We start from the raw sequence: 72,089 nt of genomic DNA, 5'->3' as shown, positions 1-72,089 counted from the left end.
TCTCCCTATGTCACACTTTTTGTATGAATCATTACATTTTTGCCTTTCTCGTACAACAAAGTTGTACCGAAAGGCTATCATTTCACTCCAAAATCGAACTTTTTATAGAAGTCTCGGAGACCCATGATGTTATATACCAATCGACTCAGCTCGTCGAACTGAACAAATGTCTGTCTGTCCGTGTGTATGTGTGTGTGTGTGCAAACGAAAACCGAAAAACATTAGCCACTTTTTCATATAGTAATTCTTAAGCGATTTTCTCGCAACAAGTTGCATTCGACAGGAGACAAAGCCTTGTTGATCACTATTGAATTTGATAACGATCGACCATTGCGTTTAAAAGTTATTGTTGTGACGAGTGCGTTCATCGGGGCGCCCCCCGAAAGCTTAGAAAGCCAAGTAGGAATATGTGTGAGGAGAATGAACGAGATAAGGCAAACTGTCAGAAAGACCGTGATAAGCGATAGGCATTGCAAGTCATTGTTTTGATGGTGATGCAGATTACATGCACGATTGTAAAATGAATTCTTTATTATATACTACTTATGAACTAAATTTAATAATTAATTACAGATTAAAGCCTAAATTAAAGTAGAACTGTCGAACATAAAAGTTATTGTGAATTAAAATTACCAAGTACGAGACCAATTGTAAGTACGAATTGTTGTTATAGTCCTGCATATAATTGACTGATCATTAAAATTTACAGCTTTGAGCTGATCTCATCAGGGCAAATTGATGAGTTTTGCTGAAAAGACCTCCGAAAAGTAACCCCACCAGTAGCAACCCATAACAATCTCAAAGAATTGTTCACCACGTCGGTGCCAGCATGCAGCAAGGATCTTTTGTTCGCCAGACTCGATCGAAAACCCGAGCGATGCAAGATGCGGTTACCAGGCGTTCCCAACCCACTGGTAATGATGGTGCACAGGAGCAATTGAACGACACGGAGTCAAGCGGTGAGTTCGAACCGTCGGTTATTGATATTGAGCACGGTGATGATCACGATTGCGCGAAATGTACGCGGCCCAACAATGCCGAGTTGTATATGGTAAAGTGCGGAGATTGCAAGCACTGGTACCATTTCTCGTGCGCGAAAACGGATAAAGCTACAGCGCGATCCAAGGACTACATTTGTGCGAAATGTTTGTCGAAGGTTCCCCTGCCCCCCGCCGGCTCCAGGACCGGAGGATCCAGCGTTTCAAGTTTGCGAAGAGCCCAAATCGCCAGAGATCTTCAGCGGTTGGAAGAAGAAAGGTTGCTGGTTGAGAAAGCTATGACCGAAAAGCTGGAGAGGGAGAAGGAATACATAGCCCGAAAGCATGAGCTGCTTCGTCAGCAGGAGCGGCCAGGCAAGGCAAGTATGGCAAGTATGCGGAGCGGCCAAAGCATTCCAAGTCAAGCGGGCAGTCGAGAGAAGGTTGAAGCCTGGTTCAAGAAACAGCAGATATCCTGTGGATCGAATCGTCTGGACATCCATGAAGCCCCATCAAGTCAACCCGCAGTACCAGCTGGGACATCAACTCCCCTAGAAATCAGTGACGTCACTGATGTTGTTTTCCAGCGAGCTGCAGTTGGAGTCACAGAATCGATACCCCGCACTATCGACAGCATTTCCGTCGGAGATAGCCCAGGAGTGGAAGATGTAAATCAACTACCAGGTCTGCCGCAACGAAATGCAGACCGACAGTCGAATGACCCTCTTCTACCTATGGTGAACATCCAACCGTTCATTCATCTCCTTACCGAAGTCGATCCTGCGAAGTCTGATGTTGCCCCGGTTTCAAACCTTACGAAATCAGGCACGATTCCGAAGATCTCTCCCAAGCTGATGGGAAATCCTCTACCGTACGCTGTATGGCAGCAACAGACTAGTGAGCTGCAGCGCCGAGAGCAACGTGAACGGGAGCTCGTTCTGCTTCTGAAGCGTGCCGAGGATCAGTGAGGACAGGATAGACAACGGTTGCAAGTTATCGAAGCTATTCTGCAACGGCAGCAAGATGTCGAGAGGCAGCATCAGAAAAAGAACGACGTACGGAGAAAACGCAAAATGGACCTAGTCAACCGACTCAAGCTTTACGAACAACAGTATGCTCTGGAACAATCGAGACGAGATGAGGAGAAGCAAAAGTTCTTGGCGAGGGAACAGCAGCTGGTTGAGCAACTGGAGTTACTGCGTCTGCAGAGCGTGCAACTACAGGCAGCGGAACAGGTCGAAGAATCTCTGATAGCATCCGACCAACATGGTTTGCCCGTGAGTACCAACCCACTCACGGCTCCGGTAAGTGACCTACATGTAGATGGGGGGAACAATGTAGAGCCAAATAGACCGATTAACCAGAATAGCAGAGTAGGGTCACCCCAAGCGCAATCTGTAACTCCAAAGCTAGGGCATTCTGTAGTAAACTTGTTAAGACAGCAACAGTTCGCACCGAACCTTTCTCCGGGCCTGAGAGGCTTTGAATCCGCCTATCAACAACCGATGCTACTGGGACCTACACCGCAGCAACTGGCAGCAAGGCAAGTCATCTCGAGAGAGCTTCCCGTATTCAGCGGCGACCCGTCGAGTGGCCGCTTTTCATCAGTAGCTACAATCATTCCACCGAGGCGTGTGGCTACACTTCTTCAGAAAACTTGCTGCGTTTACAACGATCCCTGAAAGGAGCCGCTAAGGAAGCAGTCAGCAGTTTTCTCTTGCATCCGTCAACCGCTCCGCAGATTTTGTCCACCCTTCAGACGTTGTACGGAAGACCGGAGCACATCGTCTACAATCTAGTGGTCAAAGTTCGTGGTATGGCCGCTACCAAGGAGACGCTGATCCAGTTTGGTTTGGCCGTACAAAACCTGTGCGGTCACCTGAAAGCGGTGAGAATGGAGAACCACCTTTCGAACCCTATCCTTCTCCAAGAGCTCGTCGACAAGCTGCCGGCGAACATCAAATTCAACTAACTGGGCGCTGCACCAAGACAATCTAGCGGTCAGAGCTGGCATTTCCTCACACACTGTGCACAAAGAGGAGATTTTTATACACACCACAGAGAGTTACGCTGATCCTCATAGTGTAACAAAGCCAACACTATGAGTGAGGACAAAGACGAAGAGTGAGAAAATTATTCTGGTGAGAGTTGGGCCAACACAAAATTGTGCCACTTGGTGCAATATTCTTTAAAGCGATATTGTTTTCCATGATGCTCGCAGAAATACTTTGGGACACAAACATAATTCGGTGGGGTTTCAATGAAGTTTGGCGATCCATGCTAAAACATTGGCAAATAAGCGTTGCATAAATAAGAAGAAGAAGCCAAAATATAATATTTGAAAGGAATGGCACGAGAAAGCAAACGGTGAAATTTTGAAAACGCTTCTCAATGATTCTAGAAGAAGCATTTTAGATAAAAACGGTTAGGGGTCGTTCACCTAAGGTGACGTTCAAATAACAAGGGTGAATCAATATTTCGACGGCAAACACACATCCCACAAACCCGTTATCAGAGCAGGAGTATTTTGGGCATAATGCATCAAGAAAATATATAGCACTGAAATGAAATAAAGGAACTTCATATAAGCTCCATGTTTTCTGTTTTTGTTTCGATTTCATTACCTGAGATTACCTGACGGAAACATTTTATTACGCATAAAAAGTATCAACAGCTACGTTTAACTTTAGCAATGTTTACTTTCATTCTGTTCGATTCATCGTTATATCAAAACTCATTGAGGAACACGGTGTGCTTATTTCGTCATTTATCCTCAACTCTTCGTGTCTGACAAATGCATTGGCTGCAGAGTAAAAACACATAGAGGCTTCACTGCGTTGAGGAAGAGAAAAAATGAGCGATAATCGAAACACACTCTCTCCGGTCTTTTTGAGGAGTGCGAAAGACACACACATTTCGACTACTCTGAGGAGTATGCCAGCCCTGCTAGCGGTGGTTGATTTGAACGCCTTCAGCGACTATATGGGGAAGGTCACTGCGGCTACGAGTGGCGTTACAAACTTCTACGTTGCTGCGAAGCCAACGAAGGACGAGAAAGTGAAGTCGAAGGATAAAGCGTTTGTGAACGCGCACGCTACGTACGAGCGTAAGGAGTCGGAGCAATCTACCAATGCGGCCACTAGTGATCGCCGAGAGCCGAGCAAGAACACTAGAGGCAAGGGAGGTGAAGCAAACAAGTTCTGTCCCATGTGCAACGGTCACGACCACACGGCTGCGACCTGTGCAGCGTTCAAGAAGCTTTCCGTGGACGGTCGATGGAACTTTGTCAAGGGCAATAAACTTTGCCGCCGATGTCTGATTTCTCACAATCGCTGGCCATGCGAGGGCGAGGTTTGTGGAATCAACAGCTGCGAGAAACGTCACCATCGTCTACTTCACTCTGAGCCTGCCAAGAAACAGTCGGTGAATTCTTCCGATGCAACGGTCACCATCCATCGTCAACCCGTTTCGTCGACACTGTTTAAAATTCTGCCTGTGACGCTATACGGGAAGAATGGTTCAGTGAATACCTTCGCTTTTCTGGATGATGGATCATCTGCAACTCTCGTGGAGCAAACGCTTGCAAACGAGCTAGGAGTGAGCGGAAGCGCGCATTCCTTGTGCATCCATTGGACGAGTGGAATAAATAAGCGAATAGCGACGAAGCAGCTGGAGTCGTTGAGTATCTCGGAACCCGGATGCGAAAACCGCTTACTTCTCTCCGAGGTATACACTGTCGAGAACCTAGGACTGCCTGAACAATCGCTGGACATCGAGCAGCTAGCAAAGGAGTTCAAACACTTGCGAAACCTACCGGTCAAGAATTTCCAAAGAGCCGTTCCTGGATTGCTGATAGGACTGAGTAATTCGCACCTGCTGACCACACCGAAGCTTCGAGAAGGTAACGAGAGCGAACCAGTCGCCGCAAAGACTCGCATTGGATGGGTCGTATGTGGTCAGGTACGAGGGGAGAACATTCGTTCAAGCACCGGCAGGTGTATATATGCACAGATTCGCCGGATCAAGATCTCCATGATTACGTACGTGAGTTTTCTCCGTGGAGAGCCTGGGGAGTTTCTGTTGCTCCAAACCTGGAAGGGATGAAGATCAACGAGCTCGCCGAATCCTCGAGGAGAAAACAATCCGGACGGCAGATGGGAAATATGAAACCGGGCTGCTTTGGAAAGAAGATTCCTTCGAATTCCCAGACAGCAGACCAATGGCTGAGCGACGATTGAAGTGCCTCGAAAGACGTTTGGAAAAGGATCCGCAACTTTGCAACAGCGTTCATCAGCAGGTGGCAGACTACGAGTCCAAAGGCTACATCCACGTAGTAACGAAGGAAGAGATGGCAGAGTTCGACCCGCGGCGCACTTGGTACCTACCACTGGGCGTTGTCTTGAACCCAAATAAACCAGGAAAGGTACGAGTCATTTGGGATGCAGCAGCAAAAGTGAGTGGCGTGTCGTTGAATACGACGCTCCTCAAAGGACCGGACCTATTGACTCCGCAGCTGTCGGTAACCTTCAAATTTCGTGAGCGAGAAGTGGCATTTTCCGGCGATATACAAGAGATGTTTCTTCAAGTCGGAATCAGAAAAGAGGGTCGTAGCGCTCTGTTGTTCGTCTACCGCAATTCCCCAAGCGAACCCATGGTGACGATGGCGTCTGATGTCGCTATCTTCGGGGCAACGTGTTCTCCAGCGCAATCACAGTACGTGAAGAACCTAAATGCCACGGAGAATGAGCAAGAATATCCCAGAGCAGCAGCGGCCATCAAGAATAAACACTATGTGGACGACAACCTCGACAGCGTCGACACGGAAGACGAGGCCGTTGAATTGGCGTTGGAAGTGGCGAAGGTACATCAAAGAGCGGGCTTTCGGATACGCAACTGGGTGTCGAACCGATCCTCGGTTTTGGACGCGATCGGTGAAGTGAGTCCAGCTGCTGTTAAGGACCTTTCGATGAACAGCCTGAGCGGTTTTGAACGCGTCCTCAGGATATCTTGGATACCGAGGAGGACCTGTTCTGTTTCACGACAAACCTACGAGATCTTGGAACACTCGTGGAAGCCAACGTTGCGCCGACAAAGAGGAAGATGCTGAGCTTCGTCGCGAAGATCTACGATCCGTTGGGGTTGGTCGGTTCCCTGATTATCCAAGGAAAATATTACTGCAAGACGTGTGGAAGGTGAAAGTGGATTGGGATCAACAGATACCCAGCGAACTATTTAAACGTTGGAAGTCGTGGTTGCAAGTTTTGAAGGAGCTGAACTCCGTTCGAATCCCTCGAAGCTACTTTCCTGGATATGATCCGGCCTGTTATGATGACCTAGAGCTTCACATATTCGTGGATGGAAGTGCACAAGCCTATTCTGCCGCGGCGTACTTTCGCGTCAAAGATCGAGGGCAGATACGATGTGCCTTGGTTGCTTCCAAAACAAAGGTAGCTCCGCTTCAGATAGTTTCGATTCCACGAATAGAACTGCAAGCGGCCGTGATTGGTGCACGTCTGCGCAAAGCGATCGAGGATGGCCATTCGATCCAGGTTAAACGCACATACTTTTGGAGCGACTCCAGCAACGTTGTATCGTGGATCAAGTCAGACACCCGTCGATACCGGCAGTATGTAGCGTTCAGAGTCAACGAAGTATTGAACCTGTCCAAAGTTGAAGAATGGCGTTGGCTTGGGACGAAGAACAATGTTGCCAGATGAAGCTACGAAGTGGGGAAGGGTCCGAATTGCAATCCTGAGAGCCGATGGATGTGTGGACCTGCCTTCCTTTATGAAGCTGAAAACGATTGGCCGAAGCACAAACCCAAGAAAACGGACGAAGCGGAAGAGCTGAGACCTGCGTACGTGTGCAGTCACTTGCTGTCTGTGCCGATGATCGACCTGTCGAGATTCTCAAAATACGAGCGACTACTTCGAAGCGTGGCCCACATGTTCCGGTTCAGTGAGAAACTTTCGCAACGAATCGGAAGGTCAACGTTCGACGATTCTGGAACAATTAGTCGTGAAAACCTGCGGAGTGCGGAAGAGTATCTGTGGCGACTTGCGCAGTCAGACTGTTATTCGGACGAGGTGGCTACGTTGAACCGGAACATGGAACGCGATCCGGAAAACCAACAACCGTTGTGTCGGAGTAGTCCACTAGTTAATCTTCCGCCCGTCATGGATGAGCATGAGTTGATGCGTGTAGATGGTCGTATTGGAGCTGCGGATTGTCTGGAATATGATGCCAAGTTTCCGGTTATTCTACCTCGAGGACATCCGGTGACCGATCTTCTGCTAGAGTTCTACCACCGAAAGTTTCGTCACGCCAACAACGAGACGGTTGTGAACGAAATAAGGCAGAAGTTCTACATCCCGAGGTTGAGAACGCTGATACGAACCGTAGCGAAACGCTGTCAATGGTGCCGGGTGTACAGAGCCAAACCTGTAGTGCCAAAATGAGCCAACTACCTCGATTTCGAACAACGCCCTTCGTACGACCATTCACATTCGTAGGAATCGACTACTTTGGACCCTACTTTGTGAAGAACGGTCGCAGTGCTGTCAAGCGGTGGGTCGCAATCTTCACGTGTCTAACGGTCCGCGCGATCCACCTGGAGTTGGTGTATTCCCTAAGTACCGACTCGTGCAAGAAGGCAGTTCGACGGTTCATCGCTCGAAGAGGAGCACCGCAAGAGGTGTATACCGACAATGGCACGAACTTCATTGGCGCGAGCAGAGAGCTTGAGGATGAACTGCGAAGTATCAACGGGACCCTGAGTAGTACCTTTACGGACGCGAACACTAAGTGGCGGTTCAATCCACCGTTAGCCCCGCATATGGGCGGATGTTGGGAGCGGATGGTACGCTCCGTAAAGACCGCCCTCGGTACATTACCGATGTCGAGGAAAATGGACGACGAGTCGTTCATGACATTGTTAGCCGAAGCGGAGCATATGGTGAACTCGAGGCCGTTGACGTTTTTGCCGTTAGAGAGTGAGGAGCAGCAGTCGTTAACCCCGAATCACTTTCTAATGCTCAGTTCTAGCGGAGTGCAGCAACAGGTTAAGGCACCGGTAGATGACAGGGCAGCGTTGAAGAGCAGTTGGGAGTTGATCCAAAACAAGCTGGATTCTTTTTGGCATCGTTGGATCGTCGAATACTTGCCGATAATATCTCGGCGGTCGAAGTGGTTCGACAATGTCGCACCAATCAAGGAAGGCGCTTTAGTCTTGATAGCCGACGATAAGGTGCGCAATTCGTGGTTACGCGGTCGCGTGAGCCGCACCTATCCTGGGAAAGACGGAGTTGTACGTCAGGCGGATGTGGAGATGTCCACCGGGACGTTGAAGAGGAGAGCAGTTTGCAAGCTAGCAGTACTAGACGTCGATGAACAAACAGGAGAGAATACCGATCGTAATGAAGCGGAGGTTAGCGGTCATCGTGATGCGGAGTAGTGGATGCGGTGCCGTCGATCCAGTGTTCGTACGGCACGAGAGGGAGGATGTTGTGACGAGTGCGTTCATCGGGGCGCCCCCCGAAAGCTTAGAAAGCCAAGTAGGAATATGTGTGAGGAGAATGAACGAGATAAGGCAAACTGTCAGAAAGACCGTGATAAGCGATAGGCATTGCAAGTCATTGTTTTGATGGTGATGCAGATTACATGCACGATTGTAAAATGAATTCTTTATTATATACTACTTATGAACTAAATTTAATAATTAATTACAGATTAAAGCCTAAATTAAAGTAGAACTGTCGAACATAAAAGTTATTGTGAATTAAAATTACCAAGTACGAGACCAATTGTAAGTACGAATTGTTGTTATAGTCCTGCATATAATTGACTGATCATTAAAATTTACAGCTTTGAGCTGATCTCATCAGGGCAAATTGATGAGTTTTGCTGAAAAGACCTCCGAAAAGTAACCCCACCAGTAGCAACCCATAACAGTTATTAAGAAAATGGAATCGAACTATATAAGCGCCATATAAGGTTGATGTCTTGGCTAAATGCGAGAAAGGCAGTATTACCACTCGGTGAATTAAGTTGGGTTTTTGTATGGATTGTCACACTTTTCCAAACCCCTCCCCCCACCGAGCATTACTAGAATTGCTAGGACGCACGCTGCTGAATAAGTTTTCTGCAGTAACCACCCGCCGACGCGCGGTTGTGGCTCTGCTACTGTCGATTGGCAGATTATGTTTTGCACTTTGAAGAAAATTTGTATCTGATCGGCGGAATCTTTACGATTGAACTGTCTGCCATCGCCAAGTGAATGTGTTATAGACTTTGAAGACAATTCGTTTCGATTCAACATTCCCTTGTATAAAACTGTGCTTATGAAAAGAATCAATTACCCCAATAATGCGTCTTTCCAAACCCTAAAAGCTACAAAATCAAAAACATAATCTTTTGAGAAAATTTTATTCAGCTGATACTGATGCCAACGTCAACCACGCGATTATTGCATCGTCTACACTCGTCGCGCGCTTGGGATTCCGCTACCAACGACATCGTTACGATTGAACTGCGACCAAAGCGATCTCATCGCCGCAACGGCGACAACTAGTCGCCGCGATTCTATCGTTGGGTCGCTACAGACAATGTTCTATTTACACTTTCATACCAACGGCGACAGAATCGCTATCGCCAAGCAATAGAATCGCGTCGCAACTGTCGCGTCACGTGTGTTTGGAGAACCTTATATTGATAATCTTCTCAATAATGCGTATTTTAAATCACTAACAGCCAATAACATAACTTGGAATCTTGCTAAGTAAACTAAATTGGACGCCAAGAATTTACCGACACTTTGGAAAATCTTTTCAGCTTAACTTGCTTCCCAAAATAATAGTGGTTCTGAAAAGATCCGGTTTATTTTCAATATTTCAAATTACAATCAGCAACTACCGCCGCTCTATCATCAATGACGCTACCAACGCCATCGCACCGGTAACCGTTGTCGCTGAGATCGCTACCCGACGCCATGGTCTGCTCTCGGCACGATTCACGTTCACCACTACCGACGGAGCGTCGTTTCCGCGCTCCGTGAACGCAAATGACGCGCATCCTTGAAACACGGGTCTTTTTATGCATAGAGAAAATGAAGCCTGTAGTCCCGCCCCTTTGGTGAGTGTTATGGTTGCACATAACATTTTGCACCATATCGATGAAAAAAGAGGCGGGGTTAATGGATCCTTCTTAATTTATTACAATAAAGCTGCTTTCCCGCGCGTGCGGATTATTTTGTTCGAGATGAGAGAGCAGTCCCAAAATCGGCAAAAAGTTTTCGGTGGTAGCAGAATCACATGTGCGCGTCGAAGAGAGACACTGCAAAAATGTATTCACATGTCTGGCGGGCTGCAAAATGGTGGGTTGACATCAAGGAAGCAGCGCTCTGGTCCCCACAAGTCCCTATCTCACGCTTCCACGGGTCGTCCGATGACAAAAGACCGCCAGCTAAGGGTTGTGTAATTAGCTGGTAGTGCAGCCTGGGCACTGCTGTCCTTCTGACATCAACTAGAGTGAGAAGGTACGCCTCGAGCGTCTGTTCACCAGGAGGTGCGGCTCAAACAGCGTCTGTCTGGTACCCAGCGGCTGATTAACGAAATGCTGTATCGCGTCAGCTATACCTAAGGTGGCAGCCCCATCATCGCGATGTAGGTAACGCGACCCCGGTAAGGTAGCTTACTGAAGCCTCTCAATTACCACGAAAAATGGAGATAGAAGAAAAAGAGAACGTTATTTTTGACAACCGACCCGGCAACGAAATAAGGACTATGATTAGAAACTCGGTACCTGGAATGTCAGGACCCTAAATGAACCTGGACGAGTGAGCCTTCTGGCTCGTGAGCTGCAGAAGCTTGGAGTGAACGTGGCTGCTATTCAAGAAGTCCGATGGCATAGATCCGGAGAACGTGAGTTCCGAGCCGTGAACCCCACGACCAACACTGCATTCAAGTATAACATCTATCACAGCGGCGGTGAAAAAGCAAAGCATGGAGTTGGTTTCGTAGTGATGGGCAAGCAGATGAAGCGAGTGATGCGGTGGAAATCCATAAGCGAACGAATCTGTGTGTTGAGGATACGGGGCAAATTCTTCAATTACAGCCTAATCAACGTTTACGCACCGCAAACGATAAATCCGACGACGTGAAGGACACGTTTTATGAATGTCTTGATAAAGCCTATGGAGAGTGCCCAAAGCATGACGTGAAAATTGTTATCGGAGACGCTAACGCTCAGGTCGGTAGAGAGGACTTTTTCCGTCCCATAATCGGTAGGAAGAGCCTTCACTTCGCTACAAATGATAACGGCCTACGGCTAGTAAATTTTGCTGCTGCCAGAGGGATGGCCATCAGTAGCACCTACTTTGCGCGAAAGAACATCCGAAAGCACACTTCGAGACACCCAAATGGTGAAACTTGCAACCAGATAAACCATGTTCTGGTGGATGGGCGCCATTTCTCGGATGTTATCGATGTGCGGACATTCAGAGGTCCGAACATTGACTCTGATCACTACCTCGTTGTCAGTAAAATTTGATCACGGTTGTCAACTGTATCGAAAATGGAAAATGGAAAAAATGGAGCAGAACGATATGCGGAGGTTTTATGAGTCTGTCAATGGCGTGCGGAGAAAGACAGCGCCATCTCCCGTCATGTGCAACGACCAACAAGGGAATTTGCTGACAGATAAAACTGAAGTGGCTGCCAGGTGGAAGCAACACTTCGAGACTTTGTTGAATGGAGGAAGTGAAGGTGCATCGGTGCACAGAATAAATATTAGCGACGATGGAAAAGCTGTGGAGTCACCTACACTAGATGAGGTTAAAAAAGCTGTTAAAGAGCTGAAAAACAATAAGGCTGCGGGGAAGGACCAGCTCCCGGCTGAACTTCTCAAACATGGCAGTGAGCAGCTTTATGAAATGTTATGTTGAAAATATGGGAAGACGAGGAAATGCCTGCTAGCTGGTTGGACGGCCTCATTTGGCCTCTCTTTAAGAAAGGGCACAGACTGGATTGCGCCAATTACCGAGGAATAACCCTCCTTAATTCGGCGTACAAAATTATGTCTTGAACAGAATCAACAGATTGAGACCGCTTGAAGAGTCCTTCGTCGGCGAATACCAAGCAGGTTTTCGTGAGGGTCGATCAAAGACGGATCAAATGTTTACCCTGAGACAAATCCTTGATAAATTCCGGGAGTACAACTTGCAGACACATCATCTGTTTATTTATTTCAACGCGGCGTACGATTCAGTGAAACGGAATGAATTATGGCAAATTATGCTTTAGCATGGTTTTCCGGCGAAATTGATACGGCTGATTCGTATAACGTTGGACGTATCGAAATCAAGTGTAAGGGTTGCGGATGAAATATCGACGTCATTTGTTACCTTAGATGGATTAAAGCAGGGTGATGCACTCTCGAACCTACTGTTCAATATAGTAAGGGTATGCGATAACACACTTTTTCCTAACGAAACGAAACGAAACGAAATTTAAAATGTCTATGTTGATTCGAAACGAAACGAAACGAAATATAGATTTACTTTCGAGTCTTCGAAACGATACGAAATCAGAGTCCATTTAATTCGAAATTTTTCGAAACGAAATTTAATTTTTTTTTTCCGCGGAATTTTTATTAAATTTATTTTATATTATGTACGGAATTTCGATTTCACTTTTCAAAGCCAAATAACTGTTTTGCGATAAATAGAGTTATAATAAGAGAAGTAGTAGTCTATGATAAATCGCTTCATTCCCGTTTATATACCATTTCCAATAAGGCAATAACCCAGCATTTGTGCCGCTTTGAAAGCAATACATCGTGGAGCGTATGCTCCCGAATTTGATCAATCAGTTCAGTTTTATATCAGTAAGTATATAAAAATATAGAAATTCATCTGAATTTTCTGCATTTTTTTGTGATTTTTTTCATATGGTTAACTCATAGTTTAATTGACGCTAAAGGTCGTAATCGAGTAAAAACCAACCGTGTATAAAAAGAACTGGGTGTCATCTACTCTGGATAAAAAAAAGTTATTCACTTGCTTCGGACTTCAAAAGGGCCCTTGGAATCCACGACTTTCCATCTTTGTTAAAGTTAAAGTGAACTGATTCATATCTGGTTACATTTACACAAATAGGATAGAATAGTTAAAGATACTTTTCGTTTTCTGTTAGATATTTCTAACAAAATACTGAGGATGCTTTATAGAAGAAAACTAAATACGTATTTGTCGACTCAGAACGGGGCTATGTAGTAGGCATCTCAAATAGCTATGCGAGCAAAGGCGTAGGATTGCCAATCCGGAGATGGCGAGCTCGATTCTCGGTCTGGTCAAAGATGTCTTGCCACTTAAGATACATTCGTTACGTTCTGGAGCCCTGGTCAAACCAGTAGTTCAAACTGGAGGGTAGATGATGGCTACACTCACAGCGACCACCTGGCGGTTCGCTACAGTATCTACTATACGACCAGCATTCAGCGAACGGAAGAAGGGGCGAGGCCTAGTCTTCGTATGTGTAAGACATCGTACTTCGACAACGAGGTTTTTTAAAAGCGCTCCACCGCGAGCACAATACTCTCGGTCTGAGCGGCGAGCAGCTGGTAACAGTACTCTCGCGTGCATGCGATGCCACCATGCCTAGGAAAGTCCACCCTAGGAATGGGAGGCCACCGACTTACTGGTGGACTCAAGCAATTGCGAACCTGCGCCGCGCCTACCTACGGGCACGGAGGCGGATGCAGCACAGAAGACTGAGATAAGATCAAGCAAAAAACTTGCTTTGTTTGGCATCCGAAAGGGTAAGTCGACCGTAGACGCTATCTTGTCGGTTACCAAATCCAGCGCTATCCAGCGTAAGAGGAGGGGAGTTCACTATTGTGCAGTAGTGACTCTCGACGTGAGGAATGCATTCAATAGTGCCAGTTGGGCAGCTATTGCAAATGCGCTCCTGCGTCGTTATCGATGAAGACATAGACTGTTTATAAATGCGCGGCACGATAGGCATTCGTAGGACTGTCTGGTTGGCCTCAATGGTCAAATGGCAGCGTGCGTGGGACAGTTTCACTAAGGGTAGATGGACAACCTAGTCCGGAGGATGTGTAAAGATGAAGTTGGCTAAAACGCCGTTTTATCGGCTATTGTCCAAATCGTCTCGGAGCTACACAGGAGGTGGCGCGTGGACTCGAGGAATGGCTAGTTCAGGCGCAAATAAAAGGTGGTCGAAGGGCTCGGAGTCGGCTTCATGGGTCATACCGGTGGTCATGCTCTGTGGTCGAACTCGATCCTTTTATCGAACAAGTGGCCGCGCGAAGAACAACATGGTGGTATCGTCACTTTCGCGGCGTCGGTCAACCGGGCGGGTTCCGAGCCCGAGGACGGAAAGGGGTCCTGGTCAAGGCTGGGGCAGGCGTAAGCACCACGTCGGCAAGTCCCTCTGTGTGTTGACGAATTGGCCATATCGCAGAGAGGTCAATTTGGGGTGCACGCGGCATCATCTTTCTTGATACCAGCCATGCAGAGGGAAGCAGGCGTAAAATCGATCCTTCCTACCTTCCGAGGACATAGGACGTGGTAAGGCCACCTGGGAAGCCGGCAATGCGCTTGCACGATAACATGGTCTTCTTCTAAGAAAGCGAGTCACGATGTTTGAGGCTGCAAGTACATGCAGCCAACCTAGAGGGTGCGTTGTGCACTGCTCCCCTTTGAAGCATTACTTTCTGGTTGTACCGAAGGGACGATGGGCTTGGCGGCAATGGAAACGGTTTAGCGGGTCGGGGATGTAGTCCTGCCTCTCTCGTTTGCTGATGGTCCCTAACCCCGCACTCCCTGGACGTCCAACCCAGGATGTCTGTTGAGCAGATTCCCCCTCCATTGCTTAGGAAGAAAAAAAACAAGATACCTACTCATGCAATGGTGGACATAGAAAAGTTTTCAATTAATAACTGAGGAAGTACTAATAGAATACTAAGTTGAAAAGCAGATCAAGTTCCATTTGGGATGTAGAACCATTGAAGAAGAAGAAGTGAGCGTTAATAGAAAAAAATGTATAACTAAAGTTTTGAAAATAGTTTTATGGTTTAGTTCAGCGGCGCAGCCAAAATTTTTGATAATATAAAGTATGGTTTAAGTTAAAATTTGTTTTGAAATTCCGCGAAATTCCGTTAAATTTCGTTAGAAGCTGGCTTTTTCTAGCGAAATTTTTGAAATTTTACGAAACGAAACGAAATGAAAAAATCAGATTTCGCCATGCTCAAATTCCGCGGAATTTCGTTTCGAACCACCTGAAACGAAATTTTTCGAAATACCGCATATGCTTACAATATAGCGCTCGAGGGAGCGATTAGGAGAGCTGGTGTGCAAAGAAGCGGTACCATTATCACAAAATCGCATATGCTCCTGGGATTTGCGGACGATGTCGATATTATCGGAATTGATCGCCGTGCCGTGGAAGAGGCTTTTGTGCCTTTTAAGAGGGAGACAGCGAGGATTGGACTCACGATCAATATCAGCAAAACGAAGTACTTGGTCGCTGGCAATCAACGTGGGTTCATTAGTGGTGGTGGTAGCGAAATGGTGCTGGATGCTGAAAAATTTGAAGTGGTAGAAGAATTTGTGTATCTTGAAACATTAGTGACGTGCGATAATGATGTTACCCGCTAGGTGAAAAGGCGTATTGCAGCTGCAAATAGGGCTTATTATGGACTTCGTAATCAGCTTAAGTCCCGTAGTCTGCAAACGAAAACAAAACTCGCGCTGTATACTACTCTGATTCTTCCGGTGTCTTTATACGGCCATGAGACATGGATGTTAAAGGAGGCTGATCGGAGAGCTCTCGGAGTGTTTGAGCGTAAGGTGCTGCGGACAATACTTGGTGGTAAACAGGCTTCGTGGAAGGCCGCGTACACGATGGCTTTTTGCAGTTGAAGAGGTCCTGAGGGCGCTCAATGTTTAGGGCGACTGGAAGCGATTGGCCCAGGATCGAGTCCAGTGGAGAAGGATACTCCATTCGGCGTAGGTTCATCGAAGAGCTGTAGCCCATCAAGTATCAAGTATCAAGTACGTCTGGCGTCTTTAACATTTTTAGGGCAATTCATCGAATGACTAATGCTGGTGTCAATAGCAATCAAGTTGTTGCTGTTTCTGAATGAAACGCACATTATAGGAAATAAATCAGGTGGTTTGGCGTCAACAGATAGTTACCGTCGGTAGCAGAATCACGAGTGCGCGTGATGCCTAGCAGTTGCACTTTGGAAAATTCCACTCAATTTAACCTTCTTCTTACGTCCCCCTAACTAGTCCCCCTAACTCCTTGCTCTTCATTTCTCAGGGTAGGCAGGGAAGCACACGACACATAAACCTTGCAGAAGTGGATCAGACAAGAAAGTAAACGTACTGGCATGCTACCTAGGGCTGAGTTGTTAATTTTAAAGATTCTTCGACGGGTTTGCAGACCCGAAACGAGGGGCTGGATGGAGGTTACGGTGAACACGGGGCGTCACTCAGTTAGTCCGATGGGATCGTAGGCCCGTTACGTGGCCCTTTCCTCGAAGGGGAGGTTGGACTCGAAGATTTTTGTTGGCTTGGTTGGTGTCTGACGGGTTCGCTGGCCTGTTCCCGGAGCGGAGGTTGGGTTTAACGACTTACACTACATACGACGGGTTCGTTGGTCCGTTCCTCGAAGAGTAGGTTGGACTCGAAGATCTTTTGGTTAGGATGGCGTCCGACGGGTTCGCTGGCCCGTTTCCCGGAGCGGAGGGTGGACTCGCAGACGTTTTATTGGCTTGTTTGTGGTCCGACGGGTTTGCAAGCCCGTTTTCCAATCCCAGGTTAGATTTGAAGACTCCCAATTTTGAATTGCACGCTTCAACTCTCTACGACTGACTCGAAGATCTTTTGGTTTGGATGGCGAGTGACGGGTTTTGACGTAAACTCCGTACAATGGAAAGACCCAAATACAGGGTGTAAAACGGAAGTTTCCAAATTCGAGACCGTCGCGAAACTAGAAGAGATTTCAAACGCTAATGGCGTCTTTATCTTCCAATGGATTTTAGAGATTTGCTTATCATGAAAAGATATTTTAGTTATCTTTTCATGGATGTTGTCAGTAGCAGCATCACAAGCGCACGTCAGAGGGAGACGCTGCAAATTTTTTTTCACATGGATGGCATCGATGGCATCAGCAGGGTTTGCAGAAAATGCTCTCAATAGATAACGAACAACGATAAAAGAAAGGCAAAAACTGTTGCGAATCATAATAAGCCATGATAACAAATTTATCAAACTTGTATACGCTCATTTTGTGTTGAAGACCGCACAGCTGTGTATTTATACACAACCAGGGTTTCGACTTTTTGTTTCAATGAGACCAAAGCAAGCGTTTTTCGGGCCAAGGGAAAATCTTGTTTCGTTGTTTATGTTGAGGATCATCTTTCACCCATCAGTCTTTTCTCTAGAATTAGCATTGGAAGATGAACGAAAATCTTGCTTATTAGATGAAAATCCTTTTTCGTTTCATTGCTTTTACCTCTCACTCACTTTTCGCGAGAATTATCGCAGAACAATTACAAAATTGTATGGCCGCGCCGGGATTCGAATCCAGAATAGTAACAATAATAGCTGTGGGGATGCGCTTACTTTAGCCACACCACCACGCTATCTGTATGAAAGCGTTAAGTTATTTGTTCCACATAAGCTACTACCATCTGCATTGATGATGCCACGAAAAGACTCGAATAGGAAAGAAAAAGAGCAAACCAACGTTTAGCAGCAATCGAAGTGAGCGAAAAATTGTTATCACTCTCCAGGCTGTTTTTCTTTCCCGAAAAGCAATTTCTCCCCAAAAACTTTCGTGAGGGAAAATCATGTGCTCCTGAGATTGAGTGAGCATTACGAACCCTGTACACAACAGAAAAAAGAGAATTTATGATGAGGCATTGGCGCTTTGATGTTGCATGAAGAAGAAGAAGCAGAAAGATGATAATCGAAAAAATCTCCACGGGAGACCATACGAGCAATTTAATTAAAAAAGGTAAGCAGTACGGGGTTGGACTTTTTTTTTCTACTGTATAATAAACACAATATTACTATTCGAAATTTTATGTTGTGATATTACCAGGCGGGTGCTAAGCTGTCCAATTTTTGTTGCCACCAATCGAGCGAATGCCGACGGCACTAACACCAAGCCGTAGTCTATGAAAAATAAACACTGCAGTGAGTGAGAATGTTCTGAAACGCACAAAGTTTGGATAATGCAAGAAACAACTGTTTCTGCTCACCACAGAGTTTCTTCTACCAACATAATTATTTAGCTGCATATTTCGCGTAAGGAATAAAGTGAAAACACTACATATTCACGGGTTTAGTGTATTTTTGTTCGTTGCGATCTTTAATTTAATACCGTGGACCCCCGATAATTTGAACGGCACCTCATTCACATTAACGGGGTTCATTTTTAGTTTGAACTTCTGGTTACTCTATAAGCATCAGAAAAACTGGTTTCTGGCTGCCCTCTTCGCTGGTTTGTTTTGATTCTGCGTTCCATTTCACGATGTTCCATTTTTCTTCTCTCGATTCCACGTGGTAAATGACGTTTGAACCATTTTTAATTTGAACGATGTTCAAACCAACGGGGTTCAAATTAAAAAGTGTTCAGATTAAAAACGGTCATATTACCGGGGGTCCACGGTATGTGCTTTCGACACCACTCTCTCTTGTAAAAACGGTAAACAATACAAATTTTTACAAATACCACCACAATTTATAATAGTATATGAGCATTTTGACATTGGAGTATAAATTTATGCGCCAAAAAAGAGGGTACTGTCATACTTGCTCAACTCCATATGAAAAAAAATCCGTTGTCCCCCCTCTGGATATTACACTTAATACGCAGTATAAGAAAAGTCCAACCCCGTACTACTTACCGTTTTTGATTAAATTGCTTCTAGAATTTTTGAGAAGAGTTTTAAAAAACTTCTTCGTATGGTGCAACATCAAAGCGCCAATAGCCTCCCGAATCAGTTTTTTATCATGGCAGCTTGCGAAAAAAAAAGTCTCTCGCGGTATGCTACATATATGTATACAGAGACGATAAGTAAGATACTTTGTAAATTCTCTTTTGGATTCAAACCCTGATCAGTAGCAATCAGGTGAGCCTTCCTCTGAAGATTCTCATTTGGTTTTGCTGCTGTTTGTGATTAGGAAGAGGCATTATTGAAAATAAATCAGTTTTATACAAAAGAAAGGTGATCCGAGAAGAAATTTCTTCTTCGTACAAAACAGTTTCTTGGTTACGACAGAAACACAGCATCAATGACAAACTATTGAGTGGTTGCTGACGATGATTTAAAATAAATCGATTCGAGAAAACAAAAGACTGTACTGTGATAGTAGCAAATTTATGGTAACCAGTGAAATTTTCGCGCGAGACTTTGAGACTGAAATTTGATGGCGTCTGTATCGGTCCGACTATTGAAAATAATTGGTTATTATCATTGCACCAAAAGGTTTTTCGTACTTTACGTCGGGCGGACATAAAAGGTAAAATACCAAAAATTGATGTGCAAAATACTTTAGGGATAACGTACTTTGTATTTCAATACCACACAAATAATCATTTGTGATGCATTTGGTATTGTATTAACCGAATTTGTTATGCCTGAAGTACTTACTTGATATTTGATGGGCCACAGCTGTTCGATGAACCTACGCTGAATAGAGTATCCTTCTCCACCGAACTCGATCCTGGGCCAATCAATTCTAGTCGCCCTGAACAGTGAGCGCCCTCAGGTCCTCTTCAACTGCAAAAAGCCATCGTGTACGTGGCCTTCCACTAAGCCTGCGGCTTCTTCCGGATTATCTACTAAATATTATCTTCACTTGACGTTCTTCCGGCATACGAACAACATGACCAGCCCACCATAGTATGCCGTGTTTTATAAGCCTAATAATATCCAGCCCTTTATACACCTAGTACAACTCGTGATTCATGCGACGCCGCCAGATACCGTTCTCCTGTTTACCACCGAGAATTGTTCGCAGTAACTTACACTCAAACACTCTGAAAGATCAGCCTCCTTTAACACCCATGTTTCATGGCCGTTTAAAGCCACCAGAAGAATCAGAGTAGTACACCGCGGGAATTTTGTCTTCGTTTGCAGACTACGGGACTTAAGCTGGTTACGAAGTCCGTAATAAGCCCTATTTGCAGCTGCAATACGCCTATTCACCTCGCGGGTTACATCATTATCGCACGTCACTAATGTTCCAAGATACACAAATTTTTCCATCACTTCAAATTGTTCACCCTCCAGCACCATTTCACTACCACCACCACTACTACACTACGTGTATTTCCAGCGACCTGAAGTGTTGTGCTTGTGCATACAAATTTTGGGTATTACTCCTTTGGTATTCTACCTCATTAACCGTGCGGTAAGATGCGCGGCTGCAAAGCAATACCATGCTGAGAGTGGCTGGGCTCGATTCCCGGTACCAGACTAGACAATTTTCGGATTGGAAATTGTCTCGACTTCCCTGGGCATAAAAGTATCATCGTGTTAGCCTCATGAGCCCTTATACATATGCAAATTATAGCTTGGCTTAGAAACTTCGCTGTTAAATAACTGTGGAAGTGCTTAATGAACACTAAGCTGCGAGGCAGCAATGTCTCATTGGGGGTTGTAATGCCAATGAAGAAGAAGATTCATACTCTTCTACAAGGAATACTAATTTGTGATGCTTTTGGTATTGTAATAACAGAATATGTTAAGCCTGAGGTATTGTACATATTAATTTTGCAAGGCTAGTTTATACCAATTTCTGTTATCGAGGTCGTCGCTCCTGCTCGGGTTAGATTCTTCGAACATTTTGCCTTTCTCACAGCAATGATATAAAACTCAGCTCATAAGTTCCCATTAGATAAATTAAAAAATACAAATGCAAATGAAGTGAATAAAGATGTCAGAAAGAAAATTGATGATGAGTTTGATCAAACAAACCCTTAGCTGACCCATAATAGTGTGGAGGGTTCATAATTCCCAACAATAAATCGAAATTTATTCGAAAATTCTGCGCTTAAGATGACACCAAAGCATTCTCCCAGCCCCAGCATGGTAACAGATGTGCCCCAGTATATTGATATACTCGTGTCGTGTCACATGTGTCTTATAAATGGTTCAGCCTCCTCAATACGCATAACTGACCCATGTTTGCTTGCATTCCTATCCACATTGGGAAGGAATGCGCATAGTCCTAGTCCCAGTCGGGAGCACACCCAACAAGTTCGTGTTTGCTTTCCAAACGCAGACCCTATTGTCGATTTTCATATATTTACCACATGCTGTGTGTCTGCAGTGGTCGGGTTGGGTGGTTGGTTTTGTTTGATCTTTGTAGCGCAATTTTCCACTCCCGTTATTGGCAATCACCAGGGGAACTCATGGCTGTTATGCGGCGAATAAAATTGGAAAAATGTTTATTTTCCATGCCACTGAAAGTCGTTAAGAGGTTGGCACTACCAGTATTGGTTCACATGTGCATTGGGCTGAGTTGTGCTTAAGATGGTAGAATGGAAATCGATGGGAAATACAAATGCATTTAAAGTGTCGTAGAGTCGATGGTTGACTTATTTAAAAGATCGATTTCAGACATTTCATTAGGGCAATTGAATTTGCAACATTACTGTCTCTTATTTTATAAGAATTTATTTTATTAATTTTTGAGTTTATTTCCATAAGCTATTTATTTATTGCTTAAGTTTTCGTGAATTGTTAAAACAATCTCCATTATTTATGAGTCATCTTCCAAACTGTTGTTTCGTGACACAAGGTGACACAGCGCAATGCGACAGTAACAATTTTTTTCACACCAAATTGAACTGAAACGCCAAGGCCAGCGTGACCCCCATAACGTTGCGGTAAGAGCTGTTGGCGGTAATCGATTGATGGATGATACACATCGGAGGGTATTTCGTTTCCTGATTTAGCAGGGAATCAATATTCGAGCAACGCCTAACAATATACTCTTTGTCATCAACAGAGTTTGTTACTGACAAACGCACCTAGCGACAAACCTTTATCAGAACCCGAACACAATATGACAAGAATCATTTGCCTTGCATGCTTTGAAATCTCCGAAAATACGCTGCTAATTTTGTAATCATTGTTCGATTCTCTAATATTTCCATAAAAGCAGAAACTATGATAGCATAAAACCGAAATTTTCACTAGCAATAATGCAAAACAACGGGATGAAAAGTTAGCAACAAGATTGTTTTCTTTTTTGTTGCTGACAAAATTTTTCGGATCTTTGTCATTATTATCTCCGACAAAAACAAAGCTTTGTCGTTGGTTCTCTTTTGTCGCTTGTTTCGCAGGCGCATTCCAAAAAAATTGATTCCCTGTGATTTAGAGTTTAACAGAAATTGAATTTTTCGCAGATTCCATTTGACTTGACTTCGATTCCGGTTCCATCGGTGATCGAAAAAGGGGTTGCAATGGAGCCGGAGTTATCAGATCTGACAACGACGACGACGACGACAGTTCACATTCTGTTTAGTCTAGTCAAGCAGGATGTCTATGGTTAACGGGGTTAACGAGGATGGATGGATGGCTGTTGCTCTTGGATGGTAGCGTGTCGCACGATTAGTAAACTGCTTTCCATCGCTGGTACGTTTTTAAATGATGGGAATAAGAGATATGTGTCGCGAAAAGACGAGTGAAATAATTTTGTTAGGGATGCAGCAAATTGAATCCATGACGCTCTGACGACATTCGATTAAAAATAATCAAATCATCGCTTTCCCATTTATTAGAACGCTATATGGTACAGGTATGGTAATGAACCTGGGAGCACGCGCGCAGGACATACGATTTCCTGCTCCGAACCTCCAGGAAATCCAGGAGGAGATCGGCCGGCTGAAAAACAACAAAGCCGTTGGAGACTACCAGAAGAGCTCTTTAGACACGGTGGTGAGACTCTACTGGCTAGAGCGCTGCACTGGGTAATTACCAAGGTTTGGGAGGATGAGGTTCTGTCGCAGGAGTGGATGGAAGGTGTCGTGTGTCTCATCTACAAAAAGGGTGATAAGCTGGATTGTAGCAACTACCGCGCAATCATATTGCTAAACGTCGCCTAAAAGGTACTTTTCCAAATTTTATTCTGCCGACTAACACCAATTGCAAGTACTAAGCGGGATTCATGGGCGAACGTTCTACCACGAACCAGGTGTTCGCCGTACGTCAGGTACTGCGGAAATGCCGCGAATACAACGAGCCCTATCATCATCTATTTATCGACTCCAAAGCCGCATATGATACAATCGATCGGGACCAGCTATGGCAGCTAATGCACGAAAACGGATTTCCGGATAAACTGTTACGGTTGATCAAGGCGACGATGGATCGGGTGATGTGCGTAATTCGAGTTTCAGAGAGATTCTCGAGTCCCTTCGAAACGCGAAAAGGGTTACGGCGATGTGATGGTTCTTCGTGTCTGCTATTCAACAACGAAATCCTCAGGAAGTGCCTCCATTGGCAAGTTAATCAGTTCATCCTTCGGAAGTTCTTCCAGAAATTCTTCCGGATGTTCCTCCAGGAAACCCTTCAGAAGTTCCACCAGGAATTCTTTGGGAAGCTTCTCCAGGAATTCTTCGGAAAGTTTCTCTAAGAATGCTTTCCGGAATTCTTAAGAAATTCCTTCCAAATTCCTCCAGCAATTCCTCAGGATTTTTTTTTCTGAAATTCCTTCAGGAATTCCTACAGGATTTCTTCGGGAAGCTTCTCCAGGAATACCTCGGAAAGTTTCTTCAAAAATTCTTCCCAAAATTTCCAACAAACTCCATCCAAATTTCTCCAGCAATCCCTCCGGAAGTTCCTTCAAGAATTATATGGCTTTCCATATCGGTAACTACAGTAATAAGATAACTAAGAAATGTCAAAACTGACCTGTGCTTGATATATTTTATATTGTGAAGGGTCGTGACCAGGGGGAGAAGGTGGAGCACTGAATCCCTACCCCAACATGTGCGACATCTGGATTTGGTTCTAAACTGTAAACAACAGTGTTAATTCTCTACCACCTTTTTGTTATGGCGAGGCAATTTTTATGCACACTTTTGTTTTCGATATTTTATCAAAATTAAACACTCAATCATGCAGCAATATAACGATGTGGTATGCTTGAGATACCTGCTTGATTATAGGGACTCGAAAAAGAATTTATTTGCAGTAACTAACCGAATATAAAAATGTTCACATTAACGATTGCGCCCTAACACCGGTTCTAAGCTTCGATGCAGAGTACACGAGCTTTGTTCGCCAGTGACAGGCGTATGAGGCCCTTGGTCGTGACGGCGTCAAACCAATCCGCGAGCAGTTCGTACTTGGCATAGCATGTGGATGAAAAAGCGGAGATGCGCGGAGGAAAAACGTGTGGAAACGGAACGGTGAAAAGGGGCGTCAATAGGTGAAGTGATGCAAATAGGGTGGAGGTGATGAACGACAAAGGAGCGATGAACATCGTAGCTACTGGTTCAGTGAGTTTGACGCCGAAATGTGGTCACAAACATCCTATCGTCGTGAAGAACGTGAAGCTTATGGCTTTGGGACAGTCCGTCGAATGACATTTCGTCGAATGACATTTCGTCGAATGACTTTTAGTCGAATGACATTTAGTCGAAAGTACATTTGGTCGAAGTGACATTTAGTCGAATGGACATTTAGTCGAATGGAAATTTAGTCAAAAGGACATTTAGTCGAATGGACATTTAATCGAATGGACATTTAACCGAAAGGACATTTAGTCTAATGGAAAATAAGTCGAATGTTGAAAGTGATTAGTCGGTAATAAGGGTAATTAGTTAAACGGATAACTCGTCAATAGATTTTTGGTTAATTTGAATAAATAATCCACAAGATACATGAACAAACTAATTAGAAGAATTCAGTGGACGTGAGGAAGTTCAATCGGCAGTGGAAGAAACAAATACGGATGCCATCGGCGATTTTTCACCTGAGCTAACATAAACTTCTGAAGACCCTGGTGTATTATAAGAAAAATTTAAAACCTTCAGAAATAGTCTAATTTTAGGTACGGATGGTGAAATAGCCTCTATTCTATTTTCAGGCACATGGTCAAAAACCAATGATATCAATGTTATTTTGCCAATACTTCATCGTAGTCGGCGTTGGAACACTTCGTTGATTGACATTTACTAATGACATTTGGTCAAATGACATTTCGTCGAAAGGACGTTTAGTCGAAGGGACATTTGGTCGAATATAAATGGTTTTCTTATTCTTTCACTCAATATTTCTCGGGTACTTATTCAAAAGGACTTTTAGAAACACCGCAATAAACCATACCGTAATAAACCATTCGACCAAATGTCCTGCGTCTCTAAGAAATTTTTTTTGACTAAATGTCCCTTCGAGCAAATGTCCATTCGACGTAATATCCTTTCGACCAAATGTCATTCGGTAAAATGTCTTTCGACGAAATGGTATAGATTCGAAGCACAGACAAACAGACGTAACACTAGAGAAAATTTTATCGACCATGACTTTAACGACCAATTTGAATTTGATTGATTGAACGTTTCACAACTAGAGGCGCTAGCGTAGGAATCCTTCGAGTTTGACATTTCACTCTAGCGCCTTCTGGTGACAATGTCATACGAAACATTGCTTCGTGCAACATGCTCGCAAGATGGTGGTAGAGGAGTTGAGCGATGGATTTTTCAGAAAAATGTTCAAGCTGTTACGTCTGTTTGTCTGTGTTCGAAGCTTATTCCTACGATGTCGCACATTCATCATTCGGTAGGTCAGATCGTACTTCGCTTTCACTAAGTATAAGTAGTTCACCATCCAAGGCGTAACGGTGGCAGACTCGGACGGCGAAGTAATCGCGACAGGCACCCATGACATGAAGAACGGATTGTTCGTGTTCCAGGGACATGAAGATCGCAAAGCGCTATCACTCGCATGGGGAAGGGTCATTTAGCCGAAACCCATTCGGCCGAACAGACCATTTGGCCGAATGGTACTAGGCCGAACAGACCATTAAGCCGAAACCCATCTGGCCGAAAGTTATTTGGCCGAAAGAGTCATTAGGCTGAAGGGTCATTTGGCCGAATAGGTCGTTCGGCCGAATGGGTCATTTGGCCGAAACGGTCATTTGGCTGAAAGGGTTGTTTGGCCGAAAGGGTCGTTTGGCCGAAAGGGTTGTTTGCCTGAAAGGTTCATTTAGCCGAAAAGGTCATTTAGCCGAAAGGGTCGTTCGGCCGAAAGGGTCATTTGGCCGAAAGGGTCATTTGGCCGAAAGGGTTGTTTGACCGAAAGAGAAATTTGGCCGAAATGGTCGTTTAGCCGAAAGGATCATTTAGCCGAAAGGATCATTTGGCCGAAAGGGTCATTTGGCCGAAAGGTGTCGTTTGGCCGAGAGGGTCATTTGGCCGAAAAGGACATTTGGCCGAATATGTCATTTAGCCGAATAGTTCATTTGAAAAGTGAGAAATTAGGAATGAGAAGAGAGACGTCTCACTTTTCACTCTTCATTTTTCTCTTCTCACTGTAAAAAGTGAGAAGCGCGAAATGAGTAGTGAGACGTCTCGCTACTCCCTTCGTACTACTCACTTTTCACATTGAGTATTGAGGAATAGGGAGTTAGAAGTGAGACGTCTCACTTCTCACTCCTCATTTATCACTTCTCGATGTAAAAAGTGAGTAGTGCGAAGTGGGTAGAGAGACGTCTCACTACCCACTTCGCACTACTCACTTTTCACAGTGAGAATTGAGAAATGAGGAGTGAGAAGAGAGACGTCTTACTTCTCACTCCTTATTTTTCACTTCTCGCTGTAAAAAGCTGTAAAAGAGTAGTGAGATGTTTTTTGAGATGTGAGACGTCTCACTTCTAACTCCCCATTTCTCACTTCTCAATGTGTTAAGTGAGTAGTACGAAGGGAGTAGTGAGTCGTCTCACTATTCATTTCGCGCTTCTCACTTTTTACAGTGAGAAGAGAAAAATTAAGAGTGAGAAGTGAGACGTCTCACTTCTCATTGCTAATTTCACATTTTTCGAATGAATTATTCGGATAAATGACCTATTCGGCCAAATGTCTTATTCGGCCAAATGACCCCTTCGGCCAAACGACCCCTTTCGGCCAAATTACCCTTTCGGCCAAATGACCCTTTCGACTAAATGATCCATTCGGTCAAACGACCCTTTCGGCCAAACGACCCTTTCGGCCAAACGAACCTTTAGGCCTAATGAACCTTTCGGTCAAATGACCCTTTTGGCCAAACGACCCTTTCGGCAAAATAACCCATTCGGCCAAATGACTTTCGGCCTAATGACCCTTTCGGCCAAACGACCCTTTCGACCAAATGACCCATTCGGCCAAATGACTTTCGGCCTAATGGTCTGTTCGGCCAAATGGTATATTCGGCCAAACAATTTTCGGCCTAGTGGCATTCGGCCGAATGGGTTGCGACCAAATGAAATCTCTGGTATAGGCGAATGGTCCACCTAATCGTGCACAGCCTTAACAAGTTGAAGAATGACCTGGCATCCGGGTTGTACTTCGGAGAGTCCTTGATGGAAAATTGTGAAAATTGTACCAAAGGAAAGCAGTTCCGTCCAGGGTTCTTCTATCAGGGTTCACTCACTTCGACAGTAGATGGGAGAAAATTCATTTTCAGTGCAAACATAAACAAACTCGGATGCTGTCCCATACAAAAATCCAAGATGGCTGCATCATGAAATTGGAATACTGCAACACCTGCTGACGGGATGCAAGCTGAAAACCATTCGCAAGGACAACGGCAAGGAATTTATTAATAAATCGTTTCAGAAACGTATCTCTGGGCGGAGGCGGTAGCAAATGCGATCTACCTTATAAATCGCTTACCTACCAGAGGACACAATCTAACGCCGGAAGAAGCATGGAGCGAACGTTAACCCGATTCGTCGCATGTAATGGTTTTCGGTACGAAGGCAATGGCTAACTATGCTAACATCCCAAAATTGTTTTTGAAGAAAACACGAAGGCATACTGACTGTTCATATGCCATGATGTCGTATTCATCTGTGAAGCACTGTGAAGTGTCCGAAAACAAAGCAGAGATACTGTGGCAATTGGCCAACCACAAGCAACAACGAGTGAAGACCTACGTTAACCTGAATTACGATCCGGAGATCACGGCTCCATGAAATACTCGTTCAAGAAGCCGGTGATGAAGAAATCGATTCTGGAGCCGAATGTGGATCTGAAATGAAATATTTTTCGCAAGTTGAAACCAGCGGTGGCGAAGATTCAGCGGTGGAAAGATTCAGACGTGACCATCAATGCGCTCCCCTTGCGACAATCTTCATATCCACCCGTGTCACGCGGAGTATTGAGGCGCAACGGCCAGGAGCGCGCAATGTCAGGTAATTATAAAGATTATGTCCTCTAGAATAAAAACTTTTCGTACCAACATCACAGAGAACAGACATGGATCCTCGAACAAAATTTCGGTAAAAACGTGTGTAAAGATTTAAACCGCACCTAAGCGCCGCCAACGCAGGCTGCCCGACATAAAAGCTCAATCTCACTAAGTGATGGCGTTAGCATACACTACATAAACAATGTAGTGCTGCCACCTAGGAGCGAGCCTAGGAGCGATTTGGAATGAACACTAGCGCTAAAAAGTAAAACACGGCTAATTTTAACCATATTCATCAGCACACTAGCACCGCGCAACGGGGGCATAACGACATACTTCAAAATGACCAGTACAAACTTTTACACAAGCACGCGAATGAAGATGAACGTCTGTTCTCTGTGCCAACATTCCACAGATCCATCCGTTTCCATTTATCTGGTGGACCAATTCGGTTCTAGTGTTACGCGGCAAGGTCTGAAAGCAAGCAAATATTCGTCCAGATGGTCTGGTGAACCTCGGACACCGGCAGAAGCAATGCGGAACCGTTGCAGGCCGCCATGGATGAGGAGTTTCACGCTTTGATGAATTACGAGACTAGGAGAGACGGGAGCTAGTTCAACTTCCTCTGAACAAGAAAGCCATTGGATGCAAATGGCTGTTCAAAACGAAGGTCGGTGAGAAAGGGGCCATTGTACTCGTACAGCACAAGGCGAGAATCGTAGCACAGGGCTTCACGCAAAAGTACGGCACTTCGTTGAAGTTTTCGCACCGGTGGCAAAACAAGTGTCGTTCCGCACTTTACTGACCGTCGCTAGCCGGAGAAAGTCCATACCCGGATAAAAATTAACAGTAGCTTGTATCACATAACCCATTGAAATACAATAAATTATGTGGTAAACAATACAAACTATTGTACGCTTATTGTGAAATATTCACGGATGTTAAAGATCTTTATTGTACTTACATTAGAAGTACAATATATTCAAATGTTACCGATACATTCTATTATATTTTTATTGTTTGCTTATGTTTAGTATTGCTTATCCAAAAACTAAACAAATTACAAAAGTATTCAACCTGGATGATCAGGAAACCCGTCTTAAAGAAAAAAATAATAATTTTGGAATATTTCATGGATTTATTATATTGATGAAATAACAATTGAAAACAATAAAATAACAATATCTTTGCTTTTAAATGAAAAAAAATATATATACCGATTCTCAAGTATATATTTCATATTGAAGGTCTAGAAATATTATGTAATAAAAACTTAAATTAAAAAAATGAAAGGGAACAAAAACTTTTGCTATCATTTCACTCGGAGAATGGATGGATTAATTTGAGCGTGTACAGTTTTGTTTATAATTAGTAGAAAGACGAAAATATTGAAACTGTATAGAGCAGGAAGTGTCTTTTTAATTACTGTTAGTGGTGCTGGGCAAACGGTGATCGCTTCTGAATCGAGGTAAATATCTGAAGTGTTATACTACAAACGTTCAATGTACAGTCGTGTTTCGCTGCTTGGGTCACAACCTCGACCCAACTAACGAACCAGCGGAGGCCCAACTAAAAAATGACCCATGTATTAAAATCCCAACCAGCGAATCACGCCTGTAATGGACGCAGTGGTTAAGTGTTACCGTGGGGCATCGAAATCCGTACACTTAAGCACCTTAGTGTCGTAGCCAAGCAAATTCCAAGATTTTGAGATACTTAACCGAATAAGCAAACTTATTCAATCTGATGCCACCAAGCAGATGTATTGCAATCAACACCATCTTCAATTCAGTAATTTTTTTTTTTATTTTTTTTTCCACAACTTTTTAGATTACGAAAACTTTTCAAATCTCACCGACAAAGAGATATTCAACTCAACCTACTATCTTGAACAACAGCTCCGTCGATCAGATAAATTTAAGACTTAACAAATATTCATCTCATTGATTTTGATTTTCTCAACGACTCTGTAGAAGACAACTTTCCAAATCTTATAGATGTCAAGATATTCAACCGAACTGCCAATGTAACTGTCAATATAACGCGCTGCATAGCGGATGAGTTCCAAACATAACTTGTAACTGATCTTGAAATGGTAGACCTTCGTTTTTTATATTTCTCAATATTGTTTATTTTGCTCATTGAAACACAATCAATTTTTTTCTTTATCACTATTCTGTCAAGAATCTCTCTCGCCTATTGACACCCCTTATTTTTTTATATGTGTGTAATTTTTTTCATGACTTTTCTTAATTTTTTTTGCCATATTATTTTCTCGCGTTCTCTCACTCTCTCTCTCTCTTTCTATTTGCCCTTAGCATATCATGGCTTATCTTTTTTTTTTGCCGTTCTCTTTTCCAACTTAGGCTTACCTTTTTTTTTGCCTTTTGTATAGCATGGCTTACCATTATTTTTTGCCATTTTTTTCAGACTGAGGCTTACCATAATTTTTTGCCATATCTCGTCTGGGGTTTACCTTTTTTTTTTTTTTACCCTTCACCAATCATAGCTTATCTTTTTTTTTGCCATGTTTTTTTTTCGTCGGAGGCTTACCATATTTTTTTGCCTCATTTAGCTTTTCTACTACTGCTGAACTCTCTTACCTTGTAGGGAGCAACGACTACGTCATTGTCGTAGCCAAGCAAATTCGTCTTCCGATTTGCTTCTTACCAACGAAAACAAGCGCGGAACACCGAAGGATAATTCGCATGTTCACGCCTCAAAAACAGAACACTGAATGTTCGTTTATTTTCACCGTTCCTGTCAGCCTACTGAGATTGAATTTCAAATTTGTTCTCATTAGCTTCTTAGTATGCTGGCATTTCAAATGCCAACTACGATTGAATTTCAAATTCGTTATCATTTATTCTATTAATGTCATTTTTAAATGTTTTTGTATATTTCATTATTTTTATCATGAAATAAGAAATACGTTCCACTTTATCCATCAATGTAACCAACAAATGCAAATGCATTTTTCGGACTCACTTTATTCCCCACACTTAGTATATGAAAAAGTCATTAGAAAATAAGAATCGAATGTAAATAAAATGTTTGTCATTAAAACAGGCACATGAAGGCTTCTACTTTTGAAGTGTTTCACATTTACTCATTAAAAACTACGAAAAACATGATAAAATAATGGAATAAATCAGCTACTCCTGACTCGAAATCCGTCCACCGTGGACGGATTTCGAATCAAAGGATCGAAATCCGTACAGCTATTTCTTAACTAAACATTTAAATTGAAACAGTCTGATTGACTAAACTACCACTGTAAATAGTTCGATACACACCATGAAAAGCGATCCCTTCGATTTGTATTCCGCTTATCTTATGTAATGATTTGCAATTAGCAATTAAAACACAGTTACTTTTGGTGCAATTATGATCTACCCGAAAACAAAATGGCGGCACGAACTCCGCGTTTGGTGGGTGGAGATTGGTTTTTGATTTTTGTTGATTTAATTTCAAAGCCTTCTATCCAATTCTATGCCCTAAAAGCATGCTGTCAAGTATCTGAACAGGATAAGATAAATTATTTGTACATTAATTACCTTTAACCTCCTTTAATTTATTGATATCTCATGAGGTGGACGGATTTCGGTGCTGTACGGATTTCGGTCCCGCACGGTATCATCATAATACCTGCGATGATATTGATGCGGGAGAATCTTTAAAGTCCTTAAATCTCAATTGTCGAAGCAATTCGGAACATTTTTGGTAACATGTATCCTTGTTCCTTTTTAGAAATGAAGCTTGATGAAATACTGCTGCTCGCTGCCTTCACTGATTCAAGATCGTTCAGCGGCTATCATTGGCCAATCTTACCAACGGGATGTAATAAGAACTGATGCAGGTATTTTTTTTCTTTTTTTCTCGACGTACTAACTCTAATAAAACTGACATTCTTTTATAATTTACATTTTCACAGGTTTATATCTATATGTATGTGTTCAAGATTAACTTCGATCCACCCATGCAAGGAAAAATAAGTTATAGGAGATAAATCAAATTCCCTTCTCTTGTAGCAGTAGTTACGGCGTGGTTAGCGAATATAGCGGACTGCGTCATTATAACGTCAATTAACAGCAAAGCGAGTTAAAATAAAAGGAAAAAAAGTTTGAACTGAATTAAAATTATTTTCAAAATAAAATAATTTGTAAAACAATTAAATGTATTGTATTTTTATTGTAATATTGGAGTATAATGTTTTCTAAAACCTGTTGTTTTTCTATTGTAAAACAATAGAAAAAGTAATTGAAAACCTTTAAAACACAATGTTTTCTATTGTTTTGACCCTCGAAATCATCCCATTGAAGAACCGTAAAATCAATTGTTTTGCTCCGAATTTTGTATGGAAAATTTTCGATTTTTTTATTGTAAAGATACATAACAACCCCCCTTTTTTATTGTAAAAGTCCCATTTACCATTCATTTTATCGTGGAAAACCATTATTTCCCATGTGATATTATTGTCAAAATTCCATTAGATTCAATGGTAAAAAGTATGTTTTAAATGGTGCTGGAACAATAAAAATTATGATATTTTAATGATATTTTTTATCCGGGTAGTTAAACATAGTTGATGTTAAAACGGCTTACCTGAATCACAGAGAACAGACATGGATCCTCGAACAAAATTTCGGTAAAAACGTGTGTAAAGATTTAAATCGCACCTCAGCGCCGCCAACGCAGGCTGCCCGACCTTAAAACTCATTTTCGCTAAGTGATGGCGTTGGCATACATTACATAAACAATGTAGTGCTGCCACCTAGGAGCAAGCCTAGGAGCGATGCGGAAAGAACACTAGCGCTAAAAAGTAAAACACGGCAAACTTTAACAATATTCATCAGCACACTAGCACACACAAAATGACCAGTACAAACTTTTACACAAGCACGCGAATGAAGATGAACGTCTGTTCTCTGTGGTTATATTACCGAACAAAAACTAATGCTTGAGGAAAGTGTGTGTGGCCAATCGGAGCTAAATCGTACCGCAGTTATTCAATTATAAGTACATGTCTTCGATCCAGCAGCAAAAGATGAAGCCATCAGCCAATGCATAAAATGCTTTGCCCTCTGGCAAGAAGTCCTCGTTAGTGAAAATGCTGTCTATTCTCTTTTCTCGATACAAATATCTCCTGCTCGGCATTCCGTATCAATTGCCAAGCGAAGATCACATATGTCAACCGACTGCCAGAGCTTAGAGCACTCGTTCGCCATGATGTGATACCCAGCTCACTCGAAGGCAGCTTTGCTTGCAGCCATTTATTTTTAATCGAACGTAAGTAGGTACCTACTGGTAGCAGAGAACTCTCGCAAGTCCAGAAATTGTGAAATGCACATTACGGATCATTGGATTGGAAAATTAAACTTATTTCGCTCGTGCTCCCCTGGGGGGATGGGTTCGGAAAGTTTGAGTTGCGATGAAAATCTTAATTTCATTCCGCTCCTCTCATGCCAATTTATTGCGACAGTTTAGATGGCTGTTATATGTTTCCTCCGACGGTTCAAGTATATTGAATCAATCGATTGCAATAACGGCTGACTCCAGGAATTTCGTGACGGTCGTTAAGCTCTAGAAGTTATAAGTCCGCTTCACGAAGGGTATCAGCGAATTGCCAAACTCGCATGACGATGCACAGCATGGTACCATTACTTAGATTCTGGGAAATAAATTATGAGTTTCGAGAAACTGAAAGGCTACGCGTTTTTATGCTGTAGCTGCTCCGTGAAACATTGTAAATTTGTGTTTGATGAATTTATATCGCACACTCGTTACTTATTATTTGTTTCTAGTGCTTTTCTGAAAAATTTGAAATGTTATAGTATGCGGCCTGGTAATCCATTCCATCAATTGATGTGATTGATTAGTCAACTAAATCAAGCTATGGTAATAAAAATTATTTCTTTTCCGCTAATTGACCAATACAGCGATATCATAAATCCAGTAGGAGTAGACCTTCTATCAGTAGACATCAACGAACATTTGTAGCCCATCATCAGATGAACCTAGGTGCAGCTTGTGGTCACTTGTTATTGATATGTAACGCAATACTCGTTTCGCCTTGTTCCAATCTTGCTGATTTGGATAGCTCGATTTTTGTGCCGGAATGGATATCCGGCCTCGTCTTGGCGATACATACAGCAGAGCCAGTGGCGTAGCCACGGGGGGAGTTTTGGACATAAAACCCCTCCCAAGAGACGAAATTTTTAGAAGAAAATTTTTTTTGGTATGAAAAAAAAAATGTTCAGAAACCCCCCCCCAGACCAATTTTCTGGCAACGCCACTGAGCAGAGCTCCTATTTAGAGATGGTCGGGTTTCGGGTTTTCAAACCCGTTTTCAGACCCGAACCCGAACCCGACGGGTTCGGGTTTGGAAAATTAGAACAATGTCGGGTTGGGGTCGGGTACGGGTTTGTGAGATGATAAAATGTCGGGTCTGGGTCGGGTACGAGTTTATTAAATAAAATAATGAATATTTTTTTGTTCACTTCCGGTTATTTTGTTCGTTGTTTGGGCCTATACCCTTGAGTGTAAAGAGAAATATAAAATATCTAGTGTGATGTTTCCGCCAAAAAATTAGTTCGGGTCCAGCTCGGGTTTAGGACTGCAAAAATTGTCGGGTACGGGTCGGGTTCGGGTTTCATAAGATTTTTCATTCCGCGTTCGGATCGGGTCCGGGTTTGAAAAGAATTTATAAATCGGGTTCGGGTCCGTTCGGGTTGACAAAATGTGAAACCCGACCATCTCTACTCCTATTAGATTCAGATAATTCTTGTTGCCTGGCAGCTGATTCATCTCCTCCTAATGCTGGGAGTAACTCGAGTCAAGAGGGATCTTCAGAGAAGCTTCAGCTTGTAACCGGCTTCGCAGTTTTCAACTTCGATTCCCAGAAAATGGCGAATGTCTCCAAGGTTCGATACGGTGAAATTTGATTGTAAGCTTTTGAAAATGGACTTGAACTTCTCCTCGGTCTGTGATCAGCATATCGTCAACGTACAAAATACTCTACAACTGACACATGATGTGATTATCGCCGGTAGAGTACGCCTCTGGCTGCGCATATAAATCAAGCATAATTTTTCATAACGACATATGTAACAAATATGAGGATTCAAGAAATCCTTTGCTGAAAGTTGGCAAAACTTTTTCTAAAACTGTTTTAAAACTAAATCTTTTTTCAATACTTTTTTCCGCTGGCATGCATCATTACAAGACACGTAATAAGCGTGCTTCACAGTAAAGCTCAGTTCATTCAAATTCATTGTGAAAAACGATAAAATTATACATACACCGGTATGCTACACGTACGTCGGTGTACATTGGTCGGTTTTCCATAGTGCACGATTGACGCAACTGCAGTTTTGTTTTGTTTTGATTTTTTTGTTACATAGGTCGCTCTTAGTTCCCATATGTTAAAGCGACGTATGTAACAATGAGACTTCAAAAATAGAAATTTTTACATACGTCGATTCGCAAAAAGATTAAATTAAAGAATTTTAAGATCTGAAATCAGTAAAATCGATGCGTATTATATAAAGCCGCGTGTGATTGTCACGTTGTATTAAAAACCCCGTTTTGTTTACTTTTGTTACATACGTCGTTACGAAAAATTATGCTTGAAATAGTTTCTTACAGATCACCATTCAGGGTGGTTGAACTACGCCCAAAGCTATCCATCGTCAACAATGTTCGGTACCGACGACCGCCGCGGTATAACCTTAAGCGACTGAAGCAACATGATATCGCCACTGTATACGCGCAGCATCTCGAGGCAGCATTTCCGGAAGAGGGTGAGCTCGATCGGGTCCCTCTTGAGGACTGCTGGAATACGTTAAAGCAGCCATTAACGACGTAGCGGAGAACAACGTCGGGTATGTGGGACGAAGTCGACGGAATGATTGGTTCGACCACAGAGAACAGACGATCATCTTCATTCGCGTGCTTGTGTGAAAGTTTGTACTGGTCATTTTAAACGTTATAGACGGAAGCGGAGACAGCTGAATCTCTTTTTTCAGGAGAAGAAATGCCGCCTGGAAGTAGCGGAGTGTGAGGAGATGGAACCAGCCCCGTGGCAAGAGATGCTTCTCAGCGTAGCGAACATCTTCATGAATATGTTTAGCATACATTTTGAAAAGTACTTCTCCCGAATCGTGCCTTTACAAGCAATTGGATTTTGCTCAAAATATTGTTGGCTACACTTTTTCAATTAGGTCAAAAATAATACCAGCTATTATGGGCATGTAAGTATAATCACAGATAAACAGACGTCTCACTCAACACATGATCTATCGTTCACCTTTTAAACGGTTGATTTGATTTTTTGTAGGTGGTCAATCGGCCACCGATGGCGCTTGAATCGATTTTGCTTGTGTTTGACGTTTGCGCACTACCGCCATCTGGTTGCCGCTTGGCCACACACAGTGATTAGCATTGGGCGACCATGTTTCTGTGACGATGATTTTTATTGCATTTTGTTCTAAGTGAGACGTCTGTTTCTCTGTGGTATAATCCTAAAACATCTTTCAGCACACCATTTATTTCATTTCAATTTCACTAATGAATGTGTTCGATTTGCATCCCCGGACCATTTCAACTGTGATGCTCAACACAGTATAAACAATAATAATATGTTTTGTTTGATTCGGAGCGGGAGAACAAGTTACGAAAAATGATTTCGTGTTGCGCTTGATTTCACCTGTAGATTCCCTCCAACTCGTAAGTTTATTATATTTTATCATCAAATAATATAATTCTCATGGTCAAAGATATAAACACAGACAAACAGACGTAACAGTTTGAACAATTTTTCAGAAAAATCCATCGCCCAACTCCTCTACCACCATCTTGCAAGCATGTTGCACGAAACAAGATTTCGTATGACATTGTCACCAGAAGGCGCTGGAGTGAAAAGTCAAACTCGAAGGATTACGACGCTAGCGCCTCTAGTTGTGAAACGCGCAATCGATCAAATTCAAATTGGTCGTTGAAGTCATGGTCGATGGAAATTTCTCTAGTGTTACGTCTGTTTGTCTGTGATATAAACCTTGCAAATTATTTAGAAAACAATTTTCAGATTTAACTAAAACAAATAATAAACAAAACACATGATGTTTATTTTCGTACAATAACAACGGACGGTAATGAGCTACCGTCCGTGGACATGGTGGCTATTGTCAAACCCATTGTGACAGTATAGGACGCCAGGGGGTTGGATGGAACAGTTGTGCCGTTCTAAAAAAAACACGCAAGTTCTATCAGAAGCTCTACACACAGACAAACAGACGTAACAGCTTGAACATGTTTCTGAAAATTCCATCATCAACTACTCTACCACCATCTTGCAGACGTAACAGCTTGAACATGTTTCTGAAAATTCCATCATCAACTACTCTACCACCATCTTGCGAGCATGTTACACGAAACGATGTTTCGTATGACATCGTCACCAGAAGGCGCTGGAGTGAAATGTCAAACCCGAAGGATTACGACACTAGCGCCTCTAGTTGTGAATTGCGCAATCAATCAAATTCAAATGGATCGTTGAAGTCATGGTCGATGGTAATTTTTCTAGTGTTACGTCTGTTTGTCTGTGCCAGCGCCATCAGCACATAATTGAAGACATCGGCCATCTGTTGATGGTGTTGGTTTGCGTGAGAGTGCTCTCTGATTCGACAAATCGACGTTTGAATCTTTGTTTGCAAAAGCAGATAAGTCGTTTTGAAAATTTGGTATTTAGTCGTCCTCTATAGTTTATTACCTCTATTATTTTTACAGTGTACGGTCGGAAGTTTCTTTACTCACATTCAGATGGCACTGCATCATTGTGCTTCCTGGTTGCATTTCACCTACCCGATTTCACCTACACTGAAATTTGAAACTATCCAAAATGGAGTTTGAAAGTGCTCAAAATTGAGTACTCTTCCAACACCCCCATTTTGGATATAATTTTATTTTGGTAGATGGGTGCTTTTAACTTTATTCTAAAGTCTTCCTGAATTACTCCCTTTTGAATAAATTTGCTCATATGAAAGTACCCAAAATGACGTGTTGGGATATAACTTGGTTTTGGATGAAAATTTTCTTGTCATGAATCAAATCAAAGAACAAAATGTATTTAATCAAATCTAATGTGAAAAAAAATCTGTATACAGTATACTATAGTCAAGCTTGATTCAACCGAAATTGAAATTGCTTTAAAACAGGTAAGTTAGAACTATAGTTGATTATGAATTTTCATTTCATTTCATATGTATTATCAATTTCCCACCTTATCGGCCGCGACGATTTGAAATCGTCGCAAAACAAATTGACGCCAAAATCGTCGCCAGCAGAAATGGCCATAAGATCTGTCAAATCAACTGTGAACAAAATTTTATATACTCAATAATCACATTATTTCCCAAAATCGAGCCCTGTTTTTAATGCAGATTAACATTATTTACTAATAAAACTAACATAATTTTAGAATAAAGATGTTGGCGACGATTTTGATAGTGCCTAAAAAATGGTCGGCGCGTTTTGTTACCAAGGAAACAGACAATATTATCAAGTTCTATAGAGTGCTACATGAAGGAAAACCTAACCTTTTCGATACCGGCAACGGGCCCATGGATTTTGCTGGCTCTCTCTAAAACTCGTTCGGATGTGAGCGCCTCACTATGTTTCGGGATATGGACAATATCTTCCGTACCAGTGCGGTGTCATTTTCCGGATGCATTAGTATGGATTCGCCGAATAGAATAACTACCGCAGTGCCTCATGGAGGTCGGACATCCGGACGTGATTTCAATGTGGCGTTTTCATTGAAGGTAAGTCGATAAGTTAAACCTATTTTTTTAATTCCATATACGAGATGAGCCAGCTTCGGGTTGAAAATCTTGATACGCAGAAATAAAAATAATTTTATAGATTCTGTTTGCGTTTCATTCTTGCTTTAATTCGTTAAATCTTTCTTTTTACAGACTTCAAAATACGACTCAAACAACCTTATCGAAATAACGGCAGCAGCACTTCGGGCGGCGCAAGATCTGGGAAATAATTAGTGTTGTTTTATCATGCAAACATTTTTTTATAATACGCGAATAAATCAGTATACAATTGACTTTTGATTTTTTAAATATAAAGAACAAATAGCATACAATATTTCGTCTGAAATGCCTACAACAAAACCCGATTTTTAGTAAATTTCAACCAAAATCGACTCTTTGGGGAAAAGTAAAAATCACCTGAACTGAAGTGTTTGCAATATAACTCAAAATTAAGTACTATGCGAATAACTCAATTTTGAGTGGTTGCACTTAGCTGTCAAGATGGGTGAAAACGACCTAATTTTGGATTGTTTTGGATCTCCGTGTACCTTCGTGCTTACTGTCAGGCCGCGGATGACAGTCACAAAAGCGAAGGCGGATGACAAGCAGACGACGACAAAAAGGGTGACGACCGTGACGACAAGTGCTGGAAGAAAAATTGTGGTGCTGCTGCTGCTCACTTGAAAAAGTTCCTTTCCTGGTCCGTTGTGTATCGCAGCACATTAAATAAGTGCTTATTCCATTACATTAAGAACCCATATTGACGGCTGCATTGATATTTAGTCAAAAGAAACGTAGCTTCTGGTCGTGTTTACAAACGATTTTTTTTTCTACGGCTGCAAATTTCTTCCCCCACCAAATCGAATTTCACTACTCGAAAAGCGCTGTTTACGCTGTTAAATCCTACGCATTGGAACAAACGGAATGACCTCGACGACGATTCCCACCATCTGCAAGGATCTGGACGGTGACGACCGGTGGCTCAGTGTGCACAAGCGGTTCGTGCAGGAATGCAAGGAGAAAGATCCGGACGTGATGTTTGTCGGAGATTGCATTCTGGAAGCGCTGCAGTTCACTGAATACTGGAACAGTCACTTTGTGCCGATGCATTGTTTGAATTTCAGCATACGAAACGACCGGACCCAGAACGTGCTCTGGAGACTGCAGAACGGCGAGCTGGAAAACGTGAGGCCAAAGGCGATCGTGCTGCATGTTGGAACGAATAATATTAGCGACAGCGCTGAGGAGGTGACCGAGGGACTGTTGGAACTGGTGAAGACCATCCGGAGCAAGCTGGCCGACGTGTATATCGTGATTCCGGTAAGTAGACGAAGGGTGTTAGTTTAGTTGATGGTACTTTCTGCACGTAACTACGGTTCGAATTTCGCTTGCCTGTTAATGAGACGTTAAAAAAGGACCTTTGGAATTTGATTTTATATTAGTTCTTAGAAGGGCCCAAAACACAATATTCACTGGTGAAAACAAATGTAAAAACACATAAATGGTCTCAACCTTGCAAGTAAAAGAACAGAAAAAGTAAAAGAACAGATTCAATTTAAGGTTTTTAAGTCCAAAGCATTTCGGCACTAGTCTTGAATCTCCTTGCCTGGCAATCTCCAATGAAAGTACATCAGGGGGAGACTATCGAATCGATAGTACTTTCACAGAAAAACATATGCGCAAGTCGCTACGTCATTTTGACCCAACTCGCTAACTCACTTATGAAAGGCTACGCACAGGACAGGAAATTTAGACCATTACGTATGAGCCTCATTGATCCCTCTAATTATCTGTCTGACCACACAGGGATCCACAGCTTGCTCGCGGTGTCCATCATTGCCAGGGCGAGCTTAGTGTCCATAGCATCACAATAGTCTCCATACTGCGGCAGTTGCTATTGTTCGAGACGGCACCAACGCTACAGTTCGATCTGTAGTACAGCTGTATAAAGACCCCGCCCATAGCAATGAGAAATAATGTCCCCAGTTTCTTCGGGGAAATGTTCGGCGGAAAATTCGAAATTAAATCTTTGAAGACTTTTTGACATTTCAAGCCCTCGAGCACAACCAGCTGGAGTATGAATGGAACATCCACATTCGATAGGAAAGGAAATAGGAAAGCTTCCTTCGATTTTCCCGCGCTTAGGCATGCCGGCCTTGAACCTTGTTTTTTTAAGCAAGTGGAGAATTCAGAGATTTCCCTCTCCTCTTGTTTTATTTAATGTTCATGGCTGAGCGTGGAGAAGTGACCTTCTAAGAGGTTTTTCTTTCGGAAGGGTGCCCTTGCAGGCTTACCACCGCTTGTCGGATTTTTTTTTCCGCAAACGGATCAAAAGTAAAACGAAGGCACGGGTACAAGCAAAGATCGTAAGAACTCTTCTTCTAATTGCCATTGCATCCCCCACTGGTACATTGGCGCCTCGCAGCTTAGTGTTCATTCAGCACTTCCACAATGATTACTCCAATTTCAGGATAGTTACACCCAGTTCTTTTTTACACGGGTGGGTTAAGACCTTTAGTGTTAATGAAACTATGAGTTAACCTCATGAAAAAAATCACAAAAAATCAAAGAAATTTCAGGTGGTATTTAAAAAGCTGTGAAAGATCAGGTTAATCGGCAAATTGAAGAATACCAACCGGGTAAAACAATATTGGGTGTAGTTTCCACGCATCAAATTCTTAGAATGCGCAAGTGAGGGTTTAAGGAAGAAGTAAAACAACCACCGTATCATGAATCTTTGAACTGGCCCGCTACACCGTATGAGTCAGTCGACGTGGTACCGTGAGTGAGTATCAAAGAGCTTTTCGTAGCTGCAAGAACCATTCTTGCTTATCCAGATATGTTTATGCCTACAACGATGCCTGGTTGAAGGAAACTTCGCAGACCGTTGGAAACGGAGGAAATTGGTGCCATTGCCGAAGCCGCAAACCGCCGAGAGATCCTTCAGCATACAGACCAATTTGCCTACTCGACTCAGCTGGGAAGTTGCTAGAGAAGATGATCCTGAATAGATTGTCGGACTATACGGAGTATGCTGGTAGCTTATCTAGCAACCATTATGGTTTCCGTAAAGGCCGTTCTACCATCGAAGCAATTCGGTCGGTAACGGATACGGCAAAGGTAGCGCGTGGTTTGAACGGGCGAGGTATTAGGTACTGCGCATATATTACACTTGATGTAAAGAATGCGTTTAACAATGCTATCTGGGCATGAGGGTTCCGGATTATCTGTGGAGGATACTGAGAAGTTATTTTCAGAATAGGGTGTTGACATATGACACCGACGTTGGTCAGCAGTCGATAGAAGTGTCAGCGTGCGTTCCACAGGGATCGATCCTCGGACCGGTTCTGTGGAATATCATGTATGACGGAACATTACGCTTAAGTCTCCCGGCCGGTGTACAAATAGAAGGCTTCGCGGATGACGTAATGCTAGAAGTGACGGGTGACACTCTCGTTGAAGTCGAACTGAAGGCTTCATATGCGACGGGCAGAATCGAGGAATGACTCAACTCAAGGAGGTTATCCCTTGCACATCACAAGACCGAGATCGTTGTAGTGCATAATCGCCATGGGTTGAAGCAAGCGAGGATAAAAGTAGGGACCTGCACAGTTAACTCTGTGAGGTCAATAAAGCATCGGGGCGTGATGATCGACGGTAAGCTCAATTTCACGAGCCACGGCGATTATGCATGCCAACGGGCATCATTGGCGATACAATGAGGTTACCACCCTTTAAGCTGATGTTGTGTTATAACGTCGAGTGCGTTAACATAGGCATTTCTTAATTGCGGGTCGGGGAATACGTTTTAGTGGGTCGGGTAAGCCCATCCCCACACTACCTGAGTTAACCTCCTCCGGTGTCTGTTTGCAGATTTGTGAGGAAGGGGCGGGTAACGATCCCAGAAAACAAACAATACAGGCCGGACTCGATTATCCAGGGTGTTGAAAAAAAATTTACTCCAGATAATCGAACCCTCCTGATAATCGAGCCATTTTTGTTGTCGCTGAAAATTTAACTTTTGCTCAAATAGTTATGTGTTTTGCTTATCTAGTTATATGAAATTTAAATATTTTGGGGCTGTATACAAGACACAACCGCTCGACGTAAGCTAAGTAAAACCAAATATAGTACACTGAACCAATAATTCCACTCTGTATAGAAGAAAAGGAACTATCCCACCCCACCAACACTACTACCCAGCTTTAGCAGCATCTTCCACTATGTGAGGGAGCTGGGACCCACTGTCTAGCAGCTGGGCCACTCCATTCATACACCCAAGTTCAACAATTGATAATACCCTTAAAGTAGGCAATTACCCAGGTGGGTGGCACGACGCCATATTTTTGCAGCCAACATCTCAGTTTAAAATTCATGATAGTATGTGTTTTGTTTACAAACATCACATTTGATTTTCATTAGGATACAGAACTGTCAGTGGGATACGCTCGCGCAATGTTGGCTGCAAAACAAACCTATTGTGTGAGATAGGGATGCCAGCGGGCTGCAATTGCCACGGATTAAAACGCGCTGCATAGGAGACGCATGAAGCATGAAAGAACTAAAATTTTCAATAGTTTAGCGTTGATACTCTATTAATGGTACAAATCTTACATGATTTCGTGACGGTCCCCAATTTTGAAATTTTCATTTTGCACCCTGTATCCGAGTCTTCCCCTTATACGTAGTTTACTTTAAAAAATATCCCGTTGGTCCGTTCATGGATTCTGACTACCGTTATGGGCCAAACACAATGGATACGTTTGCGTGCGGTTTGACAGTTTTCCCATGAGAAAACTGTCAAAACGCACGCAAACGTACGCATTGTGTTTGGCCCATTAGAGGTCAGCGCTGATCCGAAAATTTTTGGCGGCGTTTATCATAATTTTGGTCGGCGAAGGCTTGGCGATTTATAGGGTAAATCACTACTTGGGCCTATGGACCCGGTTCCCGACTCACTGCACAGAAAACTAATGATTTATACTGTTCGGAAGCCGTAGGTTTATGATTGATAATTTTTTAAAAGTCTCCCATTTATTTCGCACAATACTCAATATTTTTCAACCACTTGTTCTACTCCTAATTGATCCAATTGTAGAAAATAAAAATGTAGATTTCAAAATTTCGCTCTCCTTTGCCACACCACTGAGCCGGAGTGATTCTTTCCACTTTTACAAAACGGTATCATATCAAGACAAAATTTTGAAAACGACTTATCTGCTTTTGTAAACAAAGATTCGAACGTCGATTTGGCGAACATGATAGCACTCCGATGCAAACAAACACTACCAATAGGTAGGTGAAGGATTCGGCTACCTGATGATGGTATTGGTTTGTGTCGAAGTGCTATTAGATTCGTGAAATCGACGTTTGAATCTTTGTTTACAAAAGCAGATAAGTCGTTTTGAAAATTTTGCCTTGATATGATCCTTCATCGTTAATAGGAAAACTGTCTAATACGTTGACGCTATCATGTTAATTATAATTCTCTCGATTTCAAAAGGTGAAAAAATATTGTTTTTAAGTATTTGGAAGAAATTTGGATGAGTAAATATATCTTCTCAACCAAATAAAGATGATTATGAATAATAACATCTGGCATCTTGTTGTCGTGGGACGTGCATATTTTTGTTTACGTCGCATTTTCTACCGTTCCGAGAGAGAATGAGAGTAAAATGTTGAGAAATTGAGTGAAATTTTTCTTAGGCCGGGAACTGGTTTTATGTGTGCCTGAATGGCAATCGTTCAGACTCAAATGGGTGCTGCACTTCGTTAATTTGAATCAAATAAAAGCTTTTTTGAACGATATTTAGCACGAATAGCTATTTTTTAAGCAGAAGTGAACCCCAATGCAGTACAGGCATACCTCGATAGTACGCACACCTCCGAAATTTTAGTGTACGTACTATCGAAGCAAAAAAAAATCTGAACAAAAAAATGTTTCGCCTTTTTGTTTATTTAGAAATAGCAGAATGTTTATAAAACCATCCAGAAGAAAAAATATCGATAGAAGATTCTGTACTCCAAACATATTTGTATTTCTCGCTTAATTTTTCAAAAGGACTTAAGTAACATTTTTTCGTGAATTAATTTGAATAGCGCAATCAACAGAACAACATGAAAGCTTCTGATTGCAGTGCTCTAATTTATTCATGAAAAAAATGTTACATAGGTCCTTTTGAAAAGTTAAGCGAGATTTCATATAGTACAAAACGGACCAATAGGACCCAGCTTTTTTTTGAAATGGTGCCCACATGTAGCATGAGCAAAAACATCATCTGTGTAAATGTGAGGCTATTTTTTCACGGAATATAAGATTTTAATGCTTCGGAACATCCATAAATTACGTGAAATTTGTAGGAGTAATGTTTCAAAGATATGTTACACATCGTACATAATTATATATTAGAGTGGGGCGCAGTTGTATGGAAAAACGCAAACTTCGTTCGATCAAGTGAGATCAAGGTTTTTCAGAATCGTTTTGGGACCCCAATCAACTGTGCAAAATATGGACTCGATTGGTTGCAACCTCGCATGCCGCATCGCGTTTTAAAATTACATGGAGATTAGTATGGGAAAACGTACTTTTTTACATTTTTGCTCTTAGCGGCTTCAATTTATCATCAATCACGTGACTCAATACGGTAGCATCTAGTCTGGAAGATGCCGAAAGACTTTGCCGAAGAAGGTACGTAGCTGGAAGGTCTACAAAAAATGTTATTACGATTCGAAAATTGATTGTGTAAACCGTATGCAAGAAATCAATGTTTCTGCCAGCACTACCGGACAACCTATGGCTCTCGAAGGGCAAAACCCATCTTCCTTCTTGTCGGATTTTATTCTTTGTGAAATGATTCCGGATACCTCCCATTAGCTCTAAAGCCCTATAAAATCAATTATTTTGAAATAACACTCAGGTAAATTATTGGTCTACGTAGTACGGCAGTGCTGGCAGAATAAACGATTTTTTGCATACGGTTTGAACACTCAATGTTCTAAGCGTTATAACTTTTTTCGTAGACGTTCCAGCAACGTGCCTTCTTCAGCAAAGTTTTTCGACATCCTTTGGGTTATACTTTAACGCAATGTGCCACTTGGTTTACGATGAACTGAAGCCTCTAGTAGTAGAAATGCAAAAATATACGTTCTCCCATACTAATTTCCATACAAACTTCAAACGCGATGCGGAAAGCGAGGAAGCAACCAATCGGTCCCAAATTCTGCACAGTTGTTCAGGACCCAGAATGGCTTCGAAAAACCATTGATTTGAAAAAATGACCATGACGCCCCACTCTATTATATATGTTACTGCAAAAAGCGACGATTGAGGGTGGTTGACAGATCACTACATTTTTGGTGGCGTATTTTATGGATTTACCCTATAGATTTTATGGGAATGAAGAGCTTAAGGTTGCCCTGAACTGTCACTGTCGTTGCGACTCTATTGGCTTTATTGACGCTTCCTTATCAATGCGACACACTGCCAGCTATACAAACAGTCGCATTGCGTTGTTTTGGAGAAACCTTTAAAATGATTCGCAATTTAATAAGATGAGTATAAAGATAACAAGATTGATTTCGAAGATATAAAAAAGGGATAACTTTCTAAGTTATTTTAATTTTCTCGTCTTTAGAATTTTTAGTTTTGCCTTCCTCCTAAGGTTTAACAAAAAGACTATAATATATATTATATTTCATAGAAAACAAATGTTTGACAGGACGACGTTCATATACCGATCAACTCAGCCCCACGAATTGAGTCTTTACATCTAAATCACTGGATGGCGATCTACTCACAACTGCAATTAGCGTGGAGCTGAACTCTGAACAAAAACTGCGACGTGAGAAAATATTTTTGGTAACATGGCCACTAGATCCCTTTCAATTAAACATATTCTCGGCCAAACATAAAGATACGTTTATTGAAAATATTGGAATTGTCCTTCAGGAGACTAAGGAATTGCTCTAGCATGCCCCCCTGAAATACTAGAATTTCTTTTGTCTTTTTGTCTTTTGTCTGAAATTATTTCATTACTTTATTCAAAATTAGTTTGGAAATTCAAAATATTTTCCTCTGAAAATTGCTTATCTCATAGATTTGTTTCAGATATTCTTCTAGGAGTTTCTCCATCGGAAAATTCATCAAAAATTTATCTCAAAAAATCCTCCTGGGATTATTTCAGAAAATTCTCCAGGAAATCATTTGAGAATTCCTGATACTCCCACAAAAATTCTTCCTGAAAAGGAGCTTCATGGAGCAGTTCTTCATGGATGAATTCTTGAAGAATCTGTCAAACGAATTTCTGGGGTCGTACACTTATTACGTAAGCAATTTTTCTGGGTTTTTCAACCCCCCCTCCCCCCATGTAAGATTTTTTTCATACAAACGATTTTTTATTTATATGGAGCGTAAGATATTGACCGACCCCCCTTCCCCCATTAAGTGCTTACGTAATATGTGTACGGCTCCTAAAGAGATTTCTGGAAGAATTCTGGAGGTAGTTTTCGGGAAAAATCTTGATAAAAGAAAAAGCGGGAGAGTTTCTAGAAGATTTTCCGGGGTTGTTGTTTTAAGATATTGCTGTGAATTACTTTAAAAAATTCTCGGAAAATCCCGAAGGGTTTTTGAATGGATATTTTTGGGGAAGTACCGGCTTAAATATTGTGAATTCCGCCGGGATCTTCTAGGAGAATTTCTTAATTAATTTCCTGAGGAATTGCAGTGGAAATTTTAGGAGGATATTCCAAATGAGTTTTGAGGAAATTTTCGGAAGAATATCTGGAGAAATAGCCAGTTGAATTTGCAAAGGAATTAATTTGCGGGAGAATTTCCAAAGAAAAAAAATCCACGGCCCATACATTTTTTTTTTGAAAATGTGTATTAGCAATTGTCCACGCTGAGGGAGGGGGTTATCGAAAAACTTATCAAAACGTGTCCACGTGGTATATGGACAGCCCCAAAGGCCTCGAAGTAATTAATGAAAAGATCTCAATGAAATATCTGGAGTAACTTCAGAGAGAATGTTCTGGAATAGCAGACGTGTGCCTACGTGAATGCCTAAGTGAATTGTTGAAAAAATCAAGATTTTTTTTGAGTATATACGAATGAATTAACGGAGAAGTACTTGGCAATAATTTAAGATGGATGTTCAGAGGAATTTTTGAAAGAACTCACGGAGACATTTCTTGAGTAACTCCTATGCGTACTAGTCGAAATTCTGGAGGAACTAGCGGAGGGATTCCTCGGTGAACTTGTGGAGGAATTCCTGTAAGAACTTGCGGAAAAATCCTGGAGGAACTCGCGTGTGTATTTACATATGTTTGAGCGCGCGTCAAACCTTTGATTGCATGCGAATGTTTTTCATGGCATTAAATGAATTTCAAATTTCTCAATCCAACTCCCAATGCATCAAGCAAAAACTTTATAAAAGTTCATTTAATACACGTATAATGTTCTGGGGAATTGATCTTTAACATATCAACTACCTTTGTTGCAGTTTTGAGCTCATTCGGGCATACCTAACCAATTTCTAGAACGAAATAGTGACGGAGTTGTATTTTCCTATGTGTTTGGGCTGAAAAACCTTGGGTTCAACTGGAAAACGCTTTGGAGAACCTTGAACATCTCGTATTTCTGAAAACAGATCACTGTCTCAACAATCAGGATGACTCAACTTGATTGAGTGTTATGAATTATCAAACAATCCAAACATTTTCGAATCATCTCTATGCTCTCAGATGCAGAAGCTTACCAAGGTTCAGGATATCTGGATCTCCACGGTATGATCAAACTTGGCCTCTGATATTTTTCCTGTAAAGCCTGGTGTCTATTTTTGCTGAAGAAAGTGGGGACTTAGCTTTCATCTGTGATATTTCACAACCAATCTAAAACGCTGAGCATATATGACCCAAACGTCCCGAAAGGGTTAAATCATATGTCAAATTATTACGTAGCTTATGAAGGGCCCCACGCATGTGCAAAGATTAAAATATATTAAAATTTCAACTAAAATAGTTCAGAAAACTAAAGCAAAAAAAAATAGTTTTAGGTAAGTTGTACGTACAATCGAGGGTACGTACTATCGAGGGTACGCACTATCGAGGGTACGTACTATCGAGGTATGCCTGTATTATACAGCTCACAAAATTTAGGAAAAGTTGCTTCCTGTCATAAATATCAATTAAATAATGCAGTCGTACGCATGTTCGGCCGGGAATGGAGTAAGAAACCCTATATTACGTTCGTAACGTAAAGTTTTTTTTTTATCCAGGATATTTTTAGGACATTAACGGGAGAATCTTTTTATTTCGCCGGAAAAATCTAATGAACTGTCTCAAGAGATACTTCCGAATTTTTCGAATTTTCAACAGGAAATGCTCCATTTTTTTTTTGTTTTTTTTTTGTTAGGGCGTAGAACCACTGCGTCCATTGAGTTGAACTTTTGTGGTATACCCCTGATTACTCTTAACTATGTATTCGCATCTTGTAGGGTGATCACCATTTGTCAAGTAAACAACCTAAGACGCGTCTTTTCCCAGTCCGGTATAATTGAGTTAATAAAACCCACTACCTTTCCAAGATTTGCAGTCCAAATATCTCCTGGTTGCATAAAGCCACTATTTAGAAATTTAGATCTACCTTTGTACAATGCATCACAACTGCAAAGCAGGTGTTCCGAGGTTTCACGTTCCATGTTACAGAAACGACAGATATCATACTGAATCTGGGCAATATTGTTCAAGTGTTATCTGCTCGGGCAGTGTCCGGTTATTAGGCCAGTGAAGGTGCAAAGAGCTCTCTTGCTGAGCTCCAAGAGCTTTTCGGTTCCTTTAACATTGGGAATTATAAATCTCTTTGATTGAGCACACTTTTCGGCAACCAATCAGTTGGTCATCAACCTTTGTGCTTCTCAGGATTTCAATTCCATTTTTATAGTACAGTATGATATACCGCAGAAAGGTTCTGGGCCAATAAACTGTGTGTTTGAACCTCGTTTTGCAAACTCGTCTGCCTTTTCATTACCTTCAATGCCACAGTGCCCTGGAACCCAGTACAGATTTACGGAGTTCTCTTGGCACACTTTTCCCAATGAAAGAATGCAGCCCCAGACAAGTTTCGATGTACATTTAAAGCTACTCAATGCTTTGAGTGCCGCTTGACTATCTGTGAAGATACAAATATTTGCATATCTATATTTCTTCTCTACACAGATATTAGCACATTTCATTATAGCAAAAGTCTCCGCTTGGAACACCGTTGGATAGTTTCCCATTGCCACTGAGATCGATATCCCGATATCCTGCTCCCGTTTTTGTTCCTATTTTTGAGCCATCTGTGTAGAATTTTATGGAACCGTCCCGAACAGTGGGACCTCCGACTTCCCAGTCCATACGTGATGGCTCACGTATGTAATAAGGAATGTCATAGTTCTCCACAGGTTTCATCCAGTCTCCACTCATATTCATCACTGGCCCATATTGAAAATTTTGTGAGATACTCAAGTGGCCCACTAAATCGCCTGACTTGAATAACTTCAATCGTTTAAGTTTTTGCATATTCTTTTCCGCTTCTAACTGCTCGAATTCATACAATGGTAGCAGATTAAGAATTGCATCTAAAGATTTTGAAGGGGTGCTACGCATCGCTTCCGTTATGGCAATGGACACTAACCTTTGCAGTTTTGTCAGCTTCTTCTGTGCAGTAGCCTCTTTTGTTTTTGGCCACCATACAAGAGCAGCATATGTCAGTTTTGGACGAATAATGGAGGCACAGACAAACAGACATAACACATTGAACATTTACTCATCGAATTCATCGTCGTTCAAACACTAACGACATCTGTTGATTTCAGTTAGTTGGGCAAACCATAAACCAGATGGCGGTAGTGAGCAAACGTCAAACTCGGGCAAAAACGATGCGTGCGCCATAAGTGTTCGATTTGCCACTACTGATTATTTGAATTGACCAGTAAATCAGTAAACGATGAAAATTTGACGAGTGTTATGTCTGTTTGTCTGTGATGGAAGTATAAATCCACTTTATCATTTTTGGTCTTGAGCCCCATTTTCTTCCAAATATTTTAGAGCATATCCAGAAGGCACTACCCAGGTAACCATAAGCATTAAAATAAGCCATACGTGCGACTATAAGGCTACCACAGAGCTAACAAACTTCATACTGGCTCTATAATAGCCCTATATAGCCGAAAAGGCGAAATAAAGTGCTAATGGTTACCTGGGTAGTTGCCTTACCGATCGCACACAATATGAGCATTCCAGTTCAGTTTAGAATCCAGAATGACTCCCAGGTATTTGACCTGTTCACTAAGCTGAATTTCTAGTCCTCCAAGCTTTAGAGCTTTTAGATCAAGTTTCCTTTTCCTAGTGAATGGTACAATTACAATTTTTGACGGATTAATGCCAGAGGCGTCGCGTCCGCATGTGCAACCTGTGCCCTGCACAGGTAGCAAATTTGTCCCTAACATTTAAACTCTCAATAGATTTCTTGTCATTCTTATACAAATACTTGGATCATGTGCATTTGTCATATGTTTAGTACAAATTTAACGATTGAGTATAAATACATAATCGTAAAATATGCACGAAATTTTTACAGGCGACATGTGATATGAGGCAACCGAAATGCTACGATGGGGGCGCGTTATATTTTACTCCACGATACCGAAACGACGACGCACCGCCACAGGTTGTCCATCACGTGCACTTTCAGCAGAGAACGGTTTGCCATGCATCATACACGCATTATTTTGTATGTGTAGGTCATCCGCCTTAACCGCAATCGGCGATGTATAGGTAGCCAAAGCGTTCATCGTTTGCAGTGCACGGTTTGGTGCCGATGCAGAAAAGCACATCGGTTTGGTGCCTACCGAGTAGGTAACCCATACCGCTTTAAACAGCGCATGCGTTGAAGAGCGCGCAATCGGAACAAAATAGAAAAAGAAAAGAGGCGGTGATTAAATGAATTTTCTGCTCTCTCAAAGTGTTCCATGGCGAAAGTCCGGGTTTGAATAAGCACATTGGATCACAAGCGTTTTAATATTTCATATTGATTAAGATTATGGCTTATGATGAATTTTTTCGTCAAATCCAATATCCAAAAGCTATACCATGTGGACAACTTAGCGAGTAGAGGGGTAGTAAAAATGTCCATGGGTAACAAAAATTAATGAAAAATTGCATGATCAGATATGTACGCTGATGGAGGGAAGTACACATCTAAAGATGTTCGACATCTGTCCACGTGGTATGAAAACAGCCCTTCGGAAAAAAAAGATTCATCTAAGAAATAAACTAAAATAGAATAATTAATAATTGAGTAACGTTTAGATTACAGATATGTTCCGATTTTATCACGCTCCGATTTCGTCAACAAAATTATTCCGTTTTTATCAACAAGAAAATTCAATCATTTTTAAAATAAACTAACTTGGATGAGTTTTATGTTCAATGTTGTAGTTATAATATTCCCTAGCCAAGGTCACGGGGGTTGACGGTACTGAAGATAATATTCATCTGTGTATCATATCACATTTGGAGCACTTCAGTGCGCCTCTAACGATTCACAGTGGATCGGCTGCTTTGCAGACTGATCCCCTGATCGTATGTCCCGGCATACTTATCAGGTATAGCTCTTTACATGGAGGATCCGCTAGGGCTCATTAGCACTCTCCAAGGGGTCGGGAAATTAATCAATTTCTCGACAACTGGAAGTAGCGAAGCCAACGCGTGGCCATAGGTAGGATAGGATAGGTTGTAATATAGATTGAAATTGAGAAGTCTACTTTGTAATTTAGAAACATTCAATTTTCAGAATGTTATCAATTGGGAGTGGAGAACTATTTAGACTTATCAGGATTTACATCAGATTGAAAAATTCAAAATAGTAATGTCATAGCAAACCAGAAATCAGCCAAGAAAAAACGTAGGATTAAAAAAATAGATTGATCACAAAATGAAATAATAATATTGAACATTTTAGATTCAGTAATTAAACAGAATTTTATTTTTTAATTTTTGTTTCAGAAATGGTTTAGAGCAGCCAAGGTAGAAGTTTACTGTACTATTGGATAGAAAAATATTGAATTGAAAATCTGAGATAGAAGAGAGACAGAAGAAAAAAGTGGAGGTTGAGATTATAAAAGAGAGAAAGAGATTCATAAAAGGAGAAATCAGATATTGATAGATAGAAGAAGGACATAGGATTTGTAAGGCAATACTCAACAATTATTTTGTAGTTAACTAAAACACTAATAAGACAAAGTTATAAAAGACCTTTATGTTGAAACATAACAGACATACAACCGACAACAACACAATGACAATAACAGATCTAAAATATAGAAGACAAGTAGTGTTTTACATTAATTATACAACTCACAATAATAGAAATGACTATCCAACGAGTAGTACATATTTTTAATGATGTTATTCATATAAATCAATGCTTCATAATTGTAAAATTCATTTATTTAGCTAGGAAATAGATGCAATGAAGCATTACCATACCATTGATAACTGAATCTTGGACCAGACTTTAAAGACTTGAATTTTGAAGAGCGAAATAGAACATGACCATTTGACTACTGAAATTTATGATATCAGACAGTACTGTAAAGGATATGACGCCATAATCTTGATCAACCGCCAAAATAATGGAAGCTCTCAGATTAATATGTCGATTTATTGCAATAGTACTTAAATTAATTTATTGTATATTTACGATACCATTTAAATTATTCCATGTTGAAACAAAGTCCACTAGTATGATCCCATCACATTACATCAAAGTGTTATGGCTCGGCTGCGGTGGTGGGCGCGGTGACGCGTTTTGACAAAGAATACAGAATTACTGTCAAGATGCGCCGTTGCGTTAATCGCTGTAGAACGGCCTTTACTTGGAGATGGCATCAGTACCACCCGTTGTCAACATAGACTACTATTCGGTATTGAATGTCGGCTCCAAGAAAACATTAAATCAACTTTACATGTTAATTATTCGGAAAACATTCATGCGCGTGATGAGCTTTCATTATTATTATTATTTGTTTTTAAACTGACAGACTGCGGGAAGGAAAATGTATCGGTATGATCACAATACGAACCCAGACCGCAGTGACCTAGTGAGCAACATAGCTTGAGTCGTCTGCTAGTATTGTGTATCACATGGAGAGCCCAGCCGAGATACCAGTCTGTTAAGACTACAACTGGTCAACTCTCGAAAAAAAAAGGAATGCAATGGTATGAATAATCTATCAACACGTATTGGAAATCGTATGAAAAGCTTTGTTCTTAAGCTCTATAAACCGCGAAGTAAAATAGGTAGAATTGATGATCCAACTCATTGGAATGTTCAGCGCGAAATAACCAAACAAACGGTCTCCCACTAATTGTCAAAGTAGATAAACACGAGAAAAACAGCTGTTTCGATCTGTCTCATAAAATGCCTTATTGCATTGCCCTTGCTTACAATCGATCATCCTATATGCTTGCACAAACATGCGCGTGTATGTATATCACTTTTTATGCACTACATATTCACTATACTTCACACACTACGCATTTCTTTCGACCGCGGTCACGGCCGATGCTCCGGCTCTACTTTTTGAGCCAAACTGGTGCGATATACCGTACAAAAAGGGAGAGCCCAAAAGCACACCGCGCTGGACGACGCCGTAGAAACTCACGTTGCGGACGGAAATAGGAGGTGCTGCAAAAAGGGTCCGATACCCTAGTTTAACTTTTTATTATCAGACTAAGGCCGGAGTGGCCTGTGCTGCACATAAAAGTCTTCTCCATTCAGCTCAGTCCATGGCTGCACTTCGCCAACCACGCAGTCTGCGGAGGATCCGCAAATCTCCTCCACCTGATCGGTCCACCTTGCCCGCTGTGCACCTCGCCTTCTTGTTCTCGTCGGATCGTTGTCGAGAACCATTTTCACCGGATTACTGTCCGACATTCTTGCTACGTGCCCGGCCCACCGCAGTCTTCCGATTTTCGCAGTGTGAACGATGGATGGTTCTCCCAACAGCTGATGCAACTCGTGGTTCATTCGCCTCCTCCACGTACCGTCCGCCATCTGCACTCCACCATAAATGGTACGCAACATTTTCCTTTCAAAAACTCCCAGTGCGCGTTGGTCCTCCAAGAGCATCGTCCAGGCCTCGTGTCCGTAGAGAACTACCTGTCTTATAAGCGTTTTGTAGATAGTCAGTTTGGTACGGCGGCGATCTCTATTCGATCGGAGCGTCTTACGGAGTCCAAAGTACGTACGATTTCCAGCCACTATGCGCCTCCGAATTTCTCTGCTGGCATCGTTATCGGCGGTCACCAGTGAGCCCAAGTACACGAATTCTTCAACCACCTCGATTTCGTCACCACCGATACAAACTCGTGGTGATATCAATGTCGTCGGCGAAACCAAATAACTGGACGGACTTCGTGAAAATCGTACCACTCGTGTCAATCCCTGCCCTTCGTATTACTCCCTCTAAAGCGATGTTGAATAGCAGACACGAAAGACCATCACCTTGCCATCACCATCACCTACGCATTTCGAAGGGACTCGAGAATGCCCCTGAAACTCGAACTACGCACATCACCCGATCCATCGTCGCCTTGATCAACCGTATCAGTTTATCTGGAAATCCGTTTTCGTGCATTAGCTGCCATAGCTGGTCCCGATCGATTGTATCATATGCGGCTTTGAAGTCGATAAATAGATGATGTGTGGGCACGTTGTATTCGCGGCATTTCTGCAATAACCGACGTATGGCGAACACCTGCTCTGTGGTAGAGCGTTCACCCATAAATCCCGCCTGGTACTGCTCCACGAACTCTCTTGCAATTGGTGTTAATCGACGGCATAAAATTTGGGAGAGTACCTTGTAGGCGGCGTTCAGCAATGTGATTGCGTGGTAGTTGCTACAATCCAGCTTATCGCCCTTTTTGTAGATGGGACACACGACACCCTCCATCCACTCCTGCGGTAGAACCTCATCCTCCCAAACCTTGGTAATCACCCAGTGCAGCGCTCTAGCCAGTGCCTCACCACCGTGTTTAAACAGCTCTCATGGTAGTTGGTTAACTCCAGGGGCTTTGTTGTTTTTCAGCCGGCCGATCTCCTCCTGGATTTCCTAGAGGTTCGGAGCCGGAAGTCGCATGTCCGGCGCGCTTGCTCCTAGGTTCATTACCATGCCGCCACCGTTGTCTGCCACATCGAAGTTCAGGTGCTCTTCGTAGTGCTGCCGCCACCTTTGGATCACCTCACGCTCGTTTGTAAGAAGGTTCCCGTTTATGTCCTTGCACATATCGGGCTGTGGCACGTGGCCCTTACGTGAACGGTTCAACTTCTCATAGAACTTTCGTGCGTCATTAGCGCGGTACAGTTGCTCCGTCTCTTCACGGTCTGGATCTTCCTGCTGACGCTTTTTCCTCCGGAAAATCGAGTTTTGTCTGTTCCGCGTCTGTTTATATCGTGCCTCGTTCGCCCTCGTGCGGTGTTACAGCAATCTCGCCCATGCTGCATTCTTCTCTTCTACTAACTGCTCACATTCGCCGTCATACCAGTCGTTTCTCTGATCCGGGGGCACCGTGCCAAGTGCAGCGGTTGCGGTGCTACCAATGGCGGATCGAATATCTCTCCAGCCATCTTCAAGAGACGCTGCGCCTAGCTGCTCTTCCGTTGGGAGTGCCACTTCCAGCTGCTGCGCGTATTCTTGGGCTAGTCTACTGTCTTGTAGCCGGGGATTCATGATATCGTGGGCCACTAGAAGGAAGCGGAGTATCGAAAGAGTTATTCGACCGCCGAATTGGCATAGAGTGCTGGATCGTATCGTTATCCACAGAGCTTAAAGCTCTGAAGACATCTTGACTCTGGCTCAGATCATCTGGAAATCTATTATTTCGGTAAAATAAATTTATAACCCAAATTTCAAACCTGCTTCATGCGAGACTCCAGTTTTTTCCGCCTGCTGTTTCTGAAGATGGAGCAGTAAGCTTTTAAAGAATGCTTCATCCTCATCCTCGCCTGGCACACCTTTAGATGTTGACGTTATGCTGGTGTACAACGCAGTGTGCCATGTTGCTGTAAACAAATCACAGTATGCAATGACTCTTCATGTCAGGGTATAAATAGAGAGAAACTGAAGTGAGGAGCTCATTCGTTATCAAGCCGTTGTAGTAGTAACATCAATAAACTAATAATTTTTAAACTTATCAAACCTGCTTGAATTATTTGACTGGTAGAACTCCCATATTAGATACCTTTTGTTCCAGAAGCTTCAATTTCTTTGCCTCGATGTTGATCATTTACTGCTGTGTGCTTCTCTTGCAGGCTTGGCGCTGTGGTCGTATATCATTTTCATAGTCGATTTCTGATGTATCCGAAATCTCAACGTACTCATTTTGATCTTCTGCTATACACTCCCGTTCCTGGGATCCTCGTAACCATTGAGCTAAAAATTTCCACCAGATTTTCGTAGCTTTATGTGGTTTTTTAAAAAAAGCTTTGATTCGAAATGCGGCCAAGTCGTGTACGTCTTGTAGCCCAGCGATGCTTCATCGCCTGATCACCCTGCCGGGATATTTCGCATTTTATATTCAAGAACTGGTTCTGTAATGACTTCTTTTTTAATTCGTCCGCCAAAAATTGTTGAACCGTTATACTGCCGCTAACCGCAAGTTGAGCACATCTGTATATGGCGTCCATATAAATATGTGCTCGACTTGCGGTTAGCGGCAGTATAGCTCATCACGTCACCAAAGAAATCTGCCGCCAGAGCATCTCCGCAATTACTTTATTCCGATACACCTTCAATCTTTGATCCCAAAGCGGTTTTCGTTCAAATTTGAGCGAATCCAAGGTTTCCGTATCAAAGTCTTTTTTGTGAGTAAAAGTGAGTAAAAATCACTTGAAAGAATGGTTTGACGATTGCAAATACTTTTCTTACCTCGCTTCTATGACGGACCCTCCACGCATCTTATATTGGAGCATACAAAACCAGCTTTCACGCCTACTCTCACGCTATCGAAAACACTTTCTTTTCCTCCTAACTATGTCATTGTAGTAAGAAGCAGCCAAAAACTATAACTATGTCTGTTTCATCAAATGTTTCCTTATCTAAAAACCCAGATTAACCCACCTAGCAGCGATGATGCCTTTCTCGTGCTTTATAAAGTATATTGAAAATATCACATAAGAAAGGCTATAGATCACATGTTTTGATCATTTTGAATGTTTTAGGGGAAACAGTGTTTTTATGTACTTAAAAACTTGAAATCACTTTTACATGGTCAAAACGCAAAGGGGCCATCCACAAAGTACGTCACGCTCCTAGGGGGGAGGGGGGGTTCCGAGCAGCGTGACGACTCATACAAAAATTTTAGAAGTTTAATACAAAAAGTGTGACAAAGGGGGAGGGGGGGTTGAAAATCGCCATATTTTGCGTGACGTACTTTATGGATCTTCCCAAACGGAACGAATCGCAATGTTCACAAGACTTTTAGAGCACACCAAAAGCATCCATTTAGAGCTTGTTTCGATAATTTTTTGCGATTCTATCTCCCGTTAGATTTTTTTCAAAATTGAAAATAGCTAAAAAACACTAAATCGACTTGAGCCACCTCGAAATGTTATCCGAATTAGCTGAAAATTTCACAGAAGGCTTATTTTAGCATAAGGATTGTGATTCTGGGCTGACCGATTAAACTTTGGATACTTTTTGAAAACATGAAGAGGTCTAATTTACATCAATGCATTTTAATTGGCACCATTAAAATAAAAAAAACATTGAGCCTACTTTGCATCTGAGGCACTCTGAAAAGCTGCCTAGAAGAGCAACGACTAGGCGCGGTCAATTGCACCCATTCATATTACGTCGACTACGATGAAGAACGGTAGCGTTTATAGAATACATACCTACTTGCTTTACACCAACTATGACCCGGATAGGATCGGAGGACCTAGGTTTGCAGCACTCTGCAAGAGAAGGGCTCGATGAGACTGATGATTTTCTAAGGAACTTTTTTGCGTCTTAGATGCCTTAAATATATTGTAATACCACGTTATACCATAAAGAGGTACTCTTGAAATTTGCTGACATGCATTAGAATAATACGGAGCCTGATAATACAGTTCATACATGATCTTTCGGCACAGAATCCAGCATGCTGCCGCCAGGGAATCGTAGGGATATTCTCCTGATGCGGGCAAGGAACACTTTGCGTAAAACTTTGAGTACGGTACACAGCATCATAATGCCTTGCGTATAGATGAGGTTACTTTCACTAAAATATCCTGCATCCTGTAGACCACACGAAAAGTTCCACGAAAAATGAAAAATGTATGATGAGCGAGAAGCTCTGAAAATTAAAGTTAAATATTTCCGATGAATAAATTTTTCTTACAATCTGTTTTATATTTATTTTGTCTTATATGCCTTATTTCTGATTCATTAAACTTCAGATGAGACGAAACTCACCGAGTCAGCTAGTACTAATCTCCCTCTCCAGAGGTGATCCAGCCTTGGGCTGCAAGCCTCTTTAATAAAGAAATAAAAAAAAAAGCTAGTACTAATATAATTTATATCGCTTTCAGACTCTTCTTCCCCGTGGGCACCAGCCGAACGCACTCCGAGACAAAAACCGTGCCGTCAATCAGCTTCTCAAGGAACGCTGCGTCGGAATGAACAAGGTGCAGATTGTTTGCGTCGACTCGGGCCTGATACAGAGTGACGGTACCATCAGCCATCACGATATGTTCGACTACCTGAACCTGACGAACGTGGGCTGCAAAAAGGTGTTCGAGCCTGTTTGGGATCTACTGCAGCAGATACTGACCGAAAACGAGAAGGAGCGTGACCTTACCCCATCGGAGTGAACCAAGAGCGACGGCGAATGGTACGAGTCAATTCTCTTGGAACAGGCAACAGGCATTGGCAGCGATAGTGGTAGAGCTGTGCGACATTCTCATACTTCTTACGAACATTATTAGCCAGTAGATCATTTGTTGTGTCTCATTTGCAACTCGATGTAGGATTAAAGTCAAACAACTTATAAAATTGCACATTCCTCTTGATTATGATAAAAAGCTTATTAGAATGTTTATATTCGATAGAACTATGAACGTGTTTCATATTGATCGTTATTTTGACTCACAATGATATTATTTATTCCATGTATCCAATATTTATTAGGCATAGTGTTAGCGTTATATCGCTGATGGCGAAGTTATTTCTCGGCTAGTATAGTTTTTATAAAAAATAATCATTGATAGTAGCTTCCAGAAATTTCTGTTTTGGCTCCAACCGTACTAGGCTAGTTGTTAAGATTTGGCCCTATTCTTTAGACCGCCGTCTTCTTACGAATATGTAGTGATTCTTAAAACATTCCACCTTACCTCACAAAACTATTCAAAGTAACGAGTAATTCCACGAGTTTAGAACACTAGAATTTACTATGATCTCAATCTTGATGAACTGAACTCTACGACGAAATACAAATCTACTCTAAACATGGTTGCATATTTTTCTAAACTGTTCTTACATGAAAAATATAAGAAAAACTACTAAATCGGAGCATTGAATATAAAGTGCGCGTTAATGCAAGAGACTTCTTATTGGACTTGAACAAATCAATAACCAAATAACATAAACTTATTGGAAACGGAAGAAAAGATTTCAGCTCCGGGGAGGTGCAGCATGCATACATTGCTGCGAACTTTCCAAATATAATTTATTTTTGTACTAGTTTACATTTTGTTATAATTATCTTTTAACTTCATGTATCCAATAACCGATTACACTTAATTATAGATTTTCAACTGCAAGTTTGTTTGAATTGGAATTCGTAATCCGGGTTCAAGTCGTATTCCAAAGATTGTGGTCTGATAACGAAACAGATGCGGAAGAATGATAAACATGATTCATGATGAGCGAATAACCCCTAGAATAACCAGATGGAAATAAAGATGCTGTGCAGTGATTTTGCTACTGAAAGAGATCTTGTTTCATAAAGCTAGAAGAAAAGAATGTCCATGGTAGATGGTAGAGAGTAACTTGCAAAAACAAGAAAATACTTGAAGACACTCAACCTTATAACTGTACTAGGACCCAATGAGGCAACATGCTTCTCCATTCTGTTGGCTGAAAATGGCAATCTTCATAGCAAAAGAGCTTAATGCTATGTGAAGTGACGAACTTGGAAAAATTCTCAATGTTCACAAGCAGGCATTCCAAATGTAGGACTTTCCGCTGCAACGCGCGGGTAACGCGCGGAACAGACAAAACTCGATTATCCGGAGGAAAAAGGACCAGCAGGAAGATCGAGACCGTGAAGAGACGAAAACGGAAAAAAACATGTTTTTGCCTTTCTCGTATACAAAGTATACGTAAAGGCTAATGTTCGCTCCAAAAATGAATTTTTTATAGGAGGCCCGGAGACCCATAGTGTTAAATACCAATCGACTCAGTTCGACGAATTGAGGTGATGTCTGTGTGTTTTTTTTCTTCCTAAACAATGGAGGGGGAATCTGCTCAACAGACATCCTGGGTTGACCAGGAAGTGCTGGGTTAGGGGCCACCTCCAATGAGGGAGGCAGGACTGCATCCCCGACCAGCTAAACCGTTTCCATTGCCGCCAAGCCCATCGTCCCTTCGGTACAACCAGAAAGTAATGCTTCAAAGGGGGGCCAGTGCATAACGCACCCTCGAGGTTAGCTGCGTGTCCTTGCAGCATCGAACATCGTGACTCGCTTTTTTAGAAGAACACCATGGTGTCGTGCCAGCGCATTGCCGGCTTTCCTGGTGGCCTTACCACGCCCTATGTCCTCGGAAGGTGGGCAGGGTCGACTACGCGCCTGCTTCCCTCTGCACGACTGGTATCAAGAATGATGATGCCGCGTGCACCTCAAATTGACCTCTCTGCGACAGGGTCTTTTTTCCAACACACTGAGGGACTTGCTGACGCGGTGCCTACGCCTGCCCCAGTCTTGACGAGGACCCCTTTCCGTCCTCGGGCTCGGAACCCGCCCGGTTGTCCGACGCCGTGAAAACGACGATACCATGTTGTTCTTCGCGCGACCACTTGTTCGATAAAAGGATCGAGTTCGACCACAGAGCATGACCACCGGTATGACTCATGAAGCCGACTCCGATCCCTTGGACCACCTCTTATTTGCGCCTGAACTAGCCATCCTTGAGTCCACGCGCCACCTTCTGTGTAGCTCCGAGACGTTTTGGGCGATAGCCGATAAAACGGCGTTCCAGCCAACTTCATCTTTACACATCCTCCGAACTAGGTTGTCCGGGGTAGTGTCCAGACCACATGTGGCAAGCATGTGGTCACACATTGCGCGAAAACGTGAGCACACGAACAACACGTGTTCCGCCGTTTCCTCTAAACCTGCGCACACCAAACACTCGGGCGAGGCCGAGCAAGCCAGCTGCGTTACCTGCACTGTGATTTTGCAGCACGCTTAAACGCCGGGCACATCGAACCCCCCATGGGGTGCTTGCTGTTCACAGCTTTGCTGGAACAAATCAAACAATTGGGAGGGTTCGTGCAGCATTGTGCCTTATGTCCCTCCAATCCGCAGCGTCGGCAGAGTTTGCTTCTGTCAGGGCCTTTGCAGTCCCATTGCTTGTGCCCCGGTTCCAGGAACTTGAAGCAAACTTCGGGTTGCTCGTATATGCCCACAGGGCATACCGACCATCCCACCTTGACGCTCCCTTACTTGACTACTTTGGAGGCGCCCGCTGCAGATAGCCGAACCAATGCTACCTGCGTCCCTGCCGGACCTTTCCGTAGCCGTACGGCTGCGGTGGGCGTCTCCACTTCACACTGTCGCCGCAGTGCCGTGACGAGCTCTTCGACTTCGGTGATCTCGTCCAGGTCTTTAACCCTTAGATTCACCTCCGTAGTGAGTGCCCTAACCTTGACCGTCTCGCCTAGAACTTCCTCCGCCAACTTCTTGTAAGCGGCGCCCTTTTGCGAGACGCCCCGCTTCAGCTCGAGGATCATCCCGCCCATCCGGGTACGTCTTATTCGACGTACGTCGGCGCCGAGTTCACCGCGCATGACGTCACTCCCCATCGCCTTCAAAACGTCCGAGTACTTAGCCTCGTCCGCCGTGATGACTAGGGCATCGCTCCTGGAGCGATTGGCGCCTACCCTAGATTTCTTGCTACCCTCATTCGTCTGGGCCTTCTTTTCGGCCCTTGACGTCTTAGGTTTCCTCTTGTTCTTGACCAGGGTCCAGGAGGCGTCATCCCCCTCTATTTCCCTGGTCTGGTGCGGCTGAGAGCTTTCAGCCTGCCGTGACCCCTTACCACCGTCTTTCCTGAGTGGACGGACCTTTCCAGGTCCTTCCTCCCCGGTTTTGGAGGTACCTGGCCGGGGTTCAGCTTCCCAGCCCCACTACCCTTGTTCGGGGTAGTAACCCTCCGCGTTTTGGAGCGGCCCCCAGGGAGCTCATCCCCTGTCTCCCCCGTTTTTGTGTCTGCTCCGTTGGAGCAGTCACCCCCGACGTACCCGCAAATACTTGAGCCTCAGTCTGGGTAGACTTTGGTACCACCGTCTTCGCTGGCACGCCCTCGGTCGATTCGACCTTGCCCGAGTCCGCGAATCCTTTGGCCTCAATCTGGGTAGAACTCGACTCCATCGATTTCATCGATTTCATTTTTACACTTGGCCGTCCCGACCGCCCTCTCCAGCTTGGCGTCCAGCATCGACTTTCGATGTTTCTGCAAGCTCCTCTTGAGGTCCTTGTTGATATTATGCTTCGATGACGCAAAGTCGATGATGGCGTCCAGCTGTTCCGTCGCCACCTCGAAGGCCGAAAGCCCATCGCGTTTGCGGTTCATCGCCTCCACAAGCCATGGGCCGTCCATAACCACTACCGGCGTAGCCGGGGAGAAGGTTAAGTGACCCACGCTGGCGCTGCGCACCGAGCTGCCGACTATTGCCTCTGACCTCCTAGGTGGAGACCTGAACAACCCACCTCTTGCGAAGGGGTTGTCACCTACACTACTATCACTAATTGAAGAAGAATTGACTTGGTTTTCCATTTTGATCCCACGAGTTGCTCGGGAAAAGAGGTCCACCACGCCAGAGCCCAGCATGACGCGGTAAGGGACAATTACTGTGGAGGGTGCCCAGGTACCCCACAGGCTCCGTTAAAGGCCTAGCTCATTATTTCACCCTCCCTGGCCATACATCCCCTCAGCACGGGTCGCTTAACGCCTTGGGATTAGGGGTTAGGGACGATGGTCCCCTTGGTCGCACCCACTCACTCTAGCTGATGTCAGAAGGACAACAGTACCCAGGCTGCACTACCAGCAAAGTACAAAACCCTTAGCTGGCGGTCGATTGTCATCGGAAGACCCGTGGAAGCGTGAGATTGGAACTTGTGAGGACCAGAGCTGTGTAGGTCGCTCCTTCCCAGATGTCAGCTCACCATTTCACAACCCATGTGTGTATGTGTGTGCACAAAAGCTAAGAAAAACATTAGACAACTTTTCGTATAGTAATCTTTAACCGATTTTCTCGCAACAAGTTTTATTCGACAGGGGACAAAGCCTTGTTGATCACTATTGAATTTGATAACGATCAACCGTTGCGTTTAAAAGTTATAAAGAAAATGGTACATAGAACCATATAAGCCACATATAAGGTTGGTGTCTGGACTAAATGCGAGAAAGGCAGTATCACTACTCGGTGAATTAAAATGGGTTTTTATACACGCTTAAAGTCAAGTACACATCGCATGAATAATTTTCACACATCACGGCGACGCCTTGACCGACTCTCACAATGATTGAAAATTTTGTGTGAAACACGAGCAGTCGCTGTGTACTGTCTCACATACGCATGATATGTGTAAGCGAGTTTGCCTCGAACTGTCAAAGTTCTTTCGGGTCGCTATGATTGCGAACGTGTGCAGAATGTACCGCAAGGATTCGAACTTTTTCGGAGGTTTTTCCTTTTGCTTCGATGGCGAAACAACAAAATGTGCGAATACAATCATCGCACTTTGTTTTGTTGATCGAAACGATTGGAGAAACCTCCGAACAAGTATGGAAAAGTTGGTTTCCTTTAACATTATTTTGAAATCATACAATTCAGGTTAGGTCCGCTTACCGACTGCTCTCTCGCTGTGTGAAATGAACTCACCGAAAATCGTCGGCCATCGGTTACACAAAAATGAGTAACATGGTAGTTACTCGTAATATGAGTTGTTCCAGGAGAGGCCCGTTTTGTGTGAACGGAACACAAAAATATGTAATCCATTTTAAGCGTGTAGCTCTCAAATGGACCATCGATTACAAATCATTTTTAAAGTGAAATCAGTAGTGATTCAGTCTCGTTGCAAACCCTCGTACACCATTCTAGCACAGAGAACAGACGTTCATCTTCATTCGCGTGCTTGTGTAAAGTTTGTACTGGTCATTTTGAAGTATGTCGTTATGCTCCCGTTGCGCGGTGCTAGTGTGCTGATAAATATGGTTAAAATTTGCCGTGTTTTACTTTTTAGCGCTAGTGTTCATTCCGAATTGCTCCTAGGGTCGCTCTTAGGTGGCAGCACTACACTGTTTATGTAGTGTATGCCAACGCCATCACTTAGTGAGATTGAGTTTTTGTGTCGGGCAGCCTGCGTTGGCGGCGCTGAGGTGCGATTTAAATCTTTACACACGTTTTTACCGAAATTTTGTTCGAGCATCCATGTCTGTTATCTGTGATTCTAGTTTGAATCTAAGGTAAAATAGAACAAACTCACTGGCTTCTCCAACAGTGTTTTATTCATGTTTGAAATTTGTTTTCCATTAAATGAAACTATCATGCTGCTGCTAAGGAAGGCGCCGCAACGCAAAATGGATTGATCCGTACATAAAATGACGCATTCATACACCGAAACAATTGAAAAATAATTGAATCTCGTGATTCATTAGTGGTCCAAATCTGTAGAAAATAACAGGTCTAGTTTTAATTCATTTTCTAAAATTTACTCACGCAATATCCAAGTATTCGACCACATCACTTCCACTTGCACAAACAATTCAATTTCTTAATGGGTGCTCCCACTTGCTTAATACAACATTTTTTAAAAAAAAAGGCTGAAAATCCAGCAGGATCGCCAAATGTGGAGTTCATCCTGACTGTTGGCAAGCGGGAGCCACTTGAACACCTTGTCGAACTATTTGTTCACTGAATGTGTTGGACGACACATTCCCCGAATGCTTTGATTGCTGATGATGTGACTCTAAGTTGTGGTTCACATTAGGTCTACTTCGATGGTTTCAAAGCAATTGAATATATGATTCATGTAGTAAACAGTGGCAGTACAGTTGTGGAATTACTTCTCCAAAAGATCAGGACAATCCTCAGGCATACATTTTGAAGAATCCTCCAAAAATTCTGAGCAATCTCTTCTTTATGAACTTGGAGGAATTTCTGCCCCAAGAATCTTGGAAAATTGCGTGCCACAGCTCAGATATTCTGGACAAATTCTTCAATACGATTTTCACTATGTTTCTGAAGAGTTTTTTTTCTATTAAACTTCGTGGGAGTTCATTCTACAAGAATTTCAATGAAATTTTATTTCAAGAAGTCTGGGAAGCTTCTTTTCTTAGATTTTCTAGAAATTCGAGTGATTTTTTAGATCAATCGATAATAAATACATCCCTAGCATTTCTGCGTGTTAAATTTCGTAGAACTCAACTGTTATTAACAGGGAAATTTCTAATCCTATTCAACAGTTTTGCTTTCCTTTGTCATAAGCCTATCTCGATGTATGGGGAAGTCGAAACTTCCTACACTGTGCCATGAATTGAGCCTAGACGCAGGACTTCCTGCTGGTCGAATTATTGAACTATAAGAGGTATTCATGAAGAAACTCCATGAGATATTCATAGAGAAATCCCTGGACAAAATCATAAAGTAATGTCTGATTAAATTCATGGGAAACGTTAGGTAAAACTTTTCATGGTTTTCCTAAAAAAGTTGTTTGAAGAGTTTTTGAATAAATTCCGGGGATTCTTGGAGAAATATCTGGACGATTTCTCCAATAAATTCCTGCAGAAGATATGCAGGATTCCTGGAACAATTATTCTGAATTTCCCGAAAATGCTACAGAATTCCCAGAATAGCTCTTCAGAAATTCACAGGTAAAGATATTTGGTTATTTTCAATGTTTATGGTGAACATATTTGAAGTATGCAAATAAATGCAATAATTAATCGAACATACCATTATCACCATTATTATTATGTGCCATTATTTTCAATTGAAATAAATTCATTGAATTTCAATACTTAGGCTGTATATCGAAGGAATTTTACAAATTTGTTAAATTGGAACAAACAACTTAAAAACTTAAAACACAAATTTGCGATTATAAGGAAAGAAACGAAATGTAGAACGTATTAAGGTGCCTTATTCCAAACTGAGTTGAAACAAACAACAAAAGTTAACGTTGTTCATTGGAAATTCTTGACATTCTGGAGCATACACTTTCTCGACAAAAGTCAAGTGAAACTTGATTGCGTACTTAATATCATTTAGGTGGTAACTGAATAAGGTGCTAAAATTTGTTTCGTTGGTGCTCACCGCTATAAGTGCACGGAAAATGCAAACATTTACACCCGCAAAGGGAAACTTTACGAAATGTTTGAGTGGGGAGTACGAGGAAATATTCAAGCCACTCCCACTCACTTCGCGGAAAACAAGGTCATAGAACACTTCTATTCGACTGTATGGATGGACTACTGATGGCGCAGGGACAATTATTATCTCACATAAATGTTGGAGTACCACCCTATGGGGCAGTGCGCCGAATGAACACTTTGACGTTTGAGCGGTGCGCTGTTTACTAAAAATGAACACCTTTTCATACATCGAATTCATTCTAAATGAATTTCGGCACCGCTCAAACGTCAAATAATGAACCTATGCACTGCCTCATTCGCCTTTCTCTACGGCTGTCACCCGAAAGCCAACTGACAGTTGACACTCAACCGGATGCTGATGCACGTCACGTAAAGAAGCGAGGCTACATCTTCAGAACACGCCGGTTGCAATGTTTATATGTTCGTTAATTAATGTAATTATGAGTACCAAATAAAGTTAATTGTTGTTACGTTATCTCTCTCGACTATCCTCACATCGTAACAAAGAGGCGACGAGTCGGTAAAAAGTCGTGTCGGTTTTTTTTTCGTGGAAAAAAAACGATCGTATCAAAACAATCGGGTCGCGAGTGTCGTTTTCATTATGGTTGGACCTACACCCGGTGCAGCAAGTTCGACTGGGGATCAGCCGTTCAAGGAAACTATCCTACAGCTGTTCCGCAATCAACACTCGTTGATGACCCGTATGGCAAAACAAATGGCAAGCATCCAGGGGAATATCCAGAATATCAGTCGGAACGAGCTAATATTGGACTCCCTAGCGAGTAATATCACGGAATTCGCTTACAATTTGAAGAAGGGATCCTCTTTCGACGCTTGGTTCTCCAGGTATGCGGACCTCTTCGAGAAGGATGCTTCCAAATTAGACGACGACGCGAAAGTACGACTGCTGCTTCGAAAACTCAATCCTGCCGCACATGTAAGGTACACTTCATTCATTCTTCCGAAGCTTTCAAAGGAGTATTCCTTCGAGGAAACGGTTGCCAAATTAAAAACCATTTTTGGTAGTCCTGTTTCAACTTTCCATCGCCGATATCAGTGCCTGCAGACGACGAAAGACGAAAACGAAGATTTTATCTCCTACTCCTGCAAAGTCAACCGAGCTTGTGTTGACTTCAAGCTGCAGGAGAAGCTGGTCAAAGAAGACCAATTCAAATGCCTTATTTTCGTGTGTGGTTTACGTTTACCCAAAGATGCTGACATACGGATGCGCCTGCTTTCGAAAATCAACGAAACGCAGGATATCACCCTGGAAGAAGTAGTGGAGGAGTGCAAAAGTTTGATCAACTTGAAGAAAGACACCGTTCTTATCGGTAGTCAATCTTCCCCCACCGTCGGAGCTGCTACAACGCATGCTGTTCGAGCGAATTCTCCTAATGGCAGGCACCATAAGAAGGAAAAGTTTGGTGGCAAGAAATCCGACACTCCTAAAACACCGTGTTGGTCATGCGGCGGCATGCATTTTTCCAGTCAGTGCACTTTCAAGAACCATAGATGCCATGAATGTGGTCGGACCGGCCATAAGGATGGCTACTGTTCCTGTTTCACAACCAAATCTGGGTCCAGAAAAAAGCAGCAAAGTCATAAGAAGTACGCATCAAAGATTGTGACAGTTAAGAAGGTGAATCGCAGCCGGCGATACGTGGAGACGGCTATCAACGGAGTTCCAGTTGAACTGCAGCTGGACTCGGGCTCCGACATAACCATCATTTCGAAACAAAATTGGATCAATGTCGGAGCACCTAAAACATCTCCACCGGACTGCAAAGTTCAAACAGCTTCCGGCGAAAAATTGGGCATCGCTGCCATGTTTCGAGCATCGTATACCATTAACGGAACTCAGAAGGAAGGTAATTGTTACGTATGTTCAGCTGACTTTTCCCTAAATGTTTTAGGCTCAGACCTCATGGATGAGTTTGGGCTCTGGGACATTCCTTTCTCATCGTTTTGTAAGCTGGTCAGCAGTCCACAACCAGATCAGCAGGTACTCGAACTGAAAGAGAAGTTTCCTGACGTGTTCAAAAACCGTATGGGACTTTGCACAAAAAAGCAAGTGCATCTCACGCTCTAGCCGGACGCTCAGCCGATATTCAAACCGAAGCGGCCTGCATCGTACAACATGGAGGCAGTAGTTGAGGACGAATTGAAGCGACTGGAAGACTCAGGCATAATCACACAGGTAGCCTATGCAGATTGGGCAGCTCCAATTGTCGTGGTCCGCAAGCCGGATCGATCTGTTCGCATCTGCGCGGACTTTTCCACCGGATTGAACAACGCCCTTGAATCGAACAGCCACCCATTACCACTTCCGGATGACATCTTCAATCGCATGGCGCAATGCACGGTATTCAGTCATATCAACCTATCAGGTGCGTATTTGCAAGTTGAGGTCGATGAGGAAAGCAAAAAACTGGTTTCCATCAACACCCACAACCACAACACCCAAGTGTATACCGCTTCAACCGTCTGTCTCCCGGTGTGAAGACTGCACCTGGAGCGTTCCAGCAGATTATGGATGCCATGCTGAGCGGTATCCCACGTACAAGCCGATATCTCGACGATATTTTGATCGGCGGCCGGAATGCCGAAGAACACAAGCGGAATTTGTACCTTGTCCTACAGCGTTTGCAAGAATATGGCTTCACGGTGAAGCTTAAAAAGTGTCGCTTTTTCATGCATCAGGTGAAGTATTTGGGCCAACTTCTGGATACTAAAGGCACACGCCCGGACCCAAATAAGGTGAAAGCAATCGTAAACATGCCTCCGCGATGCGCACGTATTTGGAACTTCTTCGACCACTGAGCAAGTTTTCCAATGCAACTAAAAGCAACCAAGATCGCCAGTTCTACAAGAAACATGGTGCAAAGGACAAGACCTTCGAAGTGCAAGACAAGGTGTATGCCCAAGTACACCATGGCAACAACTGGACCTGATGCGAAGGTGAAATCGTAGAATGTAGGGGCAGTAGGGGCAATATGAACATACGGGGCAATATGAGCCACCTTCATTTTGAGCTTATTGACAAGTTTTATCAAGTAAAAGTTAAATGATCTTTAAGAGGATGCTCCACATATGCCTCAACGTGAAAACCGCATTAAAATTCAATTCAAATATAAAAATACACTTGAAAATGTAAATTTTCGCTGCATAGGCAAAATTATTATAAGATTTGAAGTTTATAAATAAGGTTTTGACACAAAGCTGATTAAAATACAGGTCAAAAATACACCACAATTAAAAGATATATTAAAATTGAATAGTGTGCACACATGTTTGTATTGATACAAATCTGAATTTATCATAAAACTTTTTTTTCCTTAAAACCAGTCTCTATGGGGCAATATGGGCATACCTGCACAGAGCGAAATATCAGGCCTTAAAATGCGAACAAGTTCAAATTTCAGTAGTCAAATACAAGAATATTATCATATATGTAAGATTCATTACGGACAAATTACAACAGCGCATTACTGCGATCGAAACAGAAAAAAATGACCATTGGCCAATTGAAATGTGGCTGTTCAAACAGTGAAGAGTGGAAAATCGGCTCAGTCCGCTGTTGTGCGGTTTTTTAGTTGTATTTGGTATGGAATACTGACAACTCTTGTAGGAATATCATATTCTTCCATATTACGATACTTTTTTCGCATAAATGAACGTTTTGGATGGGTGGCCCATACTGCCCCAAATGGTGGCTCATATTGCCCCGTATAGTCGGGAACACACATTGAAATCAATACATTTACAAAAGTACATTCCAAGAATTTCCAAACGCATTTTTCGTCATTCATCGACGTAATATGAAAGGTAACATTCTCTAGTATAAGTCAACTACATTTGAAAGATATTTTTTGAGCTTTTCAGCGTTTTTCGGAACAATTTCCTTAGGTGGCCCATATTGCCCCGATCACCCCTATAGGCAGAGTTATGTACAACGTATGGCTTCCAGAGCAGCAACGTCTTATCCGCTCACACAGTAACTAACTGCGAAAACGTTACAATGACGACAACGTGGCACCAGGCCACACTGAACCAAATATTCCATTGGACCTCTTGTTAGGAGCTTGGGGTCTAAACCAGTCAAATGGCTCAACGGTCGCTGCTACAATAGAACCTTCACAAGCTGAACCAGAAGGTTTCTCAGAAATGCAACGTGAATT

At 42.6% G+C, this 72,089-nt stretch overlaps 3 protein-coding genes and 2 long non-coding RNA genes across 5 annotated transcripts; all 5 read left to right on the top strand.

Moving 5' to 3' along the window:
- Positions 1-29,794: 29,794 nt before the first annotated feature.
- LOC134212004 (uncharacterized) lies at positions 29,795-32,535 on the top strand. The gene is made up of 3 exons (XR_009979177.1): positions 29,795-29,880; positions 32,163-32,271; positions 32,347-32,535. It is a non-coding gene; the product is annotated as an uncharacterized LOC134212004 (long non-coding RNA).
- Positions 32,536-38,359: 5,824 nt separating this feature from the next.
- Positions 38,360-39,461, top strand: LOC134212000 (uncharacterized). Its single transcript, XR_009979176.1, has 3 exons — positions 38,360-38,626; positions 38,975-39,232; positions 39,386-39,461. It is a non-coding gene; the product is annotated as an uncharacterized LOC134212000 (long non-coding RNA).
- Positions 39,462-39,838: 377 nt separating this feature from the next.
- Positions 39,839-60,765, top strand: LOC134211992 (platelet-activating factor acetylhydrolase IB subunit beta homolog). The gene is made up of 2 exons (XM_062689446.1): positions 39,839-40,552; positions 59,847-60,765. The coding sequence occupies exons 1-2, from the start codon at positions 40,157-40,159 to the stop codon at positions 60,126-60,128; spliced, it is 678 nt and encodes a 225-aa protein (XP_062545430.1). The 5' UTR covers positions 39,839-40,156; the 3' UTR covers positions 60,129-60,765.
- A 7,747-nt stretch (positions 60,766-68,512) lies between these two features.
- On the top strand, positions 68,513-70,000 carry LOC134207129 (uncharacterized protein K02A2.6-like). The gene is made up of 2 exons (XM_062682847.1): positions 68,513-69,779; positions 69,825-70,000. Exons 1-2 carry the CDS (start codon positions 68,513-68,515, stop codon positions 69,998-70,000), a joined length of 1,443 nt encoding a protein of 480 aa, XP_062538831.1.
- A 48-nt stretch (positions 70,001-70,048) lies between these two features.
- LOC134207128 (uncharacterized protein K02A2.6-like) lies at positions 70,049-70,411 on the top strand. The gene has a single exon (XM_062682846.1). It carries the CDS (start codon positions 70,049-70,051, stop codon positions 70,409-70,411), a length of 363 nt encoding a protein of 120 aa, XP_062538830.1.
- The last annotated feature ends 1,678 nt before the right edge of the window (positions 70,412-72,089 follow it).

This window comes from Armigeres subalbatus, chromosome 1 (genome assembly GCF_024139115.2).
Source record: "Armigeres subalbatus isolate Guangzhou_Male chromosome 1, GZ_Asu_2, whole genome shotgun sequence".
Lineage (NCBI taxonomy): Eukaryota > Metazoa > Arthropoda > Insecta > Diptera > Culicidae > Armigeres > Armigeres subalbatus.
This window is presented reverse-complemented; position numbering and strand designations above follow the sequence as displayed.

Coding starts and splice junctions, on each gene's coding strand:
- LOC134211992 (XM_062689446.1), top strand. CDS start 40,157: ATGACCTCGACGACGATTCCCACCATCTGCAAGGATCTGGACGGTGAC. Junction 40,553..59,846: donor ACGTGTATATCGTGATTCCG/GTAAGTAGACGA, acceptor TATCGCTTTCAG/ACTCTTCTTCCCCGTGGGCA.
- LOC134207129 (XM_062682847.1), top strand. CDS start 68,513: ATGGTTGGACCTACACCCGGTGCAGCAAGTTCGACTGGGGATCAGCCG. Junction 69,780..69,824: donor TAACGGAACTCAGAAGGAAG/GTAATTGTTACG, acceptor TAAATGTTTTAG/GCTCAGACCTCATGGATGAG.
- LOC134207128 (XM_062682846.1), top strand. CDS start 70,049: ATGGAGGCAGTAGTTGAGGACGAATTGAAGCGACTGGAAGACTCAGGC.